Source organism: Salvia hispanica, chromosome 6 (genome assembly GCF_023119035.1).
Source record: "Salvia hispanica cultivar TCC Black 2014 chromosome 6, UniMelb_Shisp_WGS_1.0, whole genome shotgun sequence".
Classification (NCBI taxonomy): Eukaryota; Viridiplantae; Streptophyta; class Magnoliopsida; order Lamiales; family Lamiaceae; genus Salvia; species Salvia hispanica.
Window position 1 is genome coordinate 24,906,565 of NC_062970.1, and position 70,063 is coordinate 24,976,627.

The 70,063-nt window shown below is 36.2% G+C and overlaps 8 protein-coding genes and 2 pseudogenes across 14 annotated transcripts; 3 read left to right on the forward strand and 7 right to left on the reverse strand.

Moving 5' to 3' along the window:
* The window catches only part of LOC125195001, a 1,509-nt pseudogene extending 608 nt beyond the window's left edge, over positions 1 to 901 (reverse strand).
* A 345-nt stretch (positions 902 to 1,246) lies between these two features.
* Positions 1,247 to 4,776, reverse strand: LOC125196091 (zinc finger BED domain-containing protein RICESLEEPER 1-like). Of its 4 annotated transcripts, XM_048094459.1 has the most exons (5): positions 4,649 to 4,755; positions 4,123 to 4,323; positions 1,627 to 3,747; positions 1,469 to 1,545; positions 1,247 to 1,391 (listed from the first exon to the last, which is right to left on the reverse strand). In XM_048094459.1, exons 3-4 carry the CDS (start codon positions 3,629 to 3,631, stop codon positions 1,484 to 1,486), a joined length of 2,067 nt encoding a protein of 688 aa, XP_047950416.1. In that variant the 5' UTR covers positions 3,632 to 3,747; positions 4,123 to 4,323; positions 4,649 to 4,755; the 3' UTR covers positions 1,247 to 1,391; positions 1,469 to 1,483. The 4 variants fall into 4 exon arrangements, with proteins under 4 accessions (XP_047950416.1, XP_047950417.1, XP_047950415.1 ...); XM_048094460.1 differs by lacking the exon at positions 4,123 to 4,323 and having other exon boundaries at positions 1,469 to 1,542; positions 4,649 to 4,776; XM_048094458.1 differs by lacking the exon at positions 4,123 to 4,323 and having other exon boundaries at positions 4,649 to 4,776.
* An 8,878-nt stretch (positions 4,777 to 13,654) lies between these two features.
* Positions 13,655 to 14,402, forward strand: LOC125195003. The gene is made up of 3 exons (XM_048093210.1): positions 13,655 to 14,116; positions 14,215 to 14,229; positions 14,319 to 14,402. The coding sequence occupies exons 1-3, from the start codon at positions 13,655 to 13,657 to the stop codon at positions 14,400 to 14,402; spliced, it is 561 nt and encodes a 186-aa protein (XP_047949167.1).
* Positions 14,403 to 27,903: 13,501 nt separating this feature from the next.
* Positions 27,904 to 32,142, forward strand: LOC125194288 (B-box zinc finger protein 22-like). Of its 2 annotated transcripts, XM_048092429.1 has the most exons (4): positions 28,108 to 28,178; positions 28,905 to 28,981; positions 30,893 to 31,315; positions 31,563 to 32,142. In XM_048092429.1, exons 2-4 carry the CDS (start codon positions 28,976 to 28,978, stop codon positions 31,848 to 31,850), a joined length of 717 nt encoding a protein of 238 aa, XP_047948386.1. In that variant the 5' UTR covers positions 28,108 to 28,178; positions 28,905 to 28,975; the 3' UTR covers positions 31,851 to 32,142. The 2 variants fall into 2 exon arrangements, with proteins under 2 accessions (XP_047948385.1, XP_047948386.1); XM_048092428.1 differs by lacking the exon at positions 28,905 to 28,981 and having other exon boundaries at positions 27,904 to 28,178.
* A 101-nt stretch (positions 32,143 to 32,243) lies between these two features.
* On the reverse strand, positions 32,244 to 34,675 carry LOC125194289 (protein VTE6, chloroplastic). The gene is made up of 5 exons (XM_048092430.1): positions 34,287 to 34,675; positions 33,648 to 33,901; positions 33,364 to 33,487; positions 32,603 to 32,707; positions 32,244 to 32,500 (listed from the first exon to the last, which is right to left on the reverse strand). The coding sequence occupies exons 1-5, from the start codon at positions 34,512 to 34,514 to the stop codon at positions 32,405 to 32,407; spliced, it is 807 nt and encodes a 268-aa protein (XP_047948387.1). The 5' UTR covers positions 34,515 to 34,675; the 3' UTR covers positions 32,244 to 32,404.
* Positions 34,676 to 35,011: 336 nt separating this feature from the next.
* LOC125195004 lies at positions 35,012 to 35,797 on the reverse strand (annotated as a pseudogene).
* A 4,459-nt stretch (positions 35,798 to 40,256) lies between these two features.
* On the forward strand, positions 40,257 to 42,919 carry LOC125192090 (50S ribosomal protein L13, chloroplastic-like). Its single transcript, XM_048089545.1, has 4 exons — positions 40,257 to 40,520; positions 41,261 to 41,446; positions 42,121 to 42,291; positions 42,590 to 42,919. The coding sequence occupies exons 1-4, from the start codon at positions 40,317 to 40,319 to the stop codon at positions 42,704 to 42,706; spliced, it is 678 nt and encodes a 225-aa protein (XP_047945502.1). The 5' UTR covers positions 40,257 to 40,316; the 3' UTR covers positions 42,707 to 42,919.
* On the reverse strand, positions 42,894 to 44,572 carry LOC125192089 (protein trichome birefringence-like 42). Its single transcript, XM_048089544.1, has 5 exons — positions 44,320 to 44,572; positions 43,861 to 44,023; positions 43,597 to 43,760; positions 43,363 to 43,521; positions 42,894 to 43,298 (listed from the first exon to the last, which is right to left on the reverse strand). Exons 1-5 carry the CDS (start codon positions 44,562 to 44,564, stop codon positions 43,007 to 43,009), a joined length of 1,023 nt encoding a protein of 340 aa, XP_047945501.1. The 5' UTR covers positions 44,565 to 44,572; the 3' UTR covers positions 42,894 to 43,006.
* A 5,232-nt stretch (positions 44,573 to 49,804) lies between these two features.
* Positions 49,805 to 55,210, reverse strand: LOC125195747. Of its 3 annotated transcripts, XM_048093943.1 has the most exons (8): positions 54,963 to 55,209; positions 54,305 to 54,874; positions 53,228 to 53,467; positions 51,997 to 52,086; positions 51,304 to 51,453; positions 51,082 to 51,206; positions 50,659 to 50,788; positions 49,805 to 50,157 (listed from the first exon to the last, which is right to left on the reverse strand). In XM_048093943.1, exons 2-8 carry the CDS (start codon positions 54,839 to 54,841, stop codon positions 50,032 to 50,034), a joined length of 1,398 nt encoding a protein of 465 aa, XP_047949900.1. In that variant the 5' UTR covers positions 54,842 to 54,874; positions 54,963 to 55,209; the 3' UTR covers positions 49,805 to 50,031. The 3 variants fall into 3 exon arrangements, with proteins under 3 accessions (XP_047949900.1, XP_047949899.1, XP_047949901.1); XM_048093942.1 differs by having other exon boundaries at positions 54,305 to 55,209; XM_048093944.1 differs by lacking the exon at positions 51,997 to 52,086 and having other exon boundaries at positions 54,305 to 55,210.
* Positions 55,211 to 66,005: 10,795 nt separating this feature from the next.
* On the reverse strand, positions 66,006 to 67,605 carry LOC125193490 (BES1/BZR1 homolog protein 3-like). The gene is made up of 2 exons (XM_048091285.1): positions 67,234 to 67,605; positions 66,006 to 66,626 (listed from the first exon to the last, which is right to left on the reverse strand). The coding sequence occupies exons 1-2, from the start codon at positions 67,447 to 67,449 to the stop codon at positions 66,153 to 66,155; spliced, it is 690 nt and encodes a 229-aa protein (XP_047947242.1). The 5' UTR covers positions 67,450 to 67,605; the 3' UTR covers positions 66,006 to 66,152.
* Between the last annotated feature and the right edge of the window lie 2,458 nt (positions 67,606 to 70,063).

Sequence of the window (70,063 nt, forward strand, 5' to 3'; positions counted from 1 at the left end):
GTACGCGATTGCGGAGGCGAGCTGGAAGGCCACAACGGCGTGTTGGGTCCACGTGAGGGGAGTGGTTTTGGAATCGTGGAGCTTGTGGTGTAAGGTGCCGTTGGGTATGAATTCCATGATTAGGGTGGGTTGATGGTCGTCGTCTGCGTAGGCGAGGAGTTTGACAATGTTTGGGTGGCGGAGGTGGAGGAGGATTCGGAGCTCCTGCTTGAAGGCCTCGTCGTGGAGGCGGTGGCTGGAGCAGTAGACTTTTATCAAATTAAATATATAAATGAATATTTATTAAAATATATTTCTGATTTTAAATCGAATATTTACTAAAATAGTCAGGTAATTAATTAGGGTGTAAAAAATCAGAAATTAAAGGTCTAATTCGGTCAAAATCGGGATTCAACCCGTTGACCGTTAGTTTTTAACGGAACAGTTAGTCCAGGACCAATTGTGATCCGATTTGAAATGTACAAGACCGAAAAATCCAAAAAATAAAATTTAGGACCAAAATCGTAAAATGGTCATATATTCAAGACCAATTTTGGCTTTACTCTTTGGACAAATTGTAAAGAATAGGTAAAAAAATATTAGGTAACAATATATAGCAAATTATTCAAACTCTGTACTATTATTCATGTTTTAGTTAAACATATGCAATGTATTTTGTGCCTTACCAACACAAAATAGAGTTTTTCAGTGCATATTCATTCTAGATTTCCTTAACTTTTCTAGATTGAATTATACATTCAGAAATCAATCATCTTTTTCTTGATAAAGCTAACATTTTGAACAATCATCTATCCCACTCCTAAAACAATTGACAGACTTCAAATCTTTTTACATAACTTTTATAGATGCTACATAACAGCATCAATAGATCTCTTGAAGATTGAGCTACATTATTTACCATTCCATCATGGCCACATTTGCAACTATTCATTCATCCATGATTTAAAGTGTCCTTGTGTATTTCAACAAGTGTAACATCGAATAAACTTTTAAGATTTTGTCAGTATGCATAAGGAGTACAATGTCAGATTTTAAGATATTATATTACTGAATACAACAACAGCAAAAAAAAAAAAAAAAAAAAAAAAAAAAAAAAAAAAAACAAACAAACAAAAAAAGACACAAAAAAAACTAGTTGACATACACAACAAATAAACCAATTTAAATAAAAGCATTATATATATTACACCTGAGTCAGTGATCAAAGATATTTTCACATAATAATATGATCAACTGGTATTATCAATTGACAAAGTAAAATCTCTCATATTTAAAAGCAGAGTAAAAATTAGGCAGGCAACATTAGTACAAATTGTTCATGAGAAAAAAGTTAAAAAAAATTGAGAAGAAAACTGGAAGAGTCGGCATAATCAGCTTTTTCATTCGTCAACCTTCACATAAACAGAAATCAGGGATGAGTAGTGAAATTTTGCAGGTTAACTTGCAAAGATGTCACAGAGATGTATACCATTGTCGGCGCAGATCAATTTGTTTCGGTTGAAATTTGCAAGGGCGCGTGCGCGTTGATCAGAGCCAGGCTGACTGCTGTAGGAAAAAGGAAAGAATGATTTCAATATGCAAATAAAAAATATACAACAAAGTTGATGAACACAAGATTGTCGGTACCTTCTGGTTCCGTTCTCAACCAGTCTTGCCCACATACCAAAGCTTCTCTGGTATCTGGAGTTAGCGAGCTATGTTCCTGGTCTAGTGTTCTGCCCCTGTTGCTGAATGCTACCTCTGGTCCAAGAGTAGACACGGGAATAGCAAGAATATCACGCGCCATCACAGACAAGATCGGATACCTTGGTGTATGAACTTTCCACCAATTTAATATGCTGAAATCACAATTGCGGGGAAATACAGGCTCCTCTAGGTACTTCTCTAAATCTGATGACATGCACTGACTTTGGGAAGTTTCGTACAGGAACTTGTCGAAACCCTTAAGTTTATCTCTAGCAGCACTGCTGGTACTGGGTAAGCTGCTGCCAGATAAAACTGAATCTTGATCGGGAGAAGATGAAGCCATCAAGTACTCAGTAAAGAGTTCCCTAAGACCAGCAGCAACTTCTTTAATGCGATCAGGGGCGGTGCTGCCATAAATTTGTCCATAGTAGTACTCGACCAACTTCATTTTGAAACGAGGATCTAGAATTGCTGCAATAGCTAAAGCCATGCTACACTTGCTCCAATACGTGTCAAATCTGTCTTTCATCTTTAAGGCTACACTACTAAGAAAATCATCAGGGCTCCTACACCACTCAATTAGTTGAATGTGCATATCACATATCTCCGAAAAAAATATGTTGGCAGTTGGATACTTGTTTCCTACTACAATGGTAGTGAAGTCGAGAAGAAATTTAAGGAAACCTGCAATAGAACTAGCCCATTCCCACTCTATTTCAGATAAAGCTTTTGTGTAGGAGGAATCATGCTCTTGCAAAAGAGAAAAGGCACCCCTATATTCTATTGCCGATTCAAGCATCAGGTACGTAGATTTCCACTGCATCGGACAGTCGAGAACCAGACGCCTAACACTGCTGATTCCTGCTTGTTGAGCGATTTCATTAAATTTTCCAAGTAATGTTTGTGTACTCTTGACGTGCCTTACACTCTCACGAATTTTATGTATCAAGTCGTGACATGCTTCCATGACTTCTTGCACAATGGACTTCAAAAGATGGGTAACACATCGAACATCAAATAACTCACCATCCTTGAAAAATGGTCTAGTCTGGGATAACCAGTCCTTAATCCTGAACACCATAATTTCATGGGCAGAACAATCATCAAATGTCATGGAAAACAACTTGTGATCAATAGCCCAGTCTGTCAAACTCTTAATAACGACTTCTGAAAGCACGTCATCAGTATGGGATGGATCCAATGATATGAAATTAAGCATCTTCTTTTGTAGCCTCCAGTCGTCATCAATGTAATTAGCAGTAAGGCACACATATCCAGCACTTTCACTTGAACCCCACATGTCAACAGCAAGGCTGATTCTACCGTGAAAATGGCGAATTGTCTCGTATAACTTATGTTTCTCCTTGTTGTAGATGGTAAGGCAATCCATCTCTATGGCTCCATCGTTGTTGTTAACTTCAAATAATGGCTGGAGATTCTTGACAAATATTTTAAATCCAACATGGTTCACCATTGCCAGGGGATAACCATGTAGCATAATCATTCGAGCAAGATCCAACCGACTGCGCTCTTGATCAAATTTAACACTTCCCAAATTGATTGTTTGGATAGCTTCTTCTTTCTTCTGCTCCTGTTCATACTTAAGAGGCAAAGGATTGAGGATTTCATCTTTTATTCTGCCGTCGTCATAGCTGATGGCTGCTACAGCAAGATTACTTTGACGGAGAGGACTCTGACTAGTTTCATTTCTCTTCCTCTTTGCAGAAAGTATTTGAGAAACATCAAAATTTGACCTCTTCAGGCACCGCACCAAATGATTCCTCAAATGAGTCGTACCACTGTTACTCGACCCACTCAGTTTCTTTTTGCAATGGATGCAAACAGCATACTGTGCATCTGCCTTCCTGACTCTTTCAAAATGATTCCAGACAATAGAAGTCAACCTTTTTGTTTTCTTGGCGGGGACCTCATTTATTATTTCCATAACATGGACTAGGTACTAAAATATCTACTCTGTGTCAACTGTTTTAAACTGAACTCATAATCGAACTTCTCTCAGGATGGAGAGCAACGACGACTTAACCATCATTCATTTTATACCTGAATTCAATGAAATTAAGAGAATATGATTTGGCAGTTTGATAACAACAAATTAACCATGCAAAGATGTTTTGAGAATTACGGACAAAGTGACGCATATATGAGCATCCACATTGAGTTCACACTGAAAGTAGTCGTATTCAAAAGCACAACATATTAACATGAAAAATGAACCGCAAGGTTGATCCAGAATCAATACGATGCATCATATCGAAAAAAGAAAAGAAAGCTACATACATTTTCACAGGTGATGGATCACATCACAAAATTAACTTTCACCAAGACATTTACACATGATATCAGAGAAGGCATACAACTATAACTAAGATCCTTTTGCTATGGTCTTAAAACCCGAAACGAGACTATAGTGCTTACCAAGCTTCATTTAAAGGCTAACCAAAACAGGCACCCAAACTAATAAATCCCCCACCTCCACCTACACCATGAACTTCTGAAACGTCTGATCAGAAAAAAAAAATATTTAATGATTTTACTTCTATATTTAATTTTATGATGATTTTTGATCAGTTGACCGGAATATAATGATCGCGACGCTGAAAATGGAGGCTCAAAAACCTGTTGAAAAATGGAGGTCGTCATACATTACTCAATCAACTGAAATTTGACAATTCACACACATTAACTCTATACAAATTTGATTCCTGATCAGATTATCCAGAAATAAAACAATTTGCACGAGATCACAGAAATTACAACTCTACAACCCATAAAAAATTCATCTACATGCTCAAATCCACAAAGGATCGTGGACAACGACAGATCAAAAAGCGTGAATTTCGTTATGGTTCACCAAATATCAAGACAGAAAAAGGCTCGAAAGCCGAATTGCATCATCACGAAAACGGGTCGGATCTAGAGCGCAAGAGGAGATGTATTGAACCTGACAATTTTCCGGCAGCGGGATCCGACCGGAGGACCCGAAATCACGAAAAGGGTTAGGGTTTGGATCTGAGATGTTTTGGTGGAGTTGGATTGTGATATGGAGCGGATTTCTGGTTTGGTAATTACCCGGAAATTTGGATCCGGTTGTTTGCTTCCGGGTCGGGTTTGCTTACCTTACTCTCTAGAGTAATAAGATTTGATTTTATAATTGAAATATGCGGAGTAAGTAAATACGCACAATTTGTATAGTTATTCATTCAAAATAAAAGGAAAAATACTGATCATGTATGAAAACGTTAGTGAGATTATAAATCTTATTCTGAATATTAAATTACTACCTCCATCCCTGAAAGTTTAACACAATTTACCATTTCAATTCATACCTGAAAGTTTGACATACTTCACTTTTTCCATTTTTGGTAGTGGACCACATATTCCACTAACTCATTCATACTCACATTTTATTATAAAACTAATATTTTAAAAGTAGAACTCTCATCCCATCAATTTTTTCAACTCACTTTCCATTACATTTCTTAAAACTTGTGCCGGATCAAAATGTGTCAATATTTGGAGGACGGAGGTAGAGATGCCCAAGGTTTTCGGTTCCGGCGGTTAACCGCGGAACCGTAACCGCAGATTCCGGTTTCAAAACGGAACCGTGACTTTTTTTTTTTTAACCGAAACCGCCATATTTTGAACCGTGGGCCAATTCCGGTTTCAAATTTTACGAACCGAAACCGTGCCGGAACTGTCGGTTCCGGACGGTTCCAAACCGGAAACTGTGAAAAACCGCCAGAAACCGGCGGTTCGGAAACCGTGAAAAACCGTTAAAAACCACCGGAAAACCGCCGGTTCCAAACCGGAACTGGGACCGCCGGTTTTCGAACCGGAACCAGAACCGTGAAATAGCCTCATGATTCGGTTCCGGTTCCACATTTCCCGAAACCGGAACCGGCAGTTTACGAACCGTGGGCATGTCTAGACGGAGGTAGTACAATCCAATTACTATATTTATATTTTAGAAGTCAGAGCTTATTTATAATTATGATTATTTTTATATAAAATCTACATAATTTTTATGGACATTATGTCGAACAAGTTCAAAACTATAAAAATTCATAAAAAGTCAATATTTTTTTTTTACTAATTTTTTTAAATCAGTGGAAAACCACATGGTAAGAATGAATGTTAAATTGTAGTAGTAACAAAACCTTAAAAATATATTCCAAAAATTTCCTTCAAATATATAAACAAAAAAAATATCACTTCACTCGTCCCACAAGAATATGCACTTTTAGTAGAACACGAGTCTTAATACACAATTGATAAAGTAAGAGAGAAGTAGAAAGAAAGTGTTGTTAAGACTATGTTTTATAAGCAACCACTCAACTCAATCCAACCATCCATTTTTTCAATATTTAATTAATTTCTATCACCTTCACATCATCTTCCATATCATCAATATTCATCCAACCCAACCACATCATTTTTTATAGTTTATCAATGACCAACCAACCAAACCATTATATACTTATTTTTATATTATTTTTTATTAATATAATAGTTACATAAAATATTTATTATTGCCCAATGAAATCTATAAAACAAGAAGGATAATAGGATGAGAAATGATTTTTTTTTATTCAAAACTATAAAAAAATGTGGTCTCTATTTATAGAGGATGAAAAATATGGATTTTGGTATAATTTTTATAATTTTTTTATATAGGGGAGTGATCAATTGTTAACTCATCATTTAATTGCTAACTACACCTAATTTAAGCCCATAGGATTTTAGAAAACTCGTGGTCTACAATTTGCCACGTGTAATTTTTATTTTTATTAATTAAATCGAAAAAGATAAAAAAAACTACCAAATTAGGGTTTTGGATGAAAATGTCAATATAGTGTTTCGAAAATATCAATGCAATGCTTTGAGAATGTCAACACAATGCTTTGAGAATGTCAACACATTGCTTATATTGACATTCTACATGTATTATATTGACATATTTTATGTACTTTGTTGATATTTGTGTTGTACGAAAAAATTGAATTTTTTTTTATTTTTTTTTTCATAATTTTACATATACAAGTGAAATCTCGTTAAAATCCTTATGAAATTATCTTTAATTTGATATATGTTGTGCGAAAAAATAATTTAAATCGAGAAAGTTGTACGCATATTAAAGTTATGGGATATTTTTCAAAAGTTAGTTACAACTAATTTGTTATAAATTGACCTTAATACCCTTGTTGACGTGTTTTCTTGATCGTATTGACATTTCGGGGGTTGATGATCTAGGCCCTTAATTTGAATATCTAATGGCTATTATTTAATTGTAGTTAGCAATTAAGTGTTGAGTTAGCAATATAACACTCCCTTTTCATATATTATATTAAAGATATGTAAATTTTTAAAAAATATACTCCTTCTGTCCTGTCCCATTAGAAATGAAACATTTTCCTTTTTGGGTTATAAAAATGAAATGTTTCCTAAAATAGAAACAACACTATCTCTACTTTTTCTTCTCTTTTACTTTACTCTCTCTTCACTAACTGCTAAAACAACACTGCATAAAATCTCATGCCGAAAACCAAATGTTGCATATTTATTAGGACGGAGGGAGAATATATCAACTGGCTGATGAAGTTAAAAGGGGTAGAGACCGTCGGTTGGGGGTTGACTTGGAAGAGACTGTGGTTTTGGAGAGAGAGAGAGACCTCAACTTTCAAAAAAATTTTTAATTGGAGTGATGTAGAGAATAAGTCCACATTATTAGAGAGAAAAAAAATTTTCCAAATTTAGAAAGTGCATATTCTTGTGGGACAAAGGAAGTACTCCTCCGTCCCACCACAAATGATTTAATTTCCATTTTGGGTTGTCTCACTACAAGTGATTGATTTCCTCTTCTAGCAAATTTCTCTCTCTTACTTTGTTCCACATCTCTTACTTTATTTCTTCTTTCTTACTTTATTCTCTATGTATCTCTCTTACTTTTTCCTCCCCTATACTTTATTCACTCCACTTTAACTCAATAAATATTATTTTCTTACATCTCCGTGTCCAAAAGAAATTCATCACTTGTGATGGGACAGGGGGAAAACTATTTTAGTGCTAATATAATAGCCAATAAAATTGAATATATTATACTCCATCCGTCCACAAAAAATAGAGCAATTGGTGTATGACACGGGTTTAATGTAGAATTGGTAAAGTAAGAGAGAAATAAAAAAAAAAGTAAGAGACAAGGAGAAAAGGCAAGTGAGAAGTAGTGTTAGTGGAATGATGTGTATGGTTATTATTTGTTGAAAACTTTCTATAAATGAATGCACTCTATTTTTTTTGGATGGCCAAAAATGGTAAATGTGTCCTATTTTTTGTGGACGAAGGGAGTATTCTACTTTACGTTCTCCTATCTTTCCATGCTAGTATTGAGATCCCCTACTGACGATATAATTATATAAGATTTAGTTTGAAATTTGTATGTCTCTATTATACTTCATCCGTTCTTTGTTATTTGAGTCACTTCTTTTTTGCAACTCACACTAAATCAGGTGGGAGGTCAAGGATTTCCAGATGAAGTGACATGGCTGGTTAGCGTCACCGAGTGTTTCCAAAACCATCACCCGACAGAAATTTTCACCCTGCTGAGTGGCGCAGGCGAGGTGAGTCGACAATTTTCACCCCCAATGAGTGAATCCAGCTTTTGGCCAATAAGGGTGGCGATCTTGACAAGCGAATAGACTAGCAAGGTGAAGGGGGGCGACAAAAATTCAAAGTTGTTAACAGTCGGATTGACTCAAACTGGATGAGAAGGTTGGTTGAAAATATAGCATGTTTAACATGTGTATGTGTCTTCCTTTATGTCTGTTTCTTGTCTTGTGTTTTTCTGGAGGTAATCAGGCTTGCAAACTCGACTTATCTGTTTTTGTTGACTTGTTTCTTCATACTTGAGGACAAGTATATGTTAAGTATGAGCAATTTGATAAGTCTCGTTTTAGGCCTTGGTTACTGGTAAGTATAATGTGCTTAATTGGATAATATCTACAAAAATAGTTGCTAAAGTGTGCAGGATGAGGTACTAAGTCAAGAGGAAAGGGTCAGAAGAGATTCAGGTGAAAAGAACGAGAAAATGGGTACAATACTGACCATGATGCATGTCATAAAGCTTGAGCACAAGATGGAGCGAATTGCTATAAATGATCAACTATCTAGAAGGGGCAGAATTGTCAACTCAAGAGAAGGAGCAACCCTAGGGACTGGGGCAGGCCTCCCTATAAATAGAAGATCAACATTGAAGAAACATTGTCCATGCTTAGACCATTTCTTAGATAAAATTTACTGCACTTCTTAGATAAGCTTTACTGCATTCTCTTAGCTTAGTGTAGCTAGTGTTCACTTGAAATTTCTGGCCACCTGCCGGGAGAGGGAGTCTACCATTCGATCAGCCAGTTCACCACCGTAGTTACAGAATTTCATCCAGGTTCCGAGGAGAACAACACCCTTTACATACTTTCTTTTTATGCTTTCCTAGTGTAAGAACTTGTTCTACTTGCACTTGGCTTGGATTTCAGTAGTTGCTTAGTTGAACATCTTTTGGTTTGATAATCTTGAATGGAATCAAGTGTTTCTTTATGGTTTTATTTGAGGTTCAGCTTGTTTATTGCTTTCCTTCAACTTAGGTAGATAGATCTAGCAGTTTTATGTGTTTCATGTTGGTCAAGCGTTTGGATCCACCTAGTTAAGTTAGATCTAGTTTTTCTCCAAGTTTTTCAAGGTTTCAACCGGACATATCTTCTAAAAATGCATACATCTGAGTTTTCCGCCACCTTGCCAGCTGATCTGAGTCCACGTGTGTTGCTTCCTGTTTGACTAGTTGCATTAGTCTAAATTCTCGCCTAGATCTAGAGTTTGTATGTTGGCTTGGCGTTAGATCTGAGTTGTTTGATTCCGACCTCAAGCATTCATCCATGGGAGTTTAGTTTTCTGATCATTTTTTGTTGCTTGGTGAAGAAGAGAACGTCGCAATCCATCCTGGGACCACCATGTTGCTTTAGTTGGTTTTTTCTATTTTGTCCTTTGCTTTTTCAGCTTTTTCTGCATGTCCAGGTAGCAGTCAACTAGTGAGTCTGTTATTCCTTTTTGCTTTTGTCTATCCACTTAGGGTAAAGTTTAAATCCACACTAGTTATCCAGCCTTCGTTGTCACGTACACATCCCGCGACATTCATGATTTAGTTACTTACTGGTCAAGATAGATAGAGTGGCATTTTATTTTATCACCTAGGTAGAACTCAACCCCAAAACGTGGTAGCTAACCAAGTCTCCCAAAATTTCATCGCAAGTTTATCTCGCCTACATTCATCTCTGTGGGATCGATCATTTACTAATACTAGCCAGTAGAAGTAGGTTAAGGTTTTTGATAGGGAAGATATACACAAACCCAACGACACAACTAGGTACCTCCTAGATAGTTAACAAGCATAAACATACATCGAGTCAGAGTCTTCTCTGCTCTTTCACTTATACATCAATAAAATTTCATAAAGTAGCTATTGTCAACAAACACAAAAGTAACATTGGTATACATGCATACAATTCTTACAAAGGTGTAAATATCTTCCCTCTATCTTTATATTCTTGGGTTTTAAGCTTCCACATTTTATTCATATTTATGTATTCTAGTCTACTTACTTTATTTAACTTTTATCATTAGTTTAATAAATTGATTGATTACTCTATGTCACAATCCAAACTATTTAAAAATTCAAAACTTAGATTTTAAGGTTAAAAGGTTAATTGTGATGAATAAGAGATGGGAGTTGGACTCGTCATATGGAATGGTACATAGCTGCACAAATAGGAGATTGGGATATGGTTGAACGAGAACTGGCTTATGAAAAAGGCGCCTTCCTAGTGAGGATAGGCCCTTATGAGGAATCACCACTCCACATCACCGTGGCCGCTGCGACAGTTTTGTGTCTAAGCTGGTTCAAATGATCCCCGATGACGAAGACTCTGTACTAGCTTTAACAGATGCGATGGGAAATACCTTACTCCATGCTACTGCTGCCGTAGGCAACTACCACGTCGCAAATCTACTGTTAGACAGATTCCCAAAGTTGCTCACCATTTCAAATGACTGCAACAGATTCCTCCATCAATTAGCGGCTGAATACGACCATAAGAAAGTTCCTCGGATGCTAATAACCCAGACTGAGAAGAATGGTGAAGTTAGTGTTAGGTTTGGTATACTGAAAAGCATGTTTTGAGCAGTTTCGCGCGAATAGAATATTGCTTGTATACGTAAAACTCTACAATCCACTTTTAACCCGATTCAGTATTATTCGAGCAGTTCCGCACGAATAGAATCACTATTATTATTACATTGTGTTTGCTTGTGCATTTATAAGATGTTTTATAAACATTTAAATGTATAAGAAGCAAACAAAGTCTAAGTCTTTTGCTTAGTAGACCGGTTGTGGGCGTCGTCCACTTTAAGGTAACACGGTCAGATCTATGCAATGCTTTGCAAAAGAAAAAGAAGAATTTCACAACCTAGATAGGCTTTGGCTACCTATCGTGAAAGGTTGCAATGTCAGTCCGCATATTTCTAAGCCTTACTGAAATAAGATGACATTGGTGTGGTATAGCACTGAACGGATCTAACAGCAAGACGTGTCTTTATGCTATCTACTGAAAGACTAGGTCTTGATAAAATACTATTTCTTAATCCACATATGTTAGCATTGAACATACGGTATTGAATATGCACTACTTTGACTTATCAAATGGTGCGGGTTTTTCGCAACCCAATAATCCTGATATATTGGGTAGTGGTGATTAATATCTAACGGTGCTAGGATTGCTATTATGTTGAAACATGCACGAGGTGAGTCTCGTTTGATAATGTCCTCAAGAGGAGCTCGAACAAGGTTTTATTATTCGGAAAACTGGCCAGTTGGAGTTTTATTACTCTATGAATAATAAATAAATATTTCTTGCTAAGTCCACTCTTGGAATTAATAAGATATTAATTAATTAAGTCCATAGCAGACATTAATTAATTAATGAACATTTATATTTTAAGCGCGGGAAATAAATAATAAACAAAGTGGAAAACCGGATTACTTGTAATTTCGGATTTGGATGGGGAGAGTTCAATATTACTTCTGTAGTGGTTGCTCGTAATATTCCAATATATGCTTGTATTAAATTGTGGGTTCAATTTAATTAGTAAAAAGCTAATTGGGGGGGTCCATATCCAAAACCTTCCATAGATCCCTGTCTGGGCCCAAAAGGAACTTAATATAAATAGGAGAATAAATGAGACAGAATAATCATTAATTCATTCACATGAAATTTTCGTCCCTTCTCTATAGGAAGGAGAACGAAATTTTCAGCTCTCCTCCGTGAGAAAATTCTGTCTTCTTTATTCGAGTCCTAGTATTTTGATAAGATCAGCCCACCCTGATATCGAGATACAGTTCGGGAACCAGAGAGAAGATCCGTGGTCTAATATTGAAGATCATCACGTGGAGAAGGCGCGAGCAATCGACGATTCTTTGGAGAATCAAATCGGTAACTCTAAACCGTAGAAATCATGTTCAGGATTTATATTTTCTAAGCATGAATTATTTGCATTCTAGCATGCAATTATCTGTTTAGCATGTGAATCGATTAATCGCATAATCGGTCAAATAGATCCGTGTCTGATTTATTTGTTTTGTACAAGTCTTCCGCTGTGCAAGGGGCACCAAACCCCATCAGTTAGTCCATCAAAGTTAGTCCATTTGATGATGATGGAGGCCTCCAGCTTATACTTTGGATGATAGATACTTATTTTTTGGGTGAGTTTCATTAATTAAGATATTTATAGAAATAAATGCTGATCATATCTATCTTTATCAGATTTGGCATTTGGTTTGGTCAGGAAGTATCGCCGGATGTGCAAGGGGAATCCTTCTTTTATTGGAGCAATTTTCCGGAGGATAGCATCCGAGGACACATCATTCTCCGTCAACCATCAATGCAGCTTTGGGGGACACATACACTGGAGTGAGTATTTAACTAACTGTATATTTTGGCAATTCTCAAAGATTTTTGCTTAATAATATTAGCTTGAAATTGAAGGGATGAATGAGGAGGAGTATATGGAGCTAATATCTGTTGACATTGAGAGCCAAACAACATACAACACTATTTAGGGCAAGTGATTCACGTCCACATCTAAAATGACTTCCCTCTTCTATTTCTAACTATCTAATATGATTTTGATAATTCCATCACGGAGTCGTCCAATCCTATTGTAGAAAAGATTTCAAATCTTTGTCGACAACTTCTAAATTTCATTCTTAGCAATGAAAGAATTCAAGAAAAGATGTTGTTGCACCACAAAACGCTAAAGATGGTGAAACTCTTGCGGTCGTGTGCGATCATTGGATTACAAAGATGCATTTGACATCTTCAAAGAGGCCTTCTTAATCGCAGCCAAATCAGGAAACCATGAAGTTGTACACGTGATCTTAGAGAATTTTCCGGTTGCTGTTCATACTACAAATTCTTCAGGCTAGAACTTTCTCCACTTGGCCGTGGAGAACCGATGCGCAAACATGTTTAATCTGATTCATAAGACCAGTAAGTAAGTTACCAATATTCAAACACACTCGATAAAAATAGTAACTCTATCCATCACTTCGCTGGGCGTTTGACACCTCCTCACAAGCTTAATTTGATTTCAGGGGAAGTTCTGCCGATGTAACGTGAACTACACTGTTTTAGGAAAAATTGGTATTTATAAATAAAATACAATTATCGCAATAAAAAAAATTATAGTATTGTGTTACAATGATGTGATTGACAGAAAACTCACAAGTTTGTTGCTTTTTATATTAAGGAACTGCTAAACCATAGTGGTGATACTACCTCGATGATATTTACAAGAGAGCATGAAGAGCTGAAAAACCAAGGAAAAAGAGAGATGGATGAAATATACGGTAATGGCGTGTAGTGTTACAGCAGGATTGATTGATACTGCTATGTTTGTTGTTTCCATCACAATACCAGGAGGCAACAAATCAGACTCGGGTTATCTGATAATCCACAAATCAGTGGTATTCAAAGTCTATGCAGTTGTAAATATGGTCTCGCTCTTCACATCAATTATTTCACTCCTGATGTTCCTGGCCGTATACACTTTGCGTTATGCCGAGGAATATTTTCTGTATACACTGCCCAAGCGAGTATTAATTGGTATGGTCACACTTTTCCTTTCCATCTTTTCTATGATGATGGCCTTCAATGCGGCACTGTATCTAGTATTTTTCCGGGAGAAGACGTGGGCTATATATTTGCTAGCTCCGGTTACTATATTACCGAGTGTTTCATTCGTGCGGTTGGAGTTCCGACTTTTCATTGATGTAGTCTTCTCCGCATATAGCCGTGGTGCTTTCGGCAAGCAAGTGGTCATCAGTTTAGCTAAAATCACATCTAGATATCATCATCAATATTGTTCTTTCCTTCATTGTTGTTGTTTCCTAAATTCTGTTGTTATTGTTAGATATGTAGCCTCTTGGTATGGCTACTTTGATATATTAATGTACAAACAATGTATGTGAAATAATGTGGCCTTACGCTTTATGATTATATATTTACATCTATTAGAGAATGTTTTCTCTCGTGCGAGTCGCCATCATCCTCACTAGCAACACGGAGAATGTTACAAGAACTCTTACCAAGAAATTGTAGATCAGTCGATCTATTTGGCATTTGGGTAGCTGAAGCTCTTTGTGGTTGTGTTTGGTCAGCCATGGGAGTGAATTCTCTCTTTTACAACTCAAATAAGTCAAAGATTGACTTTCTCAACTTCTCTACCAACTCATTTGCCCGAGCGTCACCGTACACGTCTTCAAACAATACTGCACATGCTTCATCTTTTTTCTAAGATCCAGCATTGCAGCAATGTACAAAATTTTGTTCATATTTGGATTAAGCTCATATTCCTCTAATCAATACTTACCAAGCTTTTACATCATCTTCTTGGCCATGTATCTAACCTCAACATCTTCATCATTCTCCAACCATTTTATGATAATGAATAAGTCACACATGTCTATAAAAAATGAATGTGATGTGGCATACGTGGTGCCAGAGACGAGATGAGTCATATCATAAAACGATTGGAGAAAACTAGCTTATGAACACTTCACTCCAATCTTCTTCTCCAGTTACGCTGTGACGTTGCTGAACAGCTTCATAGCCGGCTCATATGGCAATGCCACCTCCAGCATTAAGTAAGTCGAGTTCCATCTAGTAGGTACATCTTGACACAAGAATTGGTATCAACCTTAAATACCTTAGCTATATCCTTGAAGGCCTTAGACTTAGCTGATGAACCCTTTATCCATTTCACGGCTTCTCTAACTCGTACAATATCCATGCTTATTTGTTTCATGCCATCTTCGAAAACCAAGTTAAGTATGTGTGCAACACACCTCTGATGAAAATATTGCCCATTGGCAACAAGCATGCCTCTCGCATTGAAAGTGGACTTCATTTCCTTGATTGCTACACCATTGTTTTTAGCATTATCCATGATGCAACAAAAAAGCTTATGTATGCCCCAGTTCGTAAAAGCTTTTATCAACACCTTAGCAATATCATCCCCCCTTATGACCAATAATGTTAAAGAAGCTCATTATTTTCTTATGCAGCCTTCATTCCTTGTCGATGAAATGTGATGTAACACAAATAAAGAGTGTGTTATTGACTCCAGTCCAACAGTCAGTGGTAATTGATACTCTACCCATGACTGGTCTGGAGAAAACCACTTTCAATAGTTCTTTCTGTTAGAGTTTGTATACTAGAAATCACGTTTCGAGTGATTGAATACTGTAAAACTCTTATTTTATTTTCCAATGAATAAAACAGATTATTTTTGTCATAATGTTGTTATGTTTTACATTTAATGGATGTTAATGCATGTTTAAATGTATAAGTTAACTTAACAAAGTCTAAGTCTTTGTTTTAGTAGACCGGTTGTGGGCGTCGTCCACTTTAAGGTAATACGGTCAGTATCTTCATAATTGATACTTTACCCATGACTGGTCTGGAGAAAACCACTTTCAATAGTTCTTTCTCCTCTAAACATCTTCATAATTGATACTTTACCCATGACTGGTCTGGAGAAAACCACTTTCAATAGTTCCTTCTCCTCTAAACATCTTTACATAATCAGATCATATCATGTATCTGCTCAGGATCTTAAAGTTTGGTAACATATCACGACAGATTAAACGAAATCCCTCTCGTTTCACGCACCTGAATGGTTGTTCATCAAGAATAATCATCTTGCATAAAGCGTATCTGCCCCTTTCTTGGATGTCTTGCCGCAATTCATCTTGGCTGAGCAGTGTTTGATTTTTTTCCGCTTCATGTTTCTTCAAACATGAAGTACAATGCTTCCACATCGCGGATGTGCCATTGTTTTTCGAATCAGCTGCTATCAGCATTTTACACCTTGTACATTTTCCTTTTTGAATTGAATCTTCAATCACTCTATCAAATTCTTTCCATATATCTGACCTCACTACGTGTTTACGCTTTTTTAGTGCCTTCGGCGCCATTCCCTCTCCCTCGAGCCCTAGTTCTTCAACTTCAATATCTTCAAGCATATCAAGGTTTGGCTGATTGTTTCCTACGTCTTGGGTGAGTGACTCTAAATTTTGCATCTTCAACTGCAAGTCTACACAAAGACACATACTTATTAGAGAAAGGAAAAATGTAAAGAAGATGAAGCCACACCAAAGCCAAACAAAGAATGAGTCATAAATGAAAAAATAGTGATTCATATAGCCTATACACCACTTTGTAGTTCTGATGCTCGACAAAATAATCACATTTAATAATCGCACACATTTCATACAATTGCTCAAATTTCACACAATGAATATTTCAAGAATGCAAACTAACCCACTGTCCCATAATCAAATTTAACCATACACATTTTCAAACTGAAAACATAAACAAACACAAAATTCCTCACAAGTCACAAAACTTCACACAATTGGATAAAAACCAACTAAAAATCCAAAATTGCTACTGATTGGGCTTAAAGGAAGGTGGAACCGTCGCAGGTGGAAGTGGGAAGTAGGAGCGCCGCTTGAACTCTAGTTGCTCCACTTCACTTCGCCACGTGAGAGAAGAAATTAGGGCTCAGTTCTGTTTTGGCTTTTTTTTTCACTGAACGCCTTCCTAGCGGAAGGTTAGGCGGACCCTCAACCTGTACATTTCACAAAAACCATTTTACATGTTGCCCAAAAGTGGCTTGAAACCGTTCTGTTTTGGCTTGAATCTAAGTTTTGAATATTTTTAAAAAATAAAATAAAAGAATAATAATAATTTAATAATATTTAATCGGTTCTTCGATCCTAATAGGTTACACCGATCGGTTATCGATTAGAACCGATAACCGATGAACACATGGAGATGGGAACCGAAATTGACCGATAACCGAAATGGGGCGGTTCTTGGTTTAATCGAGAACCAAGGTGTTTGGTTCGGTCATCGGTTAACCTGTTAGAGTTTGTATGCTAGAAATCACGTTTCGAGTGATTGAATACTGCAAAACTCTTATTATATTTTCCAAGGAATAAAACAGATTATTTTTGTCATAATGTTGTTATGTTTTACATTTAATGGATGTTAATTGCATGTTTAAATGTATGAGTTAACTTAACAAAGTCTAAGTCTTTGTTTTAGTAGACCGGTTGTTGGCGACGTCCTCTTTAAGGTAACACGGTCAGTCCTAAACAAAGAAGAAGAAGAAGAATTTCACGACCTAGATGGAATTAGACTATCCATCGTGAAAGGTTGCAATGTCAGTCCGCATATTTCTAAGCCTTACTGAAATAAGATGACATTGGTATGGTAAAACAGCGGTGGTAGTTCAGAATGCGCAAAAACGGTGGCATAAGGCGAATGAGATGGTTAAGTGCTATATGTTGGCATCTATGTCTTCAGTACTCAAGTATCAGCATTCAGCCATGGCGACTGCAGCCGAGATTATGCAAAATCTTGCAAATCTTTTTGGTACTCAAAATCGAACGGCTAAATCTCAAGCTTTTTAGAGTATCATGACGAAGACTATGAAGGAAGGCACATCTGTGAGGCAACATGTCCTCAAGATGATGAGCCACCTCAACTAGATTGAGGTTTTGGGAGGGACGATTGATCCCGAGTCCCAGATTACTATAATCCTTCAGAGTCTTCCCCCTAGCTTCCAGCAGTTCAAGCTCAAATTTGAGATGAACAAGCGGGATTACACTTTAGCTGAGCTGCTGACTGAGCTTCAGTCGGCGGAGGACCTCATGGTTCAGGCTAAGGTAGCTAATGAGTTTGGCACCTAATTCCTCTGGCTCTACTAGAAAATGCTTCAAGTGTGGAGAGAAAGGTCATTGGAAGCCAGACTGTCCTAAAAAGGGCAAGGCTACAGGTATGCACCTAGTAGTCGAGTCATGTTTAGCTTCGACATCTACTCATACATGGGTTATTGATACTGGAGCTACTGATCATATATGTTTTGATCCTGACTTAATGCAGGTGACAAGATGGTTACATGATCGTGAGATCGAAGTCCAGCTGGGCGACGCTACTAAAGTGGCGGCCGTTGCAGTGGGAGACGTTTATTTGCGTTTTAGTAGTGATAGATTTTTTATTTTGAAGAATGTTTTATTGATACCTTTTTTTAGAAGAAATTTAATTTCAGTTTCTAAATTGTCTTTTGATGGATATTCAATTTCTTTTAATGACAATTGCGTTATTAAGAAAGATGGTTCTTATATTTGTCGTGGTATCATGGAAAACAATCTGTACACAATCACTTCTACACAGTTTTACCAACGTAAATCAGAACTCAATGCTACATCGAAAGTTTCAAAGAAAAAAAAAGAACCTTCAATTTCAATGAACGAAACGTACTTATGGCACCTTAGACTTGGTCATGCCAACGAAAGAAGGACCCATGCTATAGTTGATCAAGATCTTATTAAAGGTCTTGACAAGCAACCGTTTTCAAATTGACTAAAAGACCTTTTAGGTCAAAGGGTAATAGGGCCAAGGAAGTACTTGAGCTCGTTCATACTGATGTGTGTGAACCAATGTCAACCGAGGCAAGGGGCAGTTTTCGATACTTCATCACCTTTATTTATGACTTCTCGAAAATTGGATACGTCTATTTGATGCGCTACAAGTCTGAAACTTTTGATAAGTTCAAGGAGTTTAAGGCTTATGTAGAGACGCATCATGGAAAGAGTATCAAATGCCTGCGATCTGATCGCGGAGGCGAATACCTAAGTGTCGAGTTTTTGGACTACTTATCAGAGTCGGGAATTCAATCCCAACTGACTGCGCCGGGCACACCCCTGCAAAATGGCGTAGCTGAAAGAAGGAACAAGACATTGTTAAACGTGGTCCGATCGATGATGAGTTATGCACGGTTACCAATTTCGTTTTGGGGATATGCCTTGCTATCAGCGAGCCATATATTAGACAATTTACCTTCTAAATCAGTTCTTACTACCCCATATGAGTTGTGGGCTGAGCGTAAGCCCAATCTAGAACATCTCAGAGTGTGGGGGTGTCCAGCTCATGTATTGGAAAAGGATCCAACTAAGCTGGAATCTAGGACGGAGGTATGTATGTTTATAGGTTACCCTAGAGGATCGAAAGCTTATGAATTCTATAGTCTCCGAGATAAGAAAGTCATTGTGAGCACTCATGTCATATTCTTAGAGGAAGACTTCGTAATGAATCATAAGTCCAGTAGTGAGGTAGCTCTTGAAGAGCTAACTTCAGTCACAAGTTCCATTAACGAAGAACAAGTACCTAGTGTAACAACAATTCCAGAAATTTCAACTACTACACCAAATGTTGTAGTGTCGCGTCGCAGTGGGAGGGTCTCTCATGAGCCCGAAAGATACATTGGTTTGGGAGAGTATAGATCACTCATCGGACAGCAATGTACTTGATCCCTGGAATCTTGCAGAGGCGCAGACAGATGTCGATCATTGCGAATGGGTGAAAGCAATGGATTCGGAACTACAATAAATGGTAGACAAAGACGTCTATGATTTGTCTATCCTACCCGAAGGCTGTACTGTCATTGGGAGCAAGTGGATATACAAACGTAAATGTGGACCCGATGGACGAGTTAAAGATTTAAGGCAAGACTAGTGGCTAAGGGGTGTATACCCAAAGGGAAGGCATTGATTACGATGAAACCTTCTCCCCAGTGGCCATGCTCAAATCGATCTGTATCCTTTTGTCTATAGCAGCTTACATGGATTGGGAAGTATGGCAGATGGACGTTAAGACTGCGTTTTTAAATGGAAGTCTTGAGGAGACCATCTACATGGAACAACCCGAAGGCTATGTGGTAAAGGGCAAGGAACACATGGTTTGTAAGCTTAAGAAGGCCATCTAGATCATGGAACCAGTGTTTTGATCAAACTGTTCAAAAGTTTGGATTCGAAAAGTGTCCTAATGAAAGTTGCGTGTACAAGAAGGTTGAAAAAGGAAATGTTGTGTTCTTAGTTTTATATGTGGATGACATTCTTCTAATTGGAAACAATAAAAGATGTTGTCATCAGTACGAACTTGGTTGTCCAGCCAGTTCGAGATGAAAGATATGGGTGATGCGAAACACATTCTCAGAATCAAGGTTCTTTGCAACCGTGCAAAGAGAAAGTTATGCTTATCCCAAGAATCTTACATCGATACAGTACTTAGACGCTTTAGGATGCAAGATGCCAAGAAAGGTTTCTTACCTTTTAGACACAACATCCATTTAGCTTAAGAGATGTGTCCAAAGACAGCATCTGAGATAGCAGAGATGAGAAGGACACCATATGTCTCGGCTGTTGGTAGTCTCATGCATGCTATGCTTTTTACTAGACCTGATATTTGCTTTGTTGTTGGCATGGTAGCAAGATATCAATCAAATCCGGGCCAAGGACATTGGACTTCCGTAAAGAACATGCTCAAGTACCTTAATCGGACTAAGGACTATGTTCTAGTTTACAATGCAGCCGAGCTCTGTCCTTTAGGATATACAAATTCAGACTTTCAAGCTAATATAGATTCGAGAAAATCAACTTCCGGATATGTGTTTACCTTGGGAGGTGGAGCTGTAATTTGGAAGAGTGTAAAGCAGAAATGCACTTGCAGACTCTACCATGGAAGCCGAATATGTGGCCGCTTCGGAGGCTGCAAAAGAGGCTGTATGGCTTAAGAACTTCCTTCTGGACTTAGATGTGGTTACGAATATGCCCAAGAGCATCACCATTTATTGTGACAATTCTGGTGCTGTGGCGAATTCGAGGGAACCACGGGCTCATAAAGCGAGCAAGCACATAGAGAGGAAGTATCATATCATTAGAGATATAGTGCAAAGAAGAAACATACAAGTGGTCAAGATTGAGTCAGAAAACAACCTGGCAGATCCTTTCACGAAGGCATTAGCGGTCAAGCCGTTTGAGAGCCATGTTGAAGGAATGGGAGTTCGACTACTACAAGACCTCAATCCGCTTTCAGTATAAGTGGGAGAATTAGATGTTAGCACATTTTCTTATACTCGAAAGTGTTTTGAGTATAAGTGGGAGATTGTTAGAGTTTGTATACTAGAAATCACGTTTCGAGTGATTGAATACTGTAACTCTTATTTTATTTTCCAAGGAATAAAACAGATTATTTTTGTCATAATGTTGTTATATTTTACATTTAATGGATGTTAATTGCATGTTTAAATGTATGAGTTAACTTAACAAAGTCTAAGTCTTTGTTTTAGTAGACCGGTTGTGGGCGACATCCACTTTAAGGTTAGCATTAAGCATACGGTATTGATTATGTATTACTTTGACTTATCAAATGGTGCGGGTTTTTCATAACCCAATAATACTGATATATTGGGTAGTGGTGATTAATATCTAGCGGCGCTAGGATTGCTATTATATTGAATCGTGCGCAAGGTGAGTCTCGTTTGATAATGTTCTCAAGAGGAGCACGAAACAAGGTTTTATTATTCAGAACCTAGCTAGTTGGAGTTTGATCACTCTAAGAATAATAAATAAGCGTTTCATGCTAAGTCCACTCTTGGAATTAATAAGAAGTTAATTAATTAAGTCCATAGCAGACATTAATTAATTAGTGGACATTTTTATCTTAAGCGCAGGAAATGAAAGTTAAAACGGAAACCCGGATTACTTATAATTTCAGATTTGGATGGGGAGAGTTCAATATTACTTCTGTAGTGGTTGCTCGTAATATTCCAATTAAAGCTTATATTAAATTGTGGGTTCAATTTAATTAGTAAAAAGTAAATTGGGTGAGCCCATATCCATAACCTTCCATAGATCACTGTCTGGGCCCAAAAGGAACTTAATATAAATAGGAGAATAAAGGAGACATAAATAATAATTTTACTACTCAAATTTTCGTCCCCATCAGTCCTAGAGGAGTTCAAAATTTTCTCCTTTTTGGAGGAGGATTTCTTCTGTCTTCTTTATTTAAGTCCTAGTATTCCGGTGAGATCAACCCACACTGATATTGGAGTACAGTTCGGGAACCAGAGAGAATATCCGTGGTCTAGTATTCAAAGTGTCACGTGGAGAAGTCGCTAGCCATCGTCAATTCTTTGGAGAATTAATAAGGTATTATTTCTGCTCCAAGATGTGCATCAAATAGTCATGCTTGTCATCCACGGAAAAGTCCGTGAAGAGGTCTAGGCGTTCGGGCTCCTTAACAAAAATGTCACATACAAAGAACTTCTGCTTCATTGTGAGAAGTGGGATGTCGGCGAGCAGGGATGGATCTAGTATAGAATAAGAAGGAGCAAATGCCCCACCTCAATTTTTCATAACCATGTAGGCATTTATATTATATTGCCTTAATATATGTAAATTCACACTATTTGTCTCCTTACATTTAAGAAAATAATAATTTATTTTCCCCTCCCCTAAGAAACACACCACCTTATACCTTTCATTTAATAATATAATATATTTTATTTTATTTTAATATTTATTTATTTACATGTTAATATTTTTGTCCCTCCTGTTATAATTTTCTGCCTCCGTCCCCGTCGGCGAGAAGGTTGTTGACTTCGACTCTTTTCGTACTAAGGTCGACAAGATCTTCAAGTGGGTCACTAGTGTCCTCATGCATCTTTGTCATAACTTTTAATATGCATTCGAGAACATATTTAGGCTTCCTCTTCTGGGAATTCTTGCGGCTAGACAGCCCACTCTTCATGCTCTTTGTGTCACTCCCCCAGAGCTTTTGTCCCGATTGTAACGTGGTTCAAAGCTTTGGCGATTTGTTCGTCGGTTAAAAAATCATCAAGGTTGTAGGTGTAGGTAGAGAAATTAGGTTGAGACTCATCAATCACAGAGGAAGAATGACCATTCAGAATATAATCAACACCGGAAACATCTTCCAAACGCAAACCAGCAGCCATATCCTTGCCAAAGATGACCTTCCAAACATCTTCCGAACGCAAACCAGCAGCCATATCCTTGTTACGCATAAACTTCGCGTTTACGTCAGCCTGAAAGTTCATTCAAATGGTAAGGAATAAAATAATGCATTTAATATAGTATACGAGCAGGTGCAACGAACCTTCACTATCTGTGACTAGTCGTCATTGCATTCTATCTTCCCGTCCAAGCTGAAACCAATCCCACTACGATCAAGAATGAGGGTGAGAGAGTAGTAACAACGCTTCCATGTGTTTATGTTAGACTGAATGTGAGGTTGGGCCTTCAGCTCTGTATCCGGGATATGCTGTTTCATTATCTCCTCGATCTTCAGCTGATGACTAGGTCGGAATTCGTTGTCAAATTTCCTGTTGGTAGTGTCAAGCTCATGGAGAACGACAAACAAAGTGTCCGCTCGGCATTCCTTATTCCCGAACGAGGCTCCGCATCAACAGCTACAAACATATTCATCGTATTACATAAGGAACTACAGGTGTAATCATTAACATCATGTTTTCAAATCAAATAACTTACAACGGATGCCAAATGGACTGCCTTCATAAGTCACCTTCATCTTTCCCTTTGATGACATGGGTGCATCCGAAGTGGGTCAAACAAACTATAACCACAACAACAAATATGTCAAAAACAACAACGAATGTATTTGAGCTCTTCACAAGCACTACAAAAAAATAGAAGAGAAAACACCTTGGCCCCTATCGTCGCGTACCTACAAAGAAGTTGGTGAATCAAGTTGTGAGTTCTATATGGATCAATTGACTCATATTTGTAAAGGTACACAGAGGCGGGAATTGGACAAAATATGGGGGCGGAGTAAGGCTATTTGAAAATAATTCCGTTATGCGTTTTTTGTCAAATGAGGGGCAACGTAGGAAAATCACAATCATTTTAATAAGTCCATGGGCTCTACCAAACCGACGGAGGACCACATTTTAGTTTTTTTTTCCTAACAAACACTCAACCGTATTTTTCACTAACCCAAATACCTTGAAACACTCTTAAGTCCAATTGTCTTGTTTAAGTATTTTAAGGGTACCAATCTTACCCTTAGTATTAACCCTTAGGGGGGCGTCTTAGCTCTTATAATTTTTAACATGGCTTTATAGTTAGGCTTTCATGATTTGGTGGATAGATAATAGGGTGTTTGGTTCACCCCATGGATGGAGTTTGGGTCTATTTCCGTCGTTTGGTTGAAGAGGAGAATAAAGGAAACAAATTAGCTCTGACTAAATTACCCTCTCATTGTTGATTGATAATTAGCGTCGCTCATCCCAATTTTTTAGACAAATATGGGAGTAAACCTAGTTTGGTTCCAGCCCAATATTATGAAACTCCATTAGGAACTTGAAGCTCCCACATGTTTCTTTCTATTGTATGCTTTTAGTTTAGACTGTGTGCACAGAAAGGAATAACAAGTTTCCTAGGTCCAGCGAATCCACTAGATCACAGGGTCTAGGAACTCACGGATCGTTGGAAGATCTCGGTCGTCGGACACACAAAATACCTCTTAAAAAACCCTCAACCACATATACTAAAATTAGTACAGGGAAGTAGGGATCGATCCCACAGAGATGAATGCGTAATTAAACATGTTCAAGGATTCGGGACTATTTTTGGTTTGGCTGCTGCCACGCATTTTTGGGTTGAGGAAATTAAACTAAACTTGGAGTTGAAATTCGCTATGTTAACAGCTAGATCTAGGTAGAAACGGAAATCATGCGTATAACTGGAAAACGAGAGAATCACTAGATCTAAGAAACTATTTCTTAAATTACCTAGACCTGGGAAATAAACTGACGGTGTGGACCATTTGCTGAAAAGGTAAAGTACGGATGCAAAGCTGAAAAACAACTAACTAAAGTACCAACTAACAGCGACATCATCTTCTCCAACAATTTGCATAAAAATTCCAGTAAAACAGAGATGGAACGTGAATCGAAAACGAAGCAGACTAATTTTAAAGCAATTAAACGAAGAACAATTTAAGCTACGACAGATCTACGGCTACTAGACGAAGTAGAATTTAAAAGAGAGCAAAAGGTTTGAAATCCATGCACAACTTGATTCCTCTGTTCAGATCCAACTTCGGATGCTAAATCCACTCCGGATCCAAGCATCCGACACAAACTCCGACCAAAAGTATACCCAGATTCGCCAAACAACCACCAACCAACAACAACAATTCAGATCCACAACCTCTTTCCCAGATCAAGCATAGAATTATCCAAAACAGAGAATAACAGTCAACTTCCGAAATTAAACCTCAAAACACAGAATCAACATAAATCAACATAAATCAACACAAGATAAACACCATCATGACATAAAGTAAATGCATGGATAATCGATATGTAGCCAGCAACCAAATCGACTTCCAAACGTTGAAGTTCGACGGAATTAAAGTGCAAAAAACTGAATGTAAACTAATTGTTTCTTCGCCCTCCGTGAGGACGGTGTTACCACTAGCTTTCGCCGAAGATGAACCCCTAGAAACCCTAAACTACCCCAAGTGTGTGTGTGAGTGTGTGAGCTGAGAGCAAAATCATATATCTGGCGTGTGCTGCATGCTCCTTTATTTATAGGCGTAGAAGTGGGTCCAACGAGGTATGAATAGTCTTTGTTGCCCTCAGCTATTGACTCCCTTCATCCAACCATTTTTTCCTCTTCAACTCTGCTCACTCTCCTTCATTTCCTTCGCTAGTCCATTGCCTCCAGCTCTTCCTGGATCTAGCGTCTCCTTCACACACTTGGCTTAAAAACTGCGTTAGACCCAGTAAAATAAGGTGTTTTCACCACATAACCGATGCATGAAATTAGCCTTACCAGAGCTCTATCACAAAGGGACTAGCTTGATGGAACGAGGGAAGCTAGTGTAGATGGAAACCTTAAATAACCGAATAACAACCACATCACTCAATCTGGACTTAGACCATTCACAACTCCAAATTCGAAGAGGTCAGAAAAGGCAGAGCATACAAAATAGTAACTGCACCGAACTGAACAAGTAGAGCAGTAGGGAACGGCAAATTAGAAGCACAACCTAGCTTATAGCAGATGCACAACAATCTCCTTACCAATGAGTAAAAAATCGATTTGCAGGACAAAATCAATTATGCAAGACAAACTCATCGAAGATAAAGCTACAAAATTGGCACAAATCAGACGGAATTCAATTAAACAACCAAACCAAATCCATCTTCAATAAATAAACCAACAGATCGAACTCAAAAACACCACAAATCGACACTGCAAACAATAAGCGCAAATAATAAAGCTACAAATGCATAACATAATTGGCTCAAATCAGACCGAATTCAATTAAACAACCACACCAAATCCATCTTCAATAGATCGAACCTCAAAACACCACAAATCGGCACTGCAAACAATAATCGAACATTCGAATCAAAACATACCCGGACGAAGGTAAGCCGGCGGAAACCAAACTGAACTGAGTCAGGGACAGACGACTGTCGAGCGTCGAAGTCGCGACGACGGAATTTGGGTTGCCAACGGTAACAAAACTGAAACGGTTGAAGAATTCGAAGGGCAAAATGGTATAAATGTCTCGTTTTCAGCCTAATCATGAAACGCCCAAATCTTATACCTACTCACCACCTTGATACTCTTGACACAGAGAGACCGATAATAGTAGATGTAGGGCTGAAACCCGGCGGATGAATCGCAGGTCGGTGGAATGGTATTCAGGCAACCAAACGACGGAAATGGCGTGAAGGAATTGGTGTTTCAAGCTACCAGACGAGCTGTTAGTATAAACATATGTTTTAGAGGTGCCCACGGTTCCGGAACCGTCAGTTACGGTTTGGAACCGCCGGTTCCGGTTTTGGAAATTGTCGAACCGAAACCGAACCGTGAGAGTGTTTCGTGGTTACGGTTCCTGTTCCAAAATCGCCAGTTTCGGTTTCGGTTTTGGTTCCGAACCGCCATTTTTTTAGGTTACGACTTGGTTTCACGGTTTTTTGGCGATTTTTCGCAGTTCCGTTTTGGAACTGCCCAGAACTGGCGGTTCCGGCACGGTTTCGGTTCGAATGAATTCTCACAGTTTCGGTTTTAACCGCCGATTCGGTAAACCTTGGGCATGTCTAATATGTTTTTCCGTTTAAATCCTATTTTAATGAATATTTAAATACTTAGATATTGTATAGAGTTTCTATCTTCTTTCTTATTAGAATCTATTAATTCTATTTTCATTATAGTTGCATTTAGTTGATCTTTCAATTGATATAATTATATCTAGATTAAGTTTTTCTAAATAGATAATCCAGTATTTTGTCAATGGGCTGTCTTCATTTCTCATTGAAAAGGTTCCAAAGATAGTATGATTCCTAAGTCGAATACTCTCCTTTTATTTTGTTTTTATACAGGTTGTCCATTTCAGTATTGGAACTTGGTAAGTTGTTACCATGAATCCTCCACAATGTACATCACCTTTAATTATTATTTATTTTTTATATGTATGCATTTATTACTGTGACTTAGTGGTTGGGTATAGCCGTATTACAATTAATTAAGGTTTGTATAAAATATAAATATACTTTGTTGGACAAGAAAATTAGCTACATCAACTATTTTTTTTATTTTAAAGTTAATTCAAATAAATTTAACGCGTACTATATATTAGTAGGGCCATTATAAAAACCCAGAATTATCCACAAAAATGCCAATAATAATAATAATATTTCTGACTTTATTGAAAGAAAGTATCTTCTCCTTCTTCGCACACCTATATTCACTCCTCTGGATTTCGATCGATCACAATTCACACCTTATGAAGATTCAGTGCAACGTCTGTGAAGCGGCGGAGGCCAACGTCCTCTGCTGCGCCGACGAGGCCGCCCTCTGCTGGCCCTGTGATCAGAAGGTTCACGCCGCCAATAAGCTCGCCGGAAAACACCAGAGGGTCCCGCTCTCCACTGCCTCTTCGCAGATGCCAAAGTGCGATATTTGCCAGGTTCGATCATTTTCCCTCTCTATCTCTCTCTCGCTCGCGAAATCTCGTCGAGTAATTTTTAGCTGAGTTGGTGAGTCAATTTTAATTGGAGCTAGGTTAAACTAATAATATAATGTTTATGTGTTCAAACTTCAAATCTCACATTATTCATACATTAATACAAAATTAACATGTGCAATTTGATAATTGTTTTTTTAGATTTAACTTATTGTATCTCTTATTCCATTTCTTGAAAGTGTAGAATTGGATAAAAAATGTTAATTTTATGCTTTGTGTGTTTGACTAGTATCGATAAAATATACTGTGGAAATCGAGGGATCCAAAATTATACTTAATTGTGTGAAGCCGAGGGCTTGGTTTTTTGTTTTTTATTGATGTTGTATTGTTATGGGGGTGTGTGATTTAGATTATCTTATTACTCATTCAATTCATATTTGTATGTATATCCTTTCACTGTGGTTGTTGAACTCGAATATCGAGTCAAAAGAGAAGGAGAAAGGGAGGAAATTGAAAAGGAAACAAGTATTCATATTTTGGGGATTGGACGAAGTTTACATTTGACTCAAAATAGAATTGGGATCTATGATCCTTGTATGATTGTTTTGGTTTTTTGATGAACTTCCTGTTAAGGAAGTGCTAGGAATGTAATATCTCGGCATCTATCAGTAACTGTGCCTGCTCCTCGATCTGAAACACGTATCTGAATATCAAAATGTCTTAGCTCAGTTTGTCGCTCTGAGATCGAGTATGGCTTAGCCGCTTAGGGCTCTGAGGTGTTGTCAGGCTGGCTTCCTGTAATGGTGGTAGGGTTTTCTTTGTCTCTTTACTAAATATTTCATAGTTGCTTATGTCTTTAATCTTTATCGGAGCATGACATATCTGATATCTCATCAGACTTCAACCAGTTAAAAGGGTAATGAGAGTTGTTAATGTTGGATGCTGAAGCATATATCATTATAGCTGCAACTAACTGTGGTTTTAGAGAGGTATTTATGAAACTTGTTATCCATTTGCAAGAAAATTAAGGATGAGGATCATAATCATTCTACACTAGGATTTACTGTCAGTTTGTCACCACCTCTCCCTATCATACAATTACATATGACATCATATTCTCAGTCCCAAATAAGTAGCGCGCTGTACCTATGATATAGGTGCAATGTGTGAAGTTCCGGATGGTTTCCGGTCTCTCATCCGGGAACCTCTCCATGTAAGCTAGTTGAAAACTCTCTTCAGATCCTTGTTCATGGTTTTCTCATTGGCTCCCATATTTTTGAATCATGAAGGAAAGAATAAAAAAGAGAGTGTAGTTTTGCCATACGCCATTTTTAAATAACCTTGGTTTACTGGACTTCATAGGGTAGCATGGAAGTATAATAATTTATTTTTCTCATAAAACAACTGATAGTTGTCGATTTTGCATCTGCAGCATCATGGAATAAGCTAACAGTGCATTTTATTGAACATCTAGTTTCTTAATGAAATGAAAAATGGCAAAGTTTCTGCATCTCCAGCCTGCCAATTATGCTTATGAGCTCCATCTCCATCTCTTTCATTTTATGCCTTCAATGTTAGCTTTCTTGGCTTCAAATTCATTTGAAAATAGTTATTGTTTTGCTATACTCTATAGTTACCCAAGCAACGAAATCGTTGGCCATAGGCCATAGCTAGACGCATATTCTTTAGAGGTCAGGGATAACTAGTCTGTTGGATCCACCTGTTTGTTCAAGTTCAAGTGTTCTCTTACCCCCTTTGATTTTGTTCCTCTGCTTCTCTTTTGTCACACAACTGCTTTCGCAGACAATTTGCTTTTCACTGAATTGGTGAAATATCTATTAAGTTAGTTATTTTTGTCGCTATTCCAATTGTCTTGTGACTCATGTCATTCCACAATTCTACTGTTTATTTTCTCATTATCTTATCAGCTTGTGGATCTTCTCCATGCCTCTAAAGTGTGTCCCTTTGTGCCATTCTTTTCATGCACGACAGGTCTAGTGGATAGATGGAGTTAAAGACAGGAAAGTGTTAACGAATATAAAATGTTGTTTGTTTGGGAAGGAAATGAAGTAAAATTATCCCAGAATATGAATTTCTTACCTCTAAGGCATGTAATGCCCAAACACGACTGATGGTCTGGTCAGTCTAAGACTGATATCCTGCTAATTGTACACCCCCCGTATCCATTGTTTCTATTTCTATTAAGGGTGTTCTTAAATTTATGCTAATAAAAAACCCAATTGCCAATAGTTTACCAAATCACTGTCCCTGTCTCCCATGCTGTTGGTTAATTTCTGCACAAAGTTGGTTACTATGTTTAAGAGCTAGAAATTGATTTATGCCTTCTAGCTCCCATACATTTGGCTCTTTAAATCCCTATTCCAAATTATTGTTCCTCACTGTGCCTGCTTCGGTCATAAGTATGTTTGAGAGAGGGAAATAGGTTTATGTGATCTGCCCTTTATTGTGATATATTGGAATAATGGAATTGCTTTAGATCCAAGTCAGTCCCATTGTCTTATTGATGTCCATTAGTTGTCTTTGCTACCAAAACCTAATCTTGATTATTATCATACTATGGTAGTAAGAGTATCTTCTGTAAGCTTAAAGAAAGCAAATTTTACTCACCCTCCCCCCCCCCCTCTCCCCAATCCCCACAAGCTGTTTTTATGTCCATGTAAGAGTAGTTTTCTTATGACTAATGCTTTACTATGCAGGAAACTGTTGGATATTTCTTTTGCTTAGAGGATCGAGCCCTACTTTGCAGAAAATGTGATGTTGCTATACACTCTGCAAATTCCTTAGTATCAGGGCATCAAAGGTTTTTACTCACAGGAGTTAAAGTGGGCCTTGAGGCTACTGAAGGTCATACTGAACCATCTCTAGGAAAGACCAATATGGCTGATAAAATATCAGAACCGGAATCTCATTCTCTTCCAAAAAAGGCCACCCCAGCATCATCAACTGCTCAATGTGGTAAAAGCATGCCTGTTCAAGCTAGCGGATGTGGTGATTTTTCAAAGCCGCCCTTCTCCGGAGGTTCCTCAACTGGAAGTATTTCACAGTGGCAGTTTGATGAATTTCTTGGATATGGTGATATCACTCAGAGCTACAATTTCATGGATAATGACTCATCTAAGGTATGTGATGTGACACTCATATCTTCAGTTTTCATGGATTGTTTAGGGTATAGACGTATAATGATTCCATACATGCATGATAACCATTTTCTTATTCACCTTTAGCTTTCTTTTTGGTTGCTAGTAGTAGTTCAAAAGATTTTGCTGACAACATTTTTATTCCTGAGCTTTAAATTTGCTTAAAGATGCTGTATTATGCCCAACTTGTTCACCGGCTGACCTATACAATTTGATCGAATTTAACTAGGCTGACAGTGGAAAGCTTGGAAGTTCAGATAGCTCCCAAATTCTACTAGCTGCTGATGGTGAGTTAGAATGCGATGATTGCATGGGTCAGGTGCCGGAAACGTATTGGGCAGTGCCACAGATGACTTCTCCGCCCACAGCATCCGGGCTTTACTGGCCGAAAAGCTTCCAGAATCAGCCAGACTCTTCTGTGTTTGTGCCCGACATAAGTTCCCCGCCCTTACAGAATCTCCATAACCATCAGGATCATTCACATGCTACCAACTCAAAGCGTAGGAGACATTATTGATGAACTATACGTCGTTCATGTTCTTGTACCACATAGCTGCCCCAGGATACCCCAGCTCTTTAGGATTAGGATAGATGGTCTTACGTGAGCCTTATCTTTGTCATGTTTGCTTTCTTTGTTTGTTGTGAGGTTCAGTTGTTGGATGATTAGCTTCATCATATGTTGTATGTAAAATTGTCTTCACTTTGTCGCCACAGGTGAAAGTGGCGACTGCGATGATACAATCTTGTAACTTAAATATAACATCGGCTGAATTTAAATGTGTATAATAAAAGATAATCCTAAGCAGCAATCATGAATTTGTTTCTGCCAAACAGGAAGAAATGCAGAACTTTCTGCAAATCGACTCTCTTTGCTTTTGTTCTGGCGGAGGTTGCATGATCAATCAGAGTATTAAGAAAATTACTGTGGTAAATTTGTATAATGGTAATAAAAGAATATAGTTATACTATGCTCCATGTCAGAGGACTACATTTTTAAAACCTCACAGTGCATTAAAACCATTTCCTAAGAGTGGAGAGCTCGATTGGATGGCTACATTGAGATGAATCGTGTTATGAAGTTCGATTCCGGAGCACTTGTTGCTGCATAAGGACGGCCAAGCTGCTACCCAGTGATATGTTGATGATGTTGGCCACGTCATTGTTGAGCTGAGCAAGGAATGACAGACGGGTGAATCGGAACTTAAAATAGACTATAACAATTAAGTGAAAAGACTGCTGAAAAGAGTGAAGATAAATATGGTGACTAACCCATTTAAACCCTTCTTTCTCTTGAAGTGAAGCACCAATTATACTCTCTCCTACATTAGCAATCTGGGAAGCAATGGCGCAAATGATGCATTCGGTCACATTTATCTGTTAAGACGCGATTCTTTATCAGTTCCAGTCGAAGAAACCATTATATGGAGGGTGGACATAACATAAATGTATATGCCTATGGACATTGTTCTAAGAAAATAAGTCCCTTGGAACCAAAATAAATTAAAGGCCTTTTTATTTAAGTTAGACAAATGGATTGTTACGAATCAAAAGCACAAAATAAAACGAATCCCAATCTTCCTTCCTTCTCTTGTTGTTTCTCAAGAAACACTCACGGTCGCCTCCTTTCTTTCCCATTTTCCTTATCCCAGACTCCTTTTCTCTCCTCTTTTCATATGAAGCTCTATGATTCTAAAAACAGGGTGCGCATACCAGAATGCAGCACATGATTGCATGAACTGATTAGGTACCTATGGCCATTGTATGAGGAAAACAGGTAACTATAGCAATCTCTGCCTACCTTAGTTCGATTAGTCCAGTCTCGATTTCCCCTATTAAGCTAAAGTGTAAGTAATTATCAGCAATACGAAACAAGTATAAGGTTAGAGAAAAACACGAGACAGACAATAAACTACTAGCATTCATGGAAAGAAAACCATTAAAAGATCTCATTAGCTCAACTCTTACCTACCTAATATGTTACCCATCGTGCATAATGCTTTGAGAAAAGAGACGGAGAGCATAAATTTTACCTCAGCCATCAGAAAACCAACAGAAGCAAGAAAAATCGAAGCACAAAGTCCAGCAACAGTTCCCTCAATGCTAATGGCACCTTCTGTCCCCCTGGGAACTGTCTTAAACGTCGTCACCAAATAACTGCAATAAAAGGCAATTAGCAAGTGCTTAAAAGGTTACTACCATCTACGAATGAAGGAATCAAATACATATATCAGATTCAGGTACGAGTGGGATTATTATGCTCAGCTCATCTATTAGCATAAACTGCAACAGTTTTCACTTAAGCACAAGAACTCACGTCGTTTTTGCATAAGCTTTCCCTATCTCACTCGAAACGGTGTCACTGAGTTTAGTGCAGAAATTGGCCACAAAGCCAAGCTCCCAGAGACGAGCAAACGCTCCTCCACCGAATCCATAGATGGAGAGAAGAGCACAGACACAGCCGGCAGCGCTTGATCCAATGACACTACTAGGCCCCCTCCTTCCTCTCCTCTTCTCAGCAACCCCGTGTGCCTCCTTCTGCGCCAACTTCAATTTTGTTGCTGCTGTGCCCTAATTCATTTTCCCATACCATCAAATTTACACTTCCATACATTACAAAGTGTAAAAACTCTTCAATTCTGTCATCAGACAATCAATCAAACACAATAAATACACAAATATGATCAACAATTCACTTGCGCCAACTTCACTTTTGTTGCTGCTGTGCCCTGATTCATTTCCTCATACCATCAAATTTACACTTGCACACATTACAAAGTGTAAAAACTCTTCAATTGTATCATCAGAAAATCAATCAAACACAATAGATACACAAATATGATCAACAATTCACTTGTAGAACACAATCGAAAAGCAAAGCTTTTTGCTATTTCTCTATTGAATCTCGAATTGAGGCGGCATAAACATGAATGAATAACAAAATAGAAGAGCTCACGAGGAGGTAGTAAGTGGCGACGAGAAGGAAACCGGAAGAGCCGAAAGCGCGCCATGTGAGAGTGCCAAGGAAAAAGGCGGCAGCAATGCCGGAGAGCGAGAGGCCGGAGACGAGAAGCGGGGAGCCCAGAAGGAAGATGAAGATGTTGCTGAGAAATGAGGATTGCCAGGTGGGGGGAGACGATTGGATCGATCGAATAACGTGTTGAACCAGATCGATCATAAACATGATTATGCCTCGGGGGGTTTAAATTGAGGGGAGGAAAAGAGGGGTTTCTATTCAAGGATCGAGAATTGAGGGAAATTAGGTGGACTTTGAAGAACAAAAGAGTGCGTGAGTGAGGAAAGTCGCCATCTTTATAGCTTGCGTGCTTCATCGAAGAAGGTGGCGTTTGGTTGTTTCATAAAATAACAGTGAGAAGTAGATAAATGAGTTTATAGGGTTATTCCGTCATTCGTTCTCATAATTCCGCTTCCCTAATAAGAAATTTTAGAAAAAGGATTCAACTCGCTGAACTTTCAAAATGAGGGATTAATTTCGCTGACCTTTCAAAATATAGGTCTGTGGCATACAAACTTTTTTAGAATAAGGGATTTTCGATTTTTTTTTTTTCTAATATTTATTAATTGACCAAATTACCCTCCATAAATTTTAACACAATTTATAAAAAAAACAGCTTTTCTCCAAGCCTTCTTCCGCTCTCATCCTCAACGTCTTCGTTTTCATCAATCAAGCTCATATTTGTGCTCAAGTTCATCAATTTGAGCTATTTGTGTTAAAATTTGGAAATCCCCTTCTCCCTTCTTCGCCACTTTCCCCCTATCGTCCACCACCGGGATCACTCCGGCCCCCACCGACACCCTCTGCACCGTGCTCAGCACATGCCAATCCGACTCATTGCACTCGCGCATCTGCGCGTGCCCGCACTGCCTCCCATTGCAGTACATCTTCCACACCGGCTCCCCAAACAGTCGCGAAGCCGATCTCCGCGGCCGTGATTCTGTCGGAGGCTTCTCGCACTCCAGGGCGATCCTCATCATCCCCGCCGACATCTCCTTCACTAGCGCGGCGGTGGAGACGGCGAATTCGACGAGGAAAACGGGGACGGATCTCGGATCGTACTGGACGGCGAAGCTGCCGTTGCCGCGGCGCCGCCCGTATAGGGTTCCGGTGATCTTCCGACCGAGGGAGGGGGTGATGGAGAAGCGGCCTGGGGGGTGATCGGGCGGCGGTAGGAGGGGAATGTGAGGATGGAGAGGAGGGATCGGAGGAAGAGTCGACGGCGCTGCGGCCGCCGCGGATTCTGTCAAGGCGACGGTGGCGGCTGCGGCGGTGGGAGTGTCGCCGCCGTGGACGACGGTGAGGTGGTAGAGCTCCTCCGCGTAGTCGAGGTCGGAGATGTTGATGTAGGAGGTGGAGCGGGCGAAGGAGGAGGGGATGATGTTGGTGGTGCTTTGAGTGCTCTCGCAGCTGCTTGCTCGGGAAATATTCGGAATTTCCAAATATCTCATGGCGGCAATGTTTGATGTTTCTGAAATTAATGAGCGGAGGAGGGCGGAAGAACGTCCGGAGGTTTTTTTATAAATTGTGTTAAAATTTATGGAGGATAATTTAGTCAATTAATAAATATTAGGAACGAAAAAATCATTAAAAAGAATAGAAAATGCATAAAAAATCGAAAATTCCTTATTCAGAATAGTTTGCATTTTTAGGATTGGTATACTGAAAAGCATATTTCGAGCATGTTGCACAGATAGAATTGCTTGTATTCAATATATTCTACAATCCACTTTTAACCCAAGGCGAGAAGAAGTAATTTTATCGCTTTGATGTTTGCTTGTACATTTATAAGATGTTTCTCAAACATTTAAATGTTTAAGAAGCAAATAAGTCTGATCTGCATAGTAGACTGGTCGTGAACGATGTTCATAGAAGGTGACGCAGTCGGTCCTTTGTAGAAGAGAAATAGAATTTCACAACCTAGATAGACTTTGGCTATCGTGAAAGGTTGCAGTGTCAGTCCGCATGTTTCCTTACCTTAGGAAATAAACGACACTGATGTGGTATAGCACTAAAGGATCTAACAGTTGAGATAAGTCTTTCTTGCTATTTACCGAAAGATGAGGTCTCGATGATTGTTATTTCTTAATCATTATTGACATAACATTGAGCATACGATATTGATTATGCACTACTTTGATTTATCAAATGGTGCGGATTTTTCGCAATCCAAGAATCCTGATATCTTGGGTAGTGGTGATCAATGTCTAGAGGTGCTAGTATTGTTATTGCAATGAATCGTGTGTTGGGTGAGTCCAGTTTGATAATATCCTCGAGATGTGTTCGAAAAAGGTTTTATTATTCAGAAACCCGACCGGTTGAAATTTATTCCAGAATAATAAATAAAGATTTTGATTTAGACAACTCTTGGAAAAAAATATTAATTAATTAAAGTCAAATAGCAGACTTAAATTAATTAATGGATATTTATATCTTAAACACGGGAAATAATAAATTAAAGTGATAAAGCCCGGATTACTCGTAATTTGGGATTGGACGGGCAGTCAATATTATTTTACTGTAGTGGCTGATTATAATATTCTGTTGGACTTGTATTAAATTGGGGCTCAATTTAATTAGTAAAAGTCCAACAGGTTTGGCTCAAGTCCAACCTCCATGGATCCTAATCTGGTCCATCATAACTCTATATAAAAGGAGATTAGAAAGAAGATTAATTAAGAATTATTCATAATTTTCGTTTTGCTCTCTACAGTGAACGATTTTTCCAGTTCTCTCTAGATCTAAAATTCTGTTTTCTTCTCTAATTAAGTCCTTTTGATTCTGACAAGCTTTGTCCACCCAAAGGTCATTATTTGAGTTCGGGATACAAATTAGAAGGTTCGTGGTTGAGTACGAAGAACATCACGTGGAGAGGCGCAAGCAATCGACGATTCTTTGGAGAATCAAATCGGTAACCCTAGACAGTAGAATATCATGAATTAGGTTTTAATTCCTTAAGCATGATTTATGTGCGTTCTTGTATGTAATTAATTGTTTAACATGTGGTTAACTAATCTCATAATCGGTCAAATAGATCCGTATATGAATGATTTATTTGTGAATGCATGACTTCCGCTGTGCAAGGGGCACCAATCCCCAGCAAGCATGCCTCGGACCCATATTTCGAAAGGTTAGCGAAATTAATCCCTCATTTCAAAAGGTCAGCGAATTTAATCTTTTTTTCCGAAATCTCTCCTTCACTAACCCACACATTAGTTGTCATATATATTTGCTATTAAAATGTAGTTCCACCGTTCCCTCATAGTAGAAACGAAACTTTTTGGCACGAAATTTAAGAAAGAGATGTTGAGTGTGTTAAATAAATAGATAAAAAAAAGTAGAAATAATAAAGTAGAAAGTAAATCAAGTAGAGGGAATAAAGTAAAGTAATAAAGAGAAAAAAGTTACTCCCTATATATGAAAATAACTCAACTAATGAGTAAACTTCTCAAAATGAGAAAAAGACTCAACTATGAGAGAATGAAAGGAGTATTATATATCTATCATATGCCTAGTGCAAGCATGTGGCGATATATACATTGGTTCATCTTCACAACGTCAAGATTACATTATATTTTACAACTATTCATTTTACATATACACGTATGCCTGATTTAATCATAGATAGACTTATTTTAATCATTGAACCAAAATATAGATTATTATTACAGTAGTTTATTTTAAAACCATTTTAGTTTATTTTTTCTCAGTGAAGTTAAACGATCTAATACTGAAGTCAGTATAAAACACAGTAAAACTATCTAAAAATTAAGTAAATCATTTGCTTGATTTATTTTATTTTCTATATTACAAAAATGAATAGCTGAGATTCGATCTCTAGTTCGATCTTTAAAATTAGTTTGACATTAAATTATTATTTTATTATTGAACCGAAGGGCAACTAGTATATATCATTGTTTACTCGTATAGATTAAATTAATAAGGGCTTATTGGTATGATGGAATGGAATGTGATTCCTACTTCCATTCTATTCATTTGCTTGGTGTAATAGAATGAATGAGTGAATGGATGAAAATGCAAAGGAAAACCAAGGAAATTAACATTTCATTCCTATCTCATTCCATTCCAACCTCCATTCCGTTCCACCCTCATTCCATTCCATGATACCAAGCATGTCCTAAGATTGTATATTATCGTTGTTGTTAAATTGTAGTGGTTAAAATTATTTAAATAATTTTAGTAAGATGTTTTGTATATTAGGTTAAAAACAAAATTAATTAAATTTATCTTATTTTATAAAAAATAATTTCAAATTGATCATTCTCATTTAAGCTCATATATTTTATTCAAATTATTTTATAAAGAGTCAATTGTCTGAAAAGTCATGAACTTTCAACATAGTTTGATTTTTCCGTAAAATTTTAAATGCTGCATGAAAAATCATGAATTTACCGAATTGTGTAAATTTTTCATCCGACCCGATCCAATAGATTTCTGACACAAACTTATCCTATGTGGCATCAGAGGCATGACTTGGCAAAATTTCACTAATTCTGATTGTTTATCTTCTAGCTTTGCAATCTCTGACCCTTCACTTATCACAAATGAAAACATACAACTCAAATTCAGCATACAAATCGACATAAACATACAAATCAATTCAGGATGAAAGTAGCACTAATTTCACAATTTGAATTGAACCCTAAATTTATCATTTGTGAAGTCATGCCACATAAGATAAGTTTGTATTGAAAATCTATTGGATCAAGTCAAATAAAAATTTTACATAGTCCAATAAAAGCCCATGAGAAAAATTAAACTATACTGAAAGTTTTTAACTTTATCAGCACAATTTGGAGAAAAAATTCCCTAGTCAAGGAATACCAAGGTGGCAATCCTATTTGGTATGTCACACCCATAAAATTTTGACAAGTGGAAATATATATAAGTCTAATTCCAACTAGATATATAGATTATGGAAACACTCTAATTATATCTACGTATCATTTATTATATGGAAAGTTTGATCACATATTATACATATAGGTCCATCGTTTCATGTATTTAAAATTATTAAATCATTTTTTTCACTAAGTCATTTTATACGTAAATTAATTATACTAAGTCATCTTACAATAAGATATTTAGGAGATTACTTCCTTCTTTTTTATAAATACAGCAAATTTAGACAAATAAAAAGTGTAATTAACTTCAAATTTGTTGGCATTAAATACTGCTCCATATAAATTAAATTAATAGTAATACAAATGATTATGTAGTGTCTAATTAAATAAAATATATGGATAATTATTTAGAGTTGATATTAACTGTATGGATAATATATTTTGTTAAATTTATAAAAATATTTAATAAAATAAAATAATTAAAAAATAATTTTAAAAATAATAATAATAATAATAATAATAATAATAATAATAATAATAATAATAATAATAATAATGATGATGATGATGATGATGATGATGATGATGATGATGATGATGATGATGATGATGATGATGATGATGAGATTAAAAAACTAATTATAGCATGAAAAAACTTCATAAACAAAATAGTCAAAGGATTGTTGCATGAGAAAGCAATTAAATTTAAAATTTTATAAACTAGAACTACTATTAAAAAAATGATCGTCATTCCAATAACTATATTATGTGGTATATATACTCCATTATTAAGTGTTTATATATAGTGTGCTTATTATATATTGAATATGCATAAACTTTCCATATAATAAAATGGTGTACATTTATTATAGAGTGTTTCCATATTTTATATATCTGGTTGGAATATATATTTGTATTGTCAAAATTTTATGGGTGTGACACAAATTGGATTGCCACCTTGGTATTCCTTGACTAGGAAATATTTTCTCCACAATTTGCCCTTCTATGAGTTTAAGTTTAACTAAATCAATTAAAGTCAAAACATTTTCGACTCCCACTGAATTTTAAAAACCCAACAGCTTATCCTCATTGTTGCAGTAGCGCAATGGCAATGGCGGTTAACTGCGCCACTTCTTCTTCCCTCTTCATATCCAAACCCTCACCCTCCTCCCTCGGCTTTTCACTCGCCGCGTCGACCAAACCTTCCGTCCAACCCAAGAGGCTTTTCAATTTCAAGATATGCTGCCAAGACAAACCCGCTGTTATACCGGCCGACCAGCACTGGATGTTTGACGATCTCACTGGACCCGTCAGTTATTTTTCCCCATCTTTTAATCAATTGTGTCAATGTTGCTACCTCAACATTACTTCGCCCTATTTCTGTTTAATTAGGCTTTTATTTCTACTATCCTGACAAAACGGGGGCTAATTTTCTCAAAATCGGAGTCGTGATAATCGACATGTTTATAGTTATGCTAGTGCAATGTAATGTAGCAATGGTTAGTGTTGATTTGTGTAGAGTCTAGAATTGGGACATTTTTTGGAAATTGTGGTAGGGGTTGAAGTATTGACTGCTTATTGAATTCACATTGATGATGGATGGATGAATAAGTAAAAATATAGTAATCTCGTCAAAGAAGAAGAATGTATATATGATTGATTGTGAAAGTTGGATTCTCATAGCATTTTCTGGCTATATGTGTGGTTGCATTCTTCGATTGACAGTTGAATAAAATGCCAAGTTTTTGGCACGATAAGTGATGAATTGATGATATGTGAGGAAGTAGAAGGGGCTGTTCTCCATACTTGATGGCTAAATGAGAATAATTTTTACTTCATACGGTGTAGGTGTTTGTGCGCACAATCTTCATCTAAAATCCGGCTAAGGTCGTGCCCTACTTTTAGATTCAAGCATGTTTCGTACCCTTGTCTAATAGTCCTTGGCTTAGTTTATCCAGCCATGACCTTTTAAGTGTATTCACACACACAAACACACAGTGCAGTTAATTGTGTTAAAGTCATCATATTGCTCACAGTTTCATATTTCAGGATGTGTGGAATAAAACATGGTATCCCAAGGCTAAGGACCATATTCCAACCAGCAAGACTTGGTACGTAGTGGATGCTAGCGACAAGATTCTTGGAAGACTAGCTTCGACAATAGCCATTCATATCAGGGGAAAAAATCTAGCTACTTACACTCCCAGTGTCGACATGGGAGCTCATGTTATAGTGGTAAGCTGATACATGGTGAAGACACATTTTGAGCTCATCATACATTACTTTAATTGGTTGTAGAATTCCATTTACATTTTATATGACTCTCCTCACACCAAGTCACTGTATTTTAATACTGTAAAACCAAATTTCTTGTGCTAAGTACTGACTACAGGCATGGTGAGATATATTTAAGTTAGATGTTATTACTACCACATGTTATAAGCTCATAGTTCTTCATTTCTTTCTGACTACATATGTTATATTCGATAGTAACAATAAAAAGAGTTGGCTAGTTCATTTCAGATCAATTACTGACTTCATTACATGAAGCACTTAAGATGTAGGAAGTTTGGGTAAATATGGTATGATTGCTCTTTAATCTATTTAGATACACTGCTTATTTTGGTGGCCAACCATTAAATTTGAAAATAAGTACTTTTGAGAAATGGAGTAATTCTTTGTTTAAAAGTGGGGTCTATCAGCTACTCATTAAAAACATTCATGGCCTGATGTCTTTACTTCGCTATCTTAAAAAAATCAAGTTGTTGCAAGTAATCTACTTTGATGATCTAGCATGCTTCATTTTCTTTTTGGCTGTTTCGAACCAGTATTGTATTCTCCAAGTAAATTAATTCGATTTTGATGCAGTACCTATTCACAATTTATATACTCATAATGGCACAAAATAGGTGAATGCCGATAAGATCGCTGTATCTGGAAAGAAGAGGACACAGAAACTCTACATGAGGCACTCAGGAAGACCTGGTGGCATGACAGTGGAAACCTTCGATCAGCTTCAGAAGAGAGTTCCTGAAAGAATCATTGAGCATGCTGTCCGTGGGATGCTCCCTAAAGGGCGAGTAAGTTTTCTCTAAATCAATTTTACTTTAATGATATCAATCTGAGTAGCCAATAAGTAGACAAGGCATATATGTTCTGACTAGATTAGTGTTCTCTCTTATTCATGTTCAGATTTTCTAGCACATCTATTTCAGTTTTATTATGAGAACTGTTGCTTTAGTCTGAACATGCTGGCAGGCAATACTTATACTCTAGGTAAATACAAGAATCAGAGAATAATGAAATAAGTGAAGATGAATGCACATTTGTTGTATTTATTATGTTCCTTAAAAGCAGTTTTTTTTTTGTTGTTTGCAGCTTGGCAGATCATTGTTTACCCATCTTAAGGTTTACACTGGTCCAGATCACCCTCATGAAGCTCAACAACCCAAGGAATTACCTATAAGGGACAAGAGGATAACGAAGCAGACGTAGAGGTGTTAATGTTTCTTTGAGGAAGAAGTCATTCGGGGACTACATTTCAGATGTTTATAATGTATTTCATCATTCACTTCCATCTCTCCTGTGGCTGGAAGCACCCTCATAACCATTCTTCTGAGGCATTTAAGCACAATCAGAATCGTTATGAAGCTCTTTTTGACTAAACATTTGCACGATTATGTAATTTTTGTAGTTGTATCTCTTTTATTTTGATAATCTCTTTAGTACACATGAACTGTTGCTTTACTAAACAAACTGAGGAATCTCAAATTCCCAGGAAGGAAAAGAAGTGATTTAACTCTGTAAAAGAATAGTGTATAAGAGTTGATTCCAGGTATCAGGAACGCCAGCAAGGCACCAATGGCTGCAGTCGATCCCGCCCCCAGCATACGTGGATGGATGGCCATCCTTCCTCAGCTGAGTCAGTAAAAGTATGTCGAGCAGAGTTGCAGGTTTGTGCATGTTGCTCAGTACAGTCCTGATCACCGCGTCCCCCTGAGGTTGGCTTCCTGGGTAAGTGGACCCTTCTACGGGCTTGGTCTGTCCCCTGCAGTCCTGCACACTAGGTTCGTTCCAGTCTGCACCACTGATAGACAGCAACATTAGGAGAGGTTTGGAGCAAAAATGAGGATGTTTAATTAAGAGCTTACTGGTAATGAACTGTAGAAATCCCTTGGAAGAAAACACGGGTGCTGGCTGGGTCGATGTTGGAGTCGACCCAGGTGACCCAGGTGGTTAGAGCAGTGGTGTATGCTTGCATGAGATCCATGTCTGCGAATGTGTTGTTCCCGATCTGGTAACGGTCCCATCTGGAAGAGGGAGCAGGCACGAGTAAGAAGAGGAAGATGATGATGTTTATTTATGGGAATGGAGAATGGACTGACGTTTTAAGGCGGCCGGAGTGGAGCCACCAGTGGTAGGTGTTGAAGATCAAGACGTCGTAGCCTAGCCAGAGGGACGTGCCGGTGAGGGTGTCGAGTATCATGGTGTGGTTAACCATCCTCACCAAGAATCCGTTTTTCAACAACTTAAGCGTGAAATCGTATTCCTTTACAAAAGTGAAGTGAAAAAGAGTTGTTAGTTTAGTTAGTCCATTTGTTATAATTAGCAAAATGGAAAGAAGAATAATAATGTGAAAGAGTTGTTACCGGGAAGAAAAGTGTGGTTGGTGAAGTGAGTGTGTAAGTGGCGTTGGGGACAGAGGCGTGAAGCATGCACGCCATAGATTCCCACTGGTTTGCACTCAGTGAGTCTCCCACAAACATTACCTTTTTGCTCCTGTACCTTTCCATTAATTCCTTCCCCTCAAACCTGCATACTTTCATAATTCAGTCAACATTTATTACTACTCCTAACATGCATTATGTTTATTAAAGACTGATAATACCCAAACATAACATTTTGTGTATCTGAGTTGGTAAGCAGTAGAGAGGTTAATGTCTAACGCCAAAGGTCTTGGGTTATGTGAGTGGAATAAGTTATTGAAATATGATGTCTCTTTACCATTTATAGTAATTATGAATCCGGCCTTCTATTCGCGGATGGAACAAAATGGAAAAATGGGACTCCTATTCGGTGTTTCATAATTCTAAAAATAGAAGATAGACCTGGGAAGAAGACAGTGGTTTGGGTTCCATCTGTATTGAAGGTAGATTGAATCTGGCCTGCCTTGCTTCTGGCAGTTGAGGCCGGTGGCGATGAAAGGGCACTGCGACGCATCGTACAGAGGATACGACGCGTCGAAAACCCAACTCCCTTCAAATATATTGCACCCTTCCTCCTGCTGCTGCTGTTGAGACAGACACACAAGCAGAAGTAGAAGAAGAAGCAGCAGCCTCAAACTTAAACCCATATATTGCTGCTGCCACTACTACTCTATAATAATGAAAATTTGAGCTATATATAGATAGAATGATAATGAGCACTTTATCAAATACTACTACTGTTTCATTCATTTTATTTCATTGAATATTATTGCATTACTGATGTTTGGCATTACGTGGGAGGATAATTGAATGTTATATTATGTTGACTTCTTTTTGCCATATTATTATTATGAGTTATTCGGATTCAATTAAATGGAATGTTTTATTTAATTGATATAGAATCTAACAATAATAGCCTTCATCTTTCTTGGTTGTCTTATTAAAATTATTTATGTTTACCCTTTATTTAGAAAACGTTCGGGATTTTAGACATTTTGTTTCACTCTAAATTTAAACACTAAAATCCAAAGACAGAATAAGGAATAAAAATTAAAGCAAATGCAAATGGGAAATGCTAAAAGACGTAGCAAGATCGATACGAAAGCACGGAATGATAGTAGTTGGTTAAAAGTTTGAACACAATCTATCAATTACTATAGCGCTTGCAGACAGTAAAGTAACTTTTTTAATAATATGACTAATTGACTAGATAAAATAAAAAATACTGGATCAAGTTTCAGTCTAGATTACTAGTTTTTAAATTCTAATACTCTCTTAACGGAGTTTTGATTATTTTTTTTAATAAAAAGTTGTTACTTTGGTTATTTTTAAATGATAAGGACAAAAATGTGCTCGAGAGTATACTATCTCTATTCCTATTAATTGGCACTAATTTTTTTTTCGTTCATCCTTAATTAATTTACGCTCTTACTTTTTATTATATTATTTTTAGTAATGGACCACACATTCCACTAACTCATTAACTCACATTTTATTGTAAAATTATATAAAAGTAGAACTTACGCTCCACTAACTTTTTCCATTCACTTTTCACTATATTTCTTAAATCCTGTATCAAGTCCAATGGTACTCCCTCCGCCAGCACGAGATATTATGCAATTTTATTGCATTGGGTAGAGAGAATAAAGTAAGCGAGAGAGCATAAAGTAGAAATAAAAGTATTACTTTTTAAGTAATGAGTCGTCATAGATAAGACAAACCAAAAAAGGTGGGTCATCTTCAGTAGAATAGATGGAGTACCAATTAATGTGGGACGGAGGGAGTCGAATATTTGCATACGGAGTAAAATCATAAGTTTACTCACTTCATCAGCTAGGTCCCTAACAATGTTTATGATCGAAATTTGTTTGCTATTAAAATCTAAGAAGGCGTTATGTTGGATGGTTCATGTATAACACACTCTGGTTAGCATTTAGCACATTTATTTAATCAAGAAAAATAATATGGAGGGATAAGTCAAGTTTTAATCTTGACTATGAAGCACAATCCTTCCAATTAATAAGTCAAATATTCAAATTACTTGTAAATAAATAATTAGGAATTATTATTATTGATAATTTTTTTAAAAAAAGTCTTAAGTTTTGATCTTGGATACTGCTACAATAGATGTCAAAATACTAATGGATTATATAGTAATTTGAGACACGACTACTTTGTCCTTAATCATTGAACTCTCCCGTCCCGTCACAAATTAAGTGAATAACAAATCGTCAAGCACTTGGATTTGTAGAAAATTCCGAAACCCGAGTTGTATGATCATAGGATATTAAGATAGTTGCAAAATCAAGAGTGAACTTCAAAAATATCTCCGGATTATGGATTTATCTCGAAAATGGTCCTTGTACTTTAAAAATATTACCAGTAGCTTCTGGACTAAGGGTTAATATCAAAAACGGTCATTTTGCACTGTTTTAAGATGAAAATGCCCTTTTGAGGGGTTTTGGGGGTGGACAATTTGATCTTTTTACATTTTTAACATTTTAAATCTGATATTATTTCAGTTATGTACTAAATCTGATATTATTTCAAAATTATCATTCTTCTTCCCTTTTGTCATCCTTCACTTTGTTTCTTTATTTCAATATTAGATTTAAGATTGAACTACAAAAATGATCCCTGGACTATGGGTTTATCTCGCCCATAGTCTCTGGACTTTAAAAATATCGCCAGTAGTCCTTGGACTAAGGATTTATCTCGAAATTAGTCCTTTTGGCTTTTTTTGGTACGTAAATACCCTTTGATATTGTTTTGGGGGGTTTGGGCAATTTGGTCTTTTTACACTTTTAACATTTTAAATCTGATATTATTTTAGTTATGTACTAACTTTGATATTATTTCAAAATTATCATTCTTCTTCCATTTTGTTATCCTTCACTGAATTTGTTATTTTATTTCAATATTAGATTTCATTTTATAAAATTAAATTTAATATTTAGATTTTTAAATATCAATAAATTTTTTTAATAAAAACTATTAATACATGGACACTATAAATATTGATTAAAACTATTAATTTTTGTTATTTAATATAATATTCAATTGAATTGAAGAAGTACAGAAAAATAATATTAATCATGATGGAAAAATAAGAGTTATTCTATTTAGCCTCCGTTCGGTTGTTATAATTGCTTGTGATTAAATATTATGAAGTTGACTAAAAATTTGATCCTACTTAAAATTTTATATAGGAGTATTTTTGTTGAAATTTTCTAGTAAATTTTGATTGTTTTCAAATTAATAAACGAAAATTATATTAGTCTTACATTAGATGCATATTTATTTCAGAATAAATTGTGTTATATAATCTATTTATGATTAAAGCTACTCCCTTCGTCCCACGTTACTTGAGTCACTTCTTTTTTGCACTCGTTTTGAAAAAATAATAGTAAATAATTAAAGTGAAGAGAAAATAAAGTAAAAAAAAATAATATAGTTAAGACTCTTCTCTACATTATTCTCTCTCTTACTTTTTTTCTCTCCATTTTAACTATTTATTATTATTTTTCCAAAACGAGTGCAAAAAAAAATGACTCAAGTAACGTGGGACAGAGGGAGTATTAAATATTGATTAAAACTAAGGCATTGTCATAGTTCTATACACTATCAAATATTGATTATAACTATTAATTTTTAATATTTAATAATTTTTATAATTAAAATTTTTTATTGATATTTAAAAATTAAAATTTAAAATTTTGTAAAATTAAATCTAATATTGAAATAAAGAAACAAAGTGAAGGATGGAAAAAAGGGAAAAAAGGATGATAAATTTGAAATAATATCAAAGTTAGTACATAACTAAAATAATATCAGATTTAAAATGTTAAAAGTGTAAAAAGACCAAATTGCCCAAACCCCCCAAAATAATATCAAAGGGTATTTTCGTACCAAAAAAGCCAAAAGGACCAATTTCGAGATAAACCCTTAGTCCAGGGACTACTGACGATATTTTTAAAGTCCAGGGACTATGGGCGAGATAAACCCATAGTCTAGGGACCATTTTTGTAGTTCACTCTAGATTTAATTTTACAAAATTAAATTTTAAATTTCAGTTTTTAAATATCAATAATTTTTTTTAATTATAAAATTTAATAAATAACAAAAATTAATAGTCATAATCAATATTTGATAGTGTCTAATATTTAATCAATAAGATATGACAACGTCTTAGTTTTAAATCAATATTTAATAGCTTTAATCATAAATAGATTGTATAACACGATTTATTCTGAAATAAATATGCATGTAATGTAAGACTAATATAATTTTCGTTTATTAATTTGAAAACAATCAAAATGACTAGAAAATTTCAACAAAAATACTCCTATATAAAAGTTTTAGTCAACTTCATAATATTCCATCAAAGCAATTATAACAACCGAACGAAGGCTAAATAAAATAGCTCTTATTTTTCCATCACGATTAATATTATTTTCCTTGTACTTCTTCAATTCAACGGAATATTATATTAAAAACAAAAATTAATATTTTTAATCAATATTTATAGTGTCCATGAATTAATAGTTTTAATTGAAAAATTTATTGATATTTAAAAATCAAAATTTAAAATTTAATTTTATAAATTAAATCTAATATTGATTTAAAGAAACAAAGTGAAGGATGACAAAAGGGAAGAAGAATGATAATTTTGAAATAATATCATATTTAGTACATAACTGAAATAATATTAGATTTAAAATGTTAAAAATGTAAAAAGACCAAATTGTCCACCCTCAAACCCCTCAAAAGGGCATTTTCATCTCGAAACAGTGCAAAATGACTGTTTTTTATATTAACCTTTAGTCCAAGAACTACTGGTGATATTTTTAAAGTTTAGGGACCATTTTCGAAATAAACTAATAGTTCATGGATATTTTTAAAGTTCACTCCAAAATCAATTAGTGCGGTTACAAAACAAGAAATAAATATTCAGTGCCTTTTTTTTAGTGGGAGAATGGTATGGAGAGTAGTGGCAATTGCAATCATGCTATGTTACTTTGTCCGCACATACTATTATTTTATTTGATTCTAAGTTAAACTTATTATTCCTACCAATTAATATAGCATAAGGCACGTGAACCTTCTGCACATCGATTAAATTAAAATTCGTCCTATAGTTGAGACACGTCAATTATGAGTTTGATATAACAACAAACTTTGTTCCATTTGAAGACAATACAATTTACTAATGGAATTCGTTTGAATTCGAACATCGGTTGTAGCTCCCATACAATTTAATCCATGGATATATACTAAAAATTCCAAAGTTAACATATTCAAATTTAAATCCCTAAGCATTTACTTTCCCTAAATTAATTTGAATATATACTTCTTATAACACTACAATATTTGTGCTTGAAGAAAATAGGACATACACAACCTTATTCATGTCGAAGATCAGATAAAGAGAGGCCCAAGTTTTAGTGAACCAGCGGTTAACCGTGAAACCGGAACCGCCGGTTACGATTCTGAACCGGATTCGCGACACTAAAATATAACCGAAACCATGCTGGAAACACTGGTTCCATACGGTTCCGAACCACAACAGTGAAAAACCACCATAAAACCGTGAAACCGAAACTGCAAAACACCGTCGGAAAACTTACGGTTCGAACCGCGAAAAACTGCCGGAAAACCGACGGTTCGAAACCTAAATCGGAAGCAGCAGTTTTCGAACCGACACCGCAACCGTGAAATACGCTCAAGATTCGATTCCGGTTTGAGATTTTCCAGAACTAGAACCACCGGTTCCTGAGCCTTGGACATGTCTATACAAATATTTGCTCCATTTTGCGTAGGGGAAAGACATATCAAACTAATTTCATCTACTGCGACCTAAATCAAATTAACATAAGCTGAAACAGAATAACTCGAAATCTATTTAACTTGATTAAACAGAATAAAATTAACCACTGCTAAATGCACCAAAATACAATCTATTCAACTTGGCATAAATATTCACATCTTCTATTCTATCTTCTTAACCCAGAATTGCTGGAGAGACTAGAGAGGATACGATGCCCTAAACACGGTGTATACAGTTAACTTCAAGGCGCAGTTCTAAAACACAAGGCAGCAAACAAGAGGACATAGTTAAAACTCGATTCCGCTGTTTAACTGAACAGAGAAAGAAGGATTGCCAAAATGATCTAGAGGAGTTTCAACTTTCACAACTACCCCTGCACTTCCAACGTTTCCATTCCACTTGGACCTCCCAACCTACATCCATTTTCAACGAAGAGAGACTGAATAAGATTTGGTTTTAGAAAATGAACAAGAACAGTAATCCATTCAGATAAAAAAGACATTTTAAGAAGTTTAACCACTTAAATTACACCAATATTTTCTATTAGTGGGAACAGTCTTCCAGAGAACTACGTGTATGAACATATCTTGATGGTATTCCATTGCACTAGAGACACAGAGTGAGATTACATGTGTATTATAAGCAAGATTATAAGACATTTTGTTTCTTTCCTTGGTTTCTATCAATTTCATTTGCTGAATACATGAAGTTCTCAAATAATAAAACCTCTTAAAGTTACATATAAAAAAGAATAGCAGTTCACTACCAAAGTTCATAAGGGTATAGTTGTCCAAAAAGTATTAAAAAGGTATAAAAAGAATAATTTCATTGAGTTGGTTAAGAAGAATAGCATTGGGTATATTGAAAACCAATAAATAAAACAAACCAAGATAGTATCGACCACGAGTATTTACCGATGCTGATGCAAAAGCAGAAGGACGATGTACGAGGGCACATCCACAACTAAGATTAAATTCATCCTTCACAGAATGAGTAACTTCCATATGTACTCCAGGAAAACTTCCACCAAATGTCGGACATAAACTGAAGCAAAAGAAATGTATAAGGAACTGTAAGCATGGAGTTTTCAAGGCTGTAGATCAGAATGAGAAACAATATGAAAAGGTCCATAGATCAAAACAAGTTAACAGGGAAAGTACTGCCAAACAAAATGACACCCACTGGCCCCATGATGAACAATAAGCATTCTTGTAAGACAGTTCTGCGGCAAAGCCCAAAAAATGACTCATACTGGCTATATGAAGAACAATAAGCATGACTGGATGTTCATAAATAAATAGCATCGCATTGGATATTGATAAAGCAATCACAGTTACCTTAATTGGACTGTTGGTCTCACCATGAGACCAGATCTCTTCCAGGCCAATGCCTGCTCCAATCCTAAGGCAAATGATTTGTCAGGCCACTGCCATGTAGGTGTTATGCGTGTTCCCCACTTGTTCTGCATGAGTTGAATATTAATTTTCTTGTTCAAGAATGAAGACAGAAGGCAGCAGTAAGTTTAGCAAAAAAGTCACGATGGATAATTGCAGTGGCACCTTGCAAGAGAAACTAAACTTCATCTCTCCTGGATAATGACCCTGTGCTTGAAGTAGACCACCACAGAGGGGCAGAAATGCACTGGTTGATATACCTTCACCAGATACATAGGTTAACTGGCCATTAGGAAACTGCACATCCATGAAAGACTGCACAGAAGAAACAACAGTGTTAGAGCTAACTAAGTTAATAAATTAAAGCTTTCAATTAGGAAAGGAGAAGAAAATGTTTAGACATTCAAATATGTATAGGCATCCCAGTAAGCAGTTATTTACAGCAAAGTCAGATGTAAATTGATTATAAGCTAAAAAATACCTAAAATTTCTTGTAATTGCACATAATTAGAATATACTCCCTCCGTCCCACAAAAGATGTCACACTTTCCTTTTTAGTTTGTCCCACAAAAGATGTCACATTTTTTCCCTTTTTGGAAAAAGTTTTCTCTCACATGAATATAAAAACTATATTTTCTCTCTCCATTTAACACACGAAACAAAACCTCCTAAAATCTCGTGCCGTCCCACAAGTGTGACTCTTTTGTGGGATGGACATAAGTACATGATTCTATATTCTAGCCAACTGAACGGATCTTCTGATCAATCCAGAGATCATTTGGATTTTCCTACTTCTTTCCATGGATATTTTCCACATTAAAACTACATCAGTTACACATATGACAGGTTTAGACTTACACAAGTGAAAGGGTTGAGGCAGATCATTGACATTAACAGCCACTTCCTATGCTTTGACCATACAGCTGGACAAAGTGAATGCATTCCATTCTGTGCAGCATAAACCACTAAACTGGTTAAGTTTTCAACAAAAGATCACATTAATTGCAACTCTCATGAACAGGATTGTTACAACAGTGCAGGAGAAGTAATCAACTAACTGGGTAGATAATGTTTCAAACATTTGACAAAAGTACTAAATGAAAATAACACAAGTCGCAAGTCGATTGGTCCATGTGCATATTTGCCTGTTCATTTTCTTGAGATAGTTCCCAGGTATCATGCGTTACTGATATCCAGGGGTACATAACATGACGTTACTTTGCACAGGGTAGTTCCAGTCAGCCACTATGACGGTGAACTAATTTTCTTCTATTTTCTTTCACTTCCTTAAGACTCCACAAGAGTGTATTGGTGAGTCTTGCTTCATACGAGCTAAGTATGTACAACCATATTTCTTTTTCTTACAATTTGGAATATTCATCCACCCGCTGAACTAATCAAGATTCTTGCACTTTTTTTCAAGAAAAAACAAAGAGGAGTTACTTTAGATTTGATACATAAACATAATCTATGACTCTATTTAGATTGCTTGTTTCAGTCAATTACCTAAAAGAGACCCCAAATTATCAAATCATGTACTATTTCTCTTTAATTCATGTAACAAATCTTGCAACTATCAGTACATGCACATCAAATTAGAATTCTTCCTACAGTCCCAACTTATACACTAAACTGGGAAGCAAGTGGACGAAGAGACCAAACCAGCTAACAGACAAAGAATCAGCCTTTAATTAACAGAAAGTACAATTTGAGAAAACAGTAAAATTGGCTTTTACATGTTAATGGCTACTTGAAGAAATCACAAATATGCACATTTCAAGTGAGAAAATTTAATTAAGCACACAATGGACATAATTATGCAGATAAACAATAGTAATTAATAGCATATTGACTACAGCCATAAAAGAGAAAATCGGGAGCAACACTCACACCCTTAATCATTGTGACCGACCAGTTTAGGGCGTCAGCTAGTGTTCCACGTTGATTCAGTAATTATCTAAACAAGCTTGCCAGGATTTGGAGTATGACTGACTATTATGATGTATTCTCAGAAACATGCATTATTATTTTCCTTGAGCATAGATAGCACAAACCAACAGAGACAACAGGTTTCATAAATTTGCCTTACCTTTCTATCATAGCCATACCACAGAAGATGCTGCTTTGACAAATGGACAGGCAAAAGAAGAGTGGAATCCCGGACAAAAAGTACAGGCCCAAGCTGGACGAGGAAAAGGGAAGAATTATCACTGCCTGATGTTGAACTACCTTGTGATGCCTCTACTCGCCATAAATCTCCTCTGGCAACCAGAGAGCTCTCTATATTTCTGGTTCTACTGTCATAAGTCGATGTGACATTGAGAGTACCCTGCACACAGGATATTTTGGTTGGAAAATGAGACATAAACAGACACAGGTCGATTTGCACCGTTAACGGATGGAAAGAAAAAAGATAACACTGCTATGCAAAGAGTCAAAGACACAAACATAGATAATAGTCAGAACCTGGGTACAGTCATTCTTAATGTGAATCAGAGATGTCAAAGTGGAAACCTATTCAATGGTTACCAATCTAAACTTAAAAATCAAAATTATATGCCCTCCATAAACAGACAGGATATTTTGGTTGGAAAATGAGACGTAAACAGACACAGGTCGATTTGCACCGTTAACGGATGGAAAGAAAAAAGATAACACTGCTATGCAAAGAGTCAAAGACACAAACATAGATAATAGTCAGAACCTGGGTACAGTCGTTCTTAATGTGAATCAGAGATGTCAAAGTGGAAACCTATTCAATGGTTACCAATCTAAACTTAAAAATCAAAACTATATGCCCTCCATAGGGAAAGTGTTTTCAATTAGAACAATGCAAAGGTGCCTACATGATTAGGAAAGTATTGACGTCGCGAAGCCTACTCTAGCCTCAGCACCAATTACCAACTCACAATCCAAAAGATGTAGTCAAGCCTATATCAATATTCAAATACTAGATGAAAAATGAGGTGTAGTACTTACACATATCACAAACCAGACAATTTATGGTACTGTTATCTATTATGAATAGGGTTCAACATCTTACATCTATTTCTCAAGTCTACTTAGAAATTTCAAACTGCAAATGGTAATAGATACTATTATTATAGTACATCATTTCTGAGAAGCTCAATTATAAACCAAGGTGTTGATGAAGTTAATTCTTTACCTGTGCTCGACCCAACTTTTTTAATGCCTGCGTCTCGTCCTCAGTCGAACCCTCCACCACCGCAGCACCATTTTCAGGAATACCATAATCCTTGAATCGTTCAGCCAGAGACCCTAAATCCTCCTGCAGCGAAATTCCAACATTCGCCCTCTGTCCATGACCATCTGTTCCCAACGAAAGCCCAGCGCTCTCTTCATGCCGAAACGGAACCGGCAGCCGCCTGAAGAATTGCTGAACCACACCATTCAAACTCGCCCCAAAATCAGCCCCCGCCTGCCCTATCCTGTTCCCGATGTCAAAAATAGCCGTCACGCCAGTTATCGTGGACTGATCCACGGACAGGCCAAAGTCATTCCTCATAAAACTCCGCGCCGGAAACTCCAGCCTCGGTGTGGGAGGATTCGGCCAGACGAAAGACGGCGGAGTTATGTGAGAGTGAATCAGACCTGTAAATCCCTGCGCAAGCTTATCGGCCAAGTCCTGACCGTGCCGCTGGACCTCCTCCCACGCTTCAAACGATCTCTCCACAGACATCATTCTCAACGAATCAAATCTCCTCAAATCCCTAGCCTAAAATCGACTAATCATTCAGCGCGACGCAATTTCCAGACCACAGTTTACCACAAGACGAAGCAACTTAATACTATAATCCACCTACCGCGGCGAAATGAGAAATGGCTCCGATTCTTCAATTGAACAGCGGAGCTCCAATCAGAAACCCTAGATTAAACGATGCCGGTGAATAATTCCTTTTGCGAGTAGAATCGACGAAACAATGGCAGTTTGATTTGCACTGATAAATAATGGCAGAGCTTCTTCCCGAAGAGAGTGTGAATGCGTATGAAGAAATGGATAGGAAAGAGGGGTAGTGCGTGTTGACGACACGTCGCTGGTTAATATCCCGTGGGGGTGTGGCTATTAAATACGAATATGGGTAACTATCTCGTCCATATCCCAATATGGCCTCAATTCTTGTAATGCTATTGCTTCAAATTATTATGCCGGTGTCACATTTCAGCAGAACTTAATTTAAATAAATAATTCACAAAATAACGTCATTATTTTATATTAAATTATTATATCCTTCTACCAAAAATAGAGATAGTTATGTTATCATAACCCAACCTCAATTATAGACATAGTTTTTTATTATACATTCATGATTATTATACTATAATATAGTAATCGAATATGCCACCTATTGTAGTTCGGAAGATATGTAAATTACTATTGTACCAATTTTTTAAACTTTAATTAGGTATCTCAAACTCAGTAGGTCAATCATACTAATTAAGGTTGCATTTAAATCTATGCTACTACCAAATCTGATTATATAACAACAATCGGGGATGGACAATCGGGGATGGACGCATTTAAATCTATGTTACTACCAAATCTGATTATATAACAACAATAGGGGATGGACGCAAGAAAATAATATTCAACCACTCTTATTTCATTTAATTATATATTTTACTTTCTCTTATTTTTCATACTTTTATCTCTCTTTTATTTTATTTCACTTTCATTTAATCTGTTCAACACAATTTCTTAATATTCATGCCCGAAAATTTATACCAACTTAGTTCGAACGGAGGGAATATAATTTTTCCTTTTTTTTTTTTCTTTTTAAAATACCATAAAAATATTCATTTCTTTCCAACATTGAACGCATAAAAGCAAGGAAAAGGTAAGCTCCCCTTACCTTGCTAAAATCTCTTTTCTTATTATTGGTATAAAATATTTTGTGTAAATCGTAAAGGCATCAATCATCATAATGAAACATATAGGAAATTAAAAATAAATTCGAAAAAATAGTAAATTATTTTTTTCACCCTCTAAATAATGTCAAACGATGTTAGATGACCAAAACCCATCGTCCATCATCGCGATTATGTCGTAAGCACCGTGCGAATTTCAAGTCATTCTAATAGAACAATGTGAGAGTCACTATGAGTATGTGCTGGAGCGTACGGATTTAAAGCACAATGTGAATTTAACCGTGTGAATATCAAGTCACCGTGCCAAATAATTGATTGTTCTTATATTCACATCACTATAATCTTAATCGCATGCTTCAATTCAACATCACATTTTCAAAGACGTGAAGGTTAGAGAGAGATAAACACACAGTGAGAATGTGGAAAGAAGATTTTATTTAATTTTTTGTGATTAATAGTGTAGACTTTCCAATTTAAAGAAATGATGAGATTTAAATTTTTGAATGGACCACCTCAAGATTTGATAGTACCATGAGAAATAAGTGTGGGTTGTGGAGCAGTAGCCAATAAAATGACAGAGTATACCAACAAAATAGAAGCAAGCTGAGTTGTTGGAGTTTCACCTCCGACACGATGAAGATGCTCCGCAAGCCCCTGAAGGAGACTTGGAGCTGAAGCCGACCTTCTTGGGAAAGATAGCCGAGAAGGCCAAGTCTATGATAGACACGAGAGTCGACAAGGACCATTGCAACATGCAGTGTGGGCGCGTTGCAGCGTTTGCTAGTAGATCCTTGGCGAACGTACACGCCCACTGTGTCGACATCGGCCCCCATGTCACTGAACTCCGTGGATCGTTTGGTTTTGTCAAATCAAGAGTCGATGACGTCTTACGAGAGATTAAGAGAGAGAAGAGGCTTCTAGCCTATTCGAGGTGGGGATTTTATCTATTTGCATTTGCTATATTTGGTGTTTACTTACCCAACGTTCTCGAGTCGGTGCTTCCCACATATGCTTATTTGGGAATACATTTTAACAAAAGTGCTATGGAAAGTTGTACCATTCTTTAGTATGGTAATGTGGGGGGAGTACTACCCCGACGTAAGGAAAAAAAAGGAAAACTTGGACGATATCGAAACGACGGCCACATGAATTAAGAAGGTGGCAAAATTGGTGTACAAAATCCTTGATGAAGACATACTGCCTGCCTTCTTGCCTGTGCCGGCGATCGGTCCACTCCTGCTGCCACTCCCACTGTCGGTGCCGATCCCTCCATTCACGACCGGACCGGACCTGGTGTAGGCTAAGTTGCCGCTCCAGCATTGGCTTTACGGGCGTCGAATCACTAGAATCGCTGAAGAAGATGAACAAAAAAGTTGTTAGTGCTATTGTTGGGCTAGAAAATTTATATTTGAAGGGTAAATTGCCTAAAAAGTCATAAACTTTGCGGAAAGTTTGGTTATTCCCACAAACTGTAATAGTTGCACCTAAAGTTATGAACTTTATCGAATTGTGCAAATTTCCCAAATTACCCGACCTGACAACATATTTCTGTTAAAAACTTATCTCACGTGGCATGCCGGAGGCGTGAAATTGGTCAAAAATAATATAAACTTTCACAAAAATTTGGTATATCCCGCCACCTTTAAAAGTAGCCTTAAAAATCACCAACTTTTCAAATCGTGTGAATTTCCCACTCTAAAGTTTTCGGCATAAATTTTCCATACGTGGAATGCCGACATTAATTTTAGAGCATCCATGTCATCATCAATTTCATCTTCCCCAAAAGATGGAATGTAGCTCTGACCATTGCGTGTAGGTTTTTTGGCACCCATATAGAAAAATTTATGCCAGAAATTTTAGTGTGGGAAATCCGCACAATATGAAAAGTTGGTGATTTTTAAGACTACTTATAAAGGTGGTGGGATATACCATATTTTTGTGATAGGCAGTCGTCGGTTTGGTGTAAGCAATTATTTTAATCTGTTGTTAAGAGTTTTCCCCTACCTTGGTGGGGTATGGTGGAGTAACTTTAACGATGGGGAAAAGAGTACAAGAAGGTAATGGACGAGATCAAAACCACCGCAAGGTGGCTAGGCCAGGTGGCGGCCCTCTTCTTCAATGTGCTCGATGAAGAGATCGTACCCGCCACTCCCTCCGATTCCTATGCTGATGCTGAATTCAGCCTGTCCGATTCCTATGCTGATGTTGAATCCAGTCTGTCCGATTCCAATGAAGCTAGTTCCTCCGATACCGCTGTTGCCGGAGCCGATCCTCCTGCCAGAGACAAAATGGTTTAGGCACTCTGGAGCTGAAGCCGGTCACACTGGTCCCCTCTTCTGACATGGTGTAACCATTCTTCTGCGTATTTTGGGTATGCTTAGGGTTTCAAATTTGTTTATGGATTATGACTAATCTAGTTAAGTAATGGGCCAAACCGGGTCATTTTTCAAGAACAATAGCTAAAGTTGTAAGACTCCTAGTTACTCCTTCCGTCCCGCTTTAGGAGTCTCGGTTCAGATAAATTAATAAAAAATACCTACAAAGTCTTAAAAGTGGATCCCAACATCCACTACAACTAATAAAAATGTGTTAAAAGTGGGTCCCAACATCCACTACAATGTTTATTTATTGGACACTTAATTAAAAGTGGGTCCCAACATCCACTACAATATTTATTTATTACACACTCAAACACTTTTTTCTTAAAACATGTGTCCAACTCAACTGGGACTCCTAAAGCGGGACGGAGGGAGTAATTTGTAAGACTTTGGACAACTTTGATGGTATTTTGTTGGGTTTCTAATTAGGAGTATTAGTTATTAGTATTTTGCTGTGTTTCAAATTAATTAGTGTTAATTATTATTTTGTTGATGTTTTATTACTAATCTACTCCATCACCAAATTAATAGTTCAAAAGTTCTATTTTCAATCTAATTTTCTAAGTGGACTGTTTATTTTCGGTGGGCCCGACATCACAAATTATTACTCCCTATTTTTGTAAAATAAAATACGGCTAGTACTAGTAACTTGTTTGACGGAAAAAATATTACTCCGAGTGCAAATTTAATGGCATTGACACCCTACTAGTCTAGGGGTGGGGAATTACACCGAAATACCGGACTTACCGTATCGAAAAAATACCGAAAATACTGATTTTTTGGTATACCGTAATTTTCGGTATGGTATTATACCGTATGAAAGATTCGTTATGGTAACAGTATTAGATTTCCTATACCGCAGTATACCGGCATACTAAATCGTCTATATATACCGACGCTTCGGTATACCATGGTATACCTGTATACCTATTGATTATTACATATATTAACATATATATAAAGGGGTGATGTATTAATTTTCAACATGCAAATATTGTTCAAAATCAAAACACTTGTTATCCATTGGATCTTGTAATCTAACAGTTAGATTAATGTCACGTGTTATCTAATAATATATATTAATTAGTCTAATAATGTAACTTAACTAATAATGTACTTTTTTTTAGTAAAATAATGTAGCATTTTAGTGTAATAATGTAGCTTGACTAATAATGTAGGAGTATCATTTTAGTCTAATATGTAGTTTATCTCAACTATCCAATCCAATGATCCAAGGGCTGTGATCTGCTTGATGCTTAACACTAAGGAGGTAACATTCCCCTATATACATATTTATGTTACATTTATACTAAAATTTAAAAAGAATGATTGTTTGAACAAGATTTGATTGTGGTGAACTTTAATTGTTTTAGATCTTTTGAAGTAGTTGAACACTAGAATTGTTTTTTTAAATATTTTGGGTATAATAGATTTTTTCTGGTATAATAGGTATAACGGTATGTCGCACCGCATTTCGGTATACAGCAAAAGTACGGTATACCGAAATGCGATACGGTATACCGAAAACACGGTATGGTAACGGTATAAAAAACTACCTTACCGAAAAATTCGGTACGGTATCGGTATGGTGTTTTATTTTACCGTAACTTTTGGTATGGTATACGGTATGACACTCACAGTACGGTATACCGTACTGAACCACCCCTAGTTATGTAGTACTGTGCAATTGATAACGTAAGAGAAGATAAACAATAAAAAATAAAAAAATAATAAAAAAATTAATGTTTGTGGATTATGGATCTATATTATTAATAGTAATATTTTAAATGTTTAAAACTTTCTATATTTAAAAAGGGGTTTTGGCTTTAAAATTCATAAACTTTCCCCGAATTCGGTTTTTCCTACCAACTTTAAAATTTGTTTTTAAAACCACGAATTTTTTATTCGTTTGCTATTTTTCAACCCGGCCCAAATATCAACTATCCGGTGCAAAATTGTCCACGTGGATAGTCGGAAATATGACTCGGAAACCAATTTTGTGACTGTGAAAGAACACTATTTTTTGAATTAGAACTTTAAATTAAATAAATAATATTTAAAGAATTTCTGGAGATGCAATCTGCGATTCTTGAGCTCATCGGTCTGCAAAAAATCTTCAATGAATTTCTGGTGATGCAATCTGCAATTCAGCTCCTCAATCCTCAATTCTCGAGCTCCTCAATCCACAAATCTCAACTAAACGCACCGCCGCCAAATCTGTTTCTCATCTCTGCCTCGCGCAGCGCTGCCGCCTCAGCCGAATTCAAGGCAGCTTGAGCGATCAGATGCAGTCGCATCCGTTCCCATCTCTCGCCGGGGATGCTCACATCCAGCCTCCATTCTCGTCCAGCCCCTGTTTGATTCATTTTGTCTCTGTCATCTCGCAACAATCCGTAGTTGATGTCACGGCTGTTGCCCTTGTGCCGACGTTTGGTTTCATATGCGGCTGAGGCGGTCGAGGTCGTAATAATTGAGGGGGGTGGAAGGGGGGGAGTGGCGGCGCTGGAATTTGCATCTGGTTGTTGGTTTCGTAGACGGCGTTGCTGACGATGCGGCTGAGACGGTCGAGGTCGGAGTAGTTGAGGGGGGAGGAAGGGGGGTGGCGGCGCTGAAATTTGGGGAGGCCTCTAAAGGGTGTGAAGAGGGAATATGGCAAAGATGAAGGGTTGAAAATGGGAATTCATTGAAGATGAAGGGTGGAAAAAGTAAATATGGCAAAATTGAATAAGACACGTGGCATTGCCAAATAGGATCTCACATGTGATTTTATCGCCAATTAGGATTAAAAATGACACATAGACCAGTCGGGTTTCACCTGTGACCCGCTGTGGGAAGAAACAAACGAATCAAAAGTTCGTGGTTTTAAAAACAAATTTTAAAGTTGGTGGGAAAAACCGAAATTCGAAAAAGTTTATAATTTTTTAATCCAAAAACCCATTTAAAAACTGGTCTAATTTTAGTAGACTAGTCTATATTTTGTGTACAGATGTAATATAAACAACTAAATTAAAAATTGAACTCATAAACTAAAATCTAAATTTACTTGGAAATATTTTATATATTCTCGAACATCAATATTAGAATAAAAATTATAAACAACTAAATTAAAAATTAGATTAACTCATAAACTAAAATCCCAATTTACTTACTATAAAATATTTTAATCCTGTAGACTCTATTACTTTTCAAGCTGAGAATCTTCTTCAACTTATGTGTTTGGAGCCTTCTCCTTATGTCTACCTCTTGCCCGCTTCAATATTCATGAAACGACTTTCTAGAATTGGCTAGGTGGCAAAGCTGTGAAAATATGCTTCAAGCCACTTGATATTTTAAAATCAGAGGGAACTAAAAAAATAGTCCCTATACTATGCATTTATCTCGCTAATAAACCTTGGACTTTTAAAATATTTCCAGATAATTCTGCACTAAGCGTTTATCTTGAAAATAATCATTTTTCACTGTTTCGTGACAAAAATACTCTTTTGGGGGTTTTGGCAATTTGGTTTTTACATTTTAAATCTGATATTATTTCAGCAATGTACTAAATCTGATATTATTTCAAAATTATCTTTCTTCTTCCCTTTTTTCATCCTTCACTTTGTTTTTTTTATTTCATATTAGATTTAATTTTATAAAATTAAATTTTAAATTTCATGGACACTATAAATATTGATTAAAACTATTAATTTTTGTTATTTAATATAATATTCAATTGAATTGAAGAAGTACAGATTAATCATGATGGAAACATAAGAGCTATTATATTTAGCCTTCGTTCAGTTGTTATAATTGCTTGTGCAATATTATGAAGTTGACTAAAAATTTGATATAAGAGAATTTTTGTTGAAATTTTCTAGTTAATTTTGATTGTTTTCAAATGAATAAACGAAAACTATATTAGTCTTACATTAGATGCATATTTATTTTGGAATAAATCGTGTTATATGATCTATTTATGATTAAAACTATTAAATATTGATTAAAACTAAGGCGTCGTTGTACCTTATTGATTAAATATTAGACACTATCAAATATTGATTAAAACTATTAATTTGTTATTTAATAGTACTACCTTCGTCCCTGAAAGTTTGTTACAGTTTATCATTTCGGTTTGTCCCTGAAAGTTTGTCACACTTCACTTTTTACCATTTTTGATAGTGTACCACATATTCCACTAACTCATTCCTACTCACATTTTATTATAAAACTAATACTTTAAAAGTAGGATCCACATCCCATCAACTTTTTCAACTCACTTTTCATTACATTTCTTAAAACTTTTGCCGGGTCAAATTGTGACAGTATTTGGGGGACTGAGGTAGTAATTTTAATAATAAAAAAAATTATTGATGTTTAAAAATTAAAATTTAAGATTTAATTTTATAAAATTAAATCTAATATTGAAATAAAGAAAAAAAGTGAAGGATGGGAAAAGGGAAGAAGAAGAGTGAACTTCAAAAATGGTCCCTGGACTATGGGTTTATCTCGAAAATGGTCCCTGGACTTTAAAAATATCACCAGTAGTCCCTGGACTAAGGGTTAATATCAAAAACGATATTTTGAGACGAAAATACTCCTATACAAAATTTTTAGTCGACTTCATAATATTCAATCACAAGCAATTATAACAACCGAACGAAGGCTAAATAGAATAGCTCTTATTTTTCCATCATGATTAATATTATTTTTCTGTACTTCTTCAATTCAGCTTAATATTATATTAAATAACAAAAATTAATAGTTTTAATCAATATTTATAGTTTCCATGAATTAATAGTTTTAATTAAAAAAATTTATTGATATTTAAAAATTGAAATTTAAAATTTAATTTTGTAAAATTAAATCTAATATTGAAATAAAGAAACAAAGTGAAGGATGACAAAAGGGAAGAAGAATGATAATTTTGAAATAATATCAGATTTAGTACATAACTAAAATAATATCAGATTTAAAATGTTAAAAGTGTAAAAAGACCAAATTGCCCAAACCCTTCAAAACCCCTCAAAAGGACATTTTCGTCTCAAAATACCGTTTTTGATATTAACCCTTAGTCCAGGGACTACTTGGTGATATTTTTAAAGTCCAGGGGACCATTTTCGAGATAAACCCATAGTCCAGGGACTATTTTTGAAGTTCACTTTCGAAGAAGAATGATAATTTTGAAATAATATCGATTTAGTACATCACTGAAATAATATCAGATTTAAAATGTTAAAATACCAAACTGCCCAAACCCCCAAAATCCCCCTAAATCGTATTTTCGTCACGAAACAGTGAAAAAGAACCATTTTCGAGATAAACGCTTAGTCCAGGGTTGTCTGGGGATATTTTAAAAGACCAGGGTTCATTGGCGAGATAAACGCATAGTTCAGGAACTATTTTTGTAGTTCACTCTTTAAATAATTATCAACCCAATTTGTGATAAATAGTTATTAATTTCTCACTGTATGCAAATAGGAGTCTCGTTTTTTATTTTAGTCCGTTAACAAATAGGAGTCTCAAATTCATAATTATCACAAATGATAAAAAGGTCATACATTCCACCAACTTATTTCACTATGTATCATTTAAAATTAATATATACAAGTAAGACTCATATTCTACTAACTTTTTTTCACTCACCTTTCTTAACATTTCTCAAAATCCGTGCCAGAAAGAAATTGGACTCCTATTCACATACTTAAGGAGTATTTTATTCGTCTGACATAGGAGTCCCATTTGAGTTCGGCATTGGGTATAAGAAATACTCCCCATGTCCCATTAGAAATGAAATATTTTCCTTTTTGGATTGTCTCATTAAAAATGTACTCCCTCCGTCCCATTAAATATGCAACATTTGCTTTTCGGCACAAGATTTTATATAGTGTTGTTTTGTGAGTTAGTGAAGAGAGATTAAAGTAAGAGAGAAGAAAAAGTAGAGAGAGTATTGTTACCATTTTTAGAAACGTTTCATTTTTAATGGGACAGACCAAAAAGGAAAACGTTTCATTTCTAATGGGACAGATGGAGTATTTCCTAAAATAGATAAAATATCATCTCTACTTTTAATTTCTCTTACTTTACTCTCTTTTAAATAACTTACAAAACAATTATACATAAAATCCCGTGCTGAAAACCAATTGTTTCATATTTAATGGGACGGAGGGAATATAAGTGAGTGGAAAAAGATAGTGTAATGTGATACCCATTTTTATATATCCTACCCGCCGCAAGTGATCAATTTCTTTCGGTACAAAGTTTAAGAAAATGATATATATTGAGTTGAGTGGAGAGAAAAAAAAATATGAGATATAAATAGAGACTAAAGTAAGAGAAAGAAATGTGTTGCTTTTTGCTTAAAAGGAAATCAGTCACTTGCGAATGCGATTAGACAATCCAAGATGGAAAGTTTTTCACTTGTAGTGGGATAGAGAGAGTACTAATTAATAAAATATGAGTGAAATGAGTTAGTAGAATGTGTGGTTTACCTTGCATATATAGTAAAAGTGGACGGAGGAAGTATATTATCATTGGTTTCACTTTTATATAGTTTTATACTCCACTTAATAAAATGTGAGTGGTATGATTTATTTACTGTGTTCTAACTAAATTGAGTCAAAACTTTAAGGTACGTGGAATAAGAAATTGTGTTGAAAAGTAGAAAAAATGAATAAAGTAGTAAATATAAAGAGAGAGTAAAGTAGGTGGTAAAATAAAGTAATAGTGCTTGGATTTTTATTTTTTTTTTATCAAAAAAAGGAAATGGCTAAGCTTAGTTGGGACATCCCAAAAAAGAATACGACTCAACTTAAGTTGAGATTGATGGAGTAATAAAATATGAGGTGTACTTCTATTTTATAATAAAAATGAAAGAATAATCTTAGTGTGGGACAAACCAAAATGATAAAAATGAACTCTTATTATGTTAAAGACTAAAATGACAAAAAGAAATTCTTATTGCAGGATAGAGTGAATACACGGTTTGTCATTTATTAATACTTCATCCGTCTCATGCTACTCGCATTTTTCATTTTGATTGCGTAAATTTGAACATGAGTAATTAGTGTATTTAAATTAAAATTTTAAGTGTAATAAGACAACACTTGATAAAGGAAACACGGACTAACTTTAATATCTTAATTAAATACCATTGTTTTTATCTAAAATAGAAATAGTGCAAATAGTTTGGGACAGTCTGAAAATGAAATGTGCAAGTAACATGGGACGGAGGGAATATTGTTTACTAAATTTGAGAACATATACATAAGTGAACAAACAAGTCATTCTTCTTCAAAATAGACTGATCGATACACAACATGTTCAGAAGCTCTCAGTCGCTAACTTGTAGAAGTATGATTAAATATTCTAAACCAAGATAGATGTGGATGATCGACTGCTAGTGCCGATAAGAAGTTATTCCTATCTTAGATTTTTAATGACACTAAAACAGGATTGTGAAGACTTGCTGGTTGAACCCAGATACAAGATCTTTTCGATTATTTATTTCTTAATCTATAAAAGTAAAGTTGAGCAACTTTATCTCTTGGTGTACTAAGAAGCAATATGTATAGGAAGCAATTATATGTAGTGACGAGATCGAAGACAGAGGTGGGTTATAGGTGCTTAGGATGAATAAGAAAACCTTGATATTTGAAGTATAATTAATCACAACGACACAGCATCAAGAAATCAAGATAAACTGACTATTCATGACTTCAAGCATAACTATTTAATGTATTCATCATGAATCTCTCAGCGAGTCATGGTGATCTACCTCGGTTTCGAGCTCCCGAGTGTGAGCTCGAGCTCATCCGGGCCGCACTCTTCGTGTATCTTCTCTCCTTCCCACGGCTTCACGAGATCCGTTGCGCCAAACACAAACTGAGGCATGGGGACGTCAGCAGGGGAGCACGTCCCCGGGGTGCACATGAGAGACCTGGAGCCGAACGGGTTTGAGGAAACGAGGCTGAAGGTTGGAGAAGTGGTACCGCTCGGGTACCACGTCTGGCGGCCAGGGCTCGGAGGCACGGACATGGGGTGCTGCAGGCGAGCGAACGAGCTGCTCCAGTCGGCAGGGGTTCCGGGACTCAGGGGGGTCACGGGAGCGCTGATGGAGCCACCCCCGCGCATGTAGTGGTACGGGGGCTCGGACGACGAGAGGTTTCGGAGCCATGGAATCAGAGAGTTGCCATCTGATGAAATGGAACCCTTCATGAAATCCATGCTCTCCACAGGTTTGCATCCCTGTTAGTATAAAACATTTCTTTCATCCCATCTCAATACAAACAAAATTAATTATGGAATGAAACCCTTGACGCATTTTTTTAAAATGAAATTTAAGAAAATTAATTTTAAAGATTAAGTGAAAGATAATACAGTAGTATAAAAGAGAATAAATTAGAAGAAAAAAAAGGGTAAAATATGAAGGCAAATAGGTTGGAATCGTAATCAATCATAATAAATTAGCAGTGTACAATTGAAAACATATCACAATAGTCTGCCTATAAAATTCTAGACATCCATCTGAAACGTGGTTTCAGCCCCACATTATTTCGCCAAACGTTTTGGACTTTTTGTGTATTTGTTTTCATGAACCATAATTAGATATTATGACATCCACAATATAGTTATTTTATAGTCCTAACCATTGATGATGCTGTAAAACATCTTTGTAACAGAACCCAATGCAATTAGAGTTAGGCCGATTCGAGGGGCAGCACTGTCTTTTCAAAATAAGATCCCAAATCCCCATGTTCTCCATCAAAACAATAATTCTCGTAATTTTTTAATGACATAATTTAACAAGATGATTCAACATTTATTATAAAATGAATTTGATAGAGAAAATGACCTTTCGATAGGTGGTGCCGTCGGGCTCGACAGTCCAGCCGGCCTCGTGGCAGAGAGCCTTGAGAACCTCATTGTTGTCGCAGTGCTTGGGGAGCGTGTAGTTCCCGTAGAGGCGGAGCCCGGCGAATATCTTTGCTGACAAGGCCCTCCGCCGCCGCTCTCGGCATTTGTTGTTCTCCCGCTCTTTCCAGGATGGCGTCCGCGTCCCCCCAGTCATTTTTTGTGTATAATTAATTAATTGGTTGATTCACCTCAATTATCTACTCTATTAGAGAGAAGAAAAATAAGAAGCAGTGGAGGAGTAATTGAGAGACGACGAATTAGAATTAGCTGTGGGCTACCAACGTAGGAGACCTGTTTGAACTCACATTTTGTTTACATGACAATAATACCCCTCGCACACTTTTTTCCGCTTTCCTCAATTCACATCTCTTTCCACTTTCATGTTTATATCCATTAATACTACTCCCTCATATTTTAAATTACTTTATTCATTTTTCACTTTTAATATCGATACCAAGAGTTAATTGTAATATTGACCATATTCTTTTGACAATCTATAAAAATAATACTCCCTCCGTCTCCATCTCCGATTAATTATCATTCTTTTCCATTTTGATCCGTCCCTCAATAATTCTCACCCTTTATTTTTATCATAAATTATAAGTAGGTCATACACACATTTTATTATAAAACTAATATAAAAAAAAGTCTCTACATTCCACTAACTTTTTCAACCAACTTTTCTTTACATTTCTTAAAATTCATGCCCGATTAAAGAGTGACAATTAATCGGGGACGGAGGGAATAGTATTTGTCTAAAATCATCACCTGAATACTATATAATGGAAACTTTTATCCAAGATATAGTTACATACTTAATTCATACACTATCTGTTCTTTGTTAATAGATGCATTTCTTTTCGACATAAAGTTTAAATGAATGAGGAATAAAGTAAGAGTCACGAAGAAATAATAAAGTAAAAGAGAGAATTATTTTTTGCCAAAGTAGAAATGGTCCAATTAATTTGAAATTCTAAAAAAAAATGACTCTATTAATATAGAACGGACGGTGTAACAAATATATTATCATACCCACAGTATCCAAATCTTCAATTCAATACATGTTTAATATTGATAATCAATTGCGCTATAGTGTAGTTCCTTAGTTAATAATACATGTAGAAATTTTAATTTCAATTAAGAAAAATCTTGAACCGAAGAATGACCATTTTTTCTCTAAGAAAATATAGTAGAGAAAGAGAAACTATAACATTCGAAGCAACATTTAAAACAATTTTTTCTTTATAACATATTTATGCGTATAACGACTTCTATGTAAAGGTTTTTCTAGTTTCTCCATATTTATAAACAAAAATTATTACAAGTAACTAACTTTTAGCAATATACTACTGACGAGTATACATGTGTTTGCATTTAATTGATATATTTTGGTAATTATTGTTATGCTTCAAATTTGGAACTACTATTGCAATGTGTGTCATGCTCGTCACCGAAAATCCGTAAAATAGGGGAAGGGGCATTTGGGTCATTGAAGCGAATCTCATGATGAGCAAGGAAAAAGACAGAAGCGAGTGGAAGGAGGGACCGCGCTGGGTGCACGCGACGACAGCCGGCGGGAGGAGAGCCACGGCGGAGCAAATAAATAGTGAATGGAATGGCACGTGAGAGCGGAGGGTAGTAGGTCTGCAGCTATTCTCACTAGCTAATAATAATGGAATGAGAGCAGTGGACCATGTGATCCATCTGCTTTTACTCCCAACATTCTATAATTGTATTTTGCTTTTTCCTCTCTTTTTACTTTTCTTATTTTGCTTTTCCACTACCTATTTTTAAAGATGTACTCCTTCTGTTCCATAGTAATAGAGGCAAAACTATTTAACATGAAAATTAAGAAAAATTGTGTTAGGTGAGTTAAGTAAAGAGAGAATAAAGTAGAAAATGAAAAAGATAGAGAGATGAAGATAGAAAAAAGTAAGAGAGAGTAAAATATGTGTGGAAAAATGTGTTGACTTTTACTAAAATAAGAAATGATTCTATTACTATGGAACGGATGGAAATGAAAAAACGCCCTTATTACTATAGAATGGAGGGAGTATTTTATGCCATGATATTAAATCATTCTGTAAATTTAAAAAATGTTATCGATCTCTATAATAATTCCTTTCAACAATTTCTTAAATGTCCTAAAATTTTAGATTTGAGAAAAATTATACTAGTACTGTCCTTCGTCACATTTTAAGTAAATCATTTTCTTTTTTATGTCTCACTTTAAATGACATATTTTTAAAAATAATAGCATTACTCTTTCTATTTTATTCTTCTCTCTTACTTTATTCTCTTTATTTAAATCATAAAACAACACCACATAAAAACTCGTGGCGGAATATAAATGTTCCACTTATAATGAGACGGGGAGTATATATACTTCCTCCGTCCCAATAAATATTAAACATTTGGTTTTCGGCACAGAATTTTATGCAATGTTGTTTTGTAAGTTAATTAATAGAGGTAAAGTAAAAAAAAATAGAGATGGTGTTGTTTTCGTTTTAGGAAATGTTTCCCCTTTAATAGACAACCTAAAAAGAAAAAAAAAAGTTTCATTTTTAATTGGATATTTCATGGGTCACCTCCTTTTTTATCTTTTATTTGGGGGATAAGAAACCACGTGATGCTGTTCTAGAATATAAGACTTGGTGGCTAAGCAAGTTATATGAGTTTTATTTATTTCCTAGTTTGTAGAATTAGTAGATGGAAAAATATTAGTTGTTTTTCCTTCTATCGAATCAGATTTTCCTTTTGATTATTTT

Excerpts from the sequence above, each read along its gene's own strand:
- LOC125196091 (XM_048094458.1), bottom strand. The coding sequence starts at position 3,631 with ATGGAAATAATAAATGAGGTCCCCGCCAAGAAAACAAAAAGGTTGACT. Across the intron at positions 1,546-1,626 it reads GTTGAGAACGGAACCAGAAG|CAGTCAGCCTGGCTCTGATC; the intron begins GTACCGACAATC and ends TTTTTCCTACAG.
- LOC125195003 (XM_048093210.1), top strand. The coding sequence starts at position 13,655 with ATGGCGTGTAGTGTTACAGCAGGATTGATTGATACTGCTATGTTTGTT.
- LOC125194288 (XM_048092428.1), top strand. The coding sequence starts at position 27,996 with ATGAAGATTCAGTGCAACGTCTGTGAAGCGGCGGAGGCCAACGTCCTC. Across the intron at positions 28,179-30,892 it reads CAAAGTGCGATATTTGCCAG|GAAACTGTTGGATATTTCTT; the intron begins GTTCGATCATTT and ends TTTACTATGCAG. Across the intron at positions 31,316-31,562 it reads TGGATAATGACTCATCTAAG|GCTGACAGTGGAAAGCTTGG; the intron begins GTATGTGATGTG and ends GAATTTAACTAG.
- LOC125194289 (XM_048092430.1), bottom strand. The coding sequence starts at position 34,514 with ATGTTTATGATCGATCTGGTTCAACACGTTATTCGATCGATCCAATCG. Across the intron at positions 33,902-34,286 it reads TCGCCACTTACTACCTCCTC|GGCACAGCAGCAACAAAATT; the intron begins GTGAGCTCTTCT and ends AAAATGAATTAG. Across the intron at positions 33,488-33,647 it reads AAAGCTTATGCAAAAACGAC|TTATTTGGTGACGACGTTTA; the intron begins GTGAGTTCTTGT and ends CTTTTATTGCAG.
- LOC125192090 (XM_048089545.1), top strand. The coding sequence starts at position 40,317 with ATGGCAATGGCGGTTAACTGCGCCACTTCTTCTTCCCTCTTCATATCC. Across the intron at positions 41,447-42,120 it reads TGGGAGCTCATGTTATAGTG|GTGAATGCCGATAAGATCGC; the intron begins GTAAGCTGATAC and ends GGCACAAAATAG. Across the intron at positions 42,292-42,589 it reads GGATGCTCCCTAAAGGGCGA|CTTGGCAGATCATTGTTTAC; the intron begins GTAAGTTTTCTC and ends TGTTGTTTGCAG.
- LOC125192089 (XM_048089544.1), bottom strand. The coding sequence starts at position 44,564 with ATGGGTTTAAGTTTGAGGCTGCTGCTTCTTCTTCTACTTCTGCTTGTG. Across the intron at positions 43,522-43,596 it reads CACTCCGGCCGCCTTAAAAC|ATGGGACCGTTACCAGATCG; the intron begins GTCAGTCCATTC and ends TCCCTCTTCCAG. Across the intron at positions 43,299-43,362 it reads ATTTCTACAGTTCATTACCA|TGGTGCAGACTGGAACGAAC; the intron begins GTAAGCTCTTAA and ends GCTGTCTATCAG.
- LOC125195747 (XM_048093943.1), bottom strand. The coding sequence starts at position 54,841 with ATGATGTCTGTGGAGAGATCGTTTGAAGCGTGGGAGGAGGTCCAGCGG. Across the intron at positions 53,468-54,304 it reads AAAAGTTGGGTCGAGCACAG|GGTACTCTCAATGTCACATC; the intron begins GTAAAGAATTAA and ends TCCTGTGTGCAG. Across the intron at positions 52,087-53,227 it reads GGTATGGCTATGATAGAAAG|AATGGAATGCATTCACTTTG; the intron begins GTAAGGCAAATT and ends TATGCTGCACAG.
- LOC125193490 (XM_048091285.1), bottom strand. The coding sequence starts at position 67,449 with ATGACTGGGGGGACGCGGACGCCATCCTGGAAAGAGCGGGAGAACAAC. Across the intron at positions 66,627-67,233 it reads ACGGCACCACCTATCGAAAG|GGATGCAAACCTGTGGAGAG; the intron begins GTCATTTTCTCT and ends TTATACTAACAG.